General features: G+C 31.6%; 5 protein-coding genes and 1 pseudogene across 13 annotated transcripts; 3 read left to right on the top strand and 3 right to left on the bottom strand.

Moving 5' to 3' along the window:
* Positions 1-2,822: 2,822 nt before the first annotated feature.
* LOC100795836 (ATPase 10, plasma membrane-type) lies at positions 2,823-10,883 on the bottom strand. 2 transcript variants are annotated; one of them, XM_026127977.2, is made up of 21 exons: positions 10,746-10,883; positions 10,332-10,404; positions 9,904-10,023; positions 9,317-9,415; positions 9,058-9,195; positions 8,707-8,841; positions 8,385-8,564; positions 7,870-8,076; positions 7,422-7,541; positions 7,225-7,344; positions 7,014-7,136; positions 6,752-6,856; positions 6,211-6,355; positions 5,811-5,972; positions 5,030-5,268; positions 4,759-4,791; positions 4,543-4,624; positions 3,748-3,908; positions 3,479-3,652; positions 3,211-3,393; positions 2,823-3,152 (listed from the first exon to the last, which is right to left on the bottom strand). In XM_026127977.2, exons 2-21 carry the CDS (start codon positions 10,395-10,397, stop codon positions 2,919-2,921), a joined length of 2,826 nt encoding a protein of 941 aa, XP_025983762.1. In that variant the 5' UTR covers positions 10,398-10,404; positions 10,746-10,883; the 3' UTR covers positions 2,823-2,918. The 2 variants fall into 2 exon arrangements, with proteins under 2 accessions (XP_025983762.1, XP_003521833.1); XM_003521785.5 differs by having other exon boundaries at positions 2,823-3,131; positions 10,746-10,881.
* A 7,114-nt stretch (positions 10,884-17,997) lies between these two features.
* LOC102669032 (uncharacterized) lies at positions 17,998-18,476 on the top strand. The gene has a single exon (XM_006577688.4). The coding sequence runs from the start codon at positions 18,026-18,028 to the stop codon at positions 18,176-18,178; it is 153 nt and encodes a 50-aa protein (XP_006577751.1). The 5' UTR covers positions 17,998-18,025; the 3' UTR covers positions 18,179-18,476.
* Positions 18,477-21,274: 2,798 nt separating this feature from the next.
* LOC100782574 (tyrosine-sulfated glycopeptide receptor 1) lies at positions 21,275-24,991 on the bottom strand. The gene has a single exon (XM_003520843.4). The coding sequence runs from the start codon at positions 24,826-24,828 to the stop codon at positions 21,376-21,378; it is 3,453 nt and encodes a 1,150-aa protein (XP_003520891.2). The 5' UTR covers positions 24,829-24,991; the 3' UTR covers positions 21,275-21,375.
* Positions 24,992-28,776: 3,785 nt separating this feature from the next.
* Positions 28,777-31,686, top strand: LOC100782037 (probable inactive purple acid phosphatase 29; annotated as a pseudogene).
* A 2,432-nt stretch (positions 31,687-34,118) lies between these two features.
* On the top strand, positions 34,119-35,430 carry LOC100794944 (chlorophyll a-b binding protein 7, chloroplastic-like). Its single transcript, NM_001253058.2, is given in 4 exon segments — positions 34,119-34,254; positions 34,336-34,550; positions 34,631-35,145; positions 35,226-35,430. Coding segments are annotated over 4 exon segments (804 nt in total). The 5' UTR covers positions 34,119-34,198; the 3' UTR covers positions 35,244-35,430.
* An 8,140-nt stretch (positions 35,431-43,570) lies between these two features.
* On the bottom strand, positions 43,571-48,814 carry LOC100781489 (B3 domain-containing transcription factor NGA1). Of its 8 annotated transcripts, XR_005890827.1 has the most exons (5): positions 48,390-48,678; positions 48,026-48,172; positions 45,997-47,815; positions 45,768-45,852; positions 43,571-43,685 (listed from the first exon to the last, which is right to left on the bottom strand). XR_005890827.1 is itself a non-coding variant. In XM_006577298.4 (4 exons), the coding sequence occupies exons 3-4, from the start codon at positions 48,123-48,125 to the stop codon at positions 46,653-46,655; spliced, it is 1,263 nt and encodes a 420-aa protein (XP_006577361.1). In that variant the 5' UTR covers positions 48,126-48,172; positions 48,390-48,576; positions 48,685-48,814; the 3' UTR covers positions 46,231-46,652. The 8 variants fall into 8 exon arrangements, 7 of the variants coding, with proteins under 7 accessions (XP_006577361.1, XP_040870189.1, XP_014629549.1 ...); XM_006577298.4 differs by lacking the exons at positions 43,571-43,685; positions 45,768-45,852 and adding an exon at positions 48,685-48,814 and having other exon boundaries at positions 46,231-47,815; positions 48,390-48,576; XM_041014255.1 differs by lacking the exons at positions 43,571-43,685; positions 45,768-45,852 and adding an exon at positions 48,685-48,814 and having other exon boundaries at positions 46,231-47,815; positions 48,026-48,156; positions 48,390-48,576.
* Positions 48,815-60,948: the final 12,134 nt, after the last annotated feature.

Here is a 60,948-nt window from a genome sequence, read left to right as displayed (position 1 = left end):
CAAAATGCATGCTCCCTTCGTAACAACATGGATATATGCAACTTTGTTTTTTACGACAACTTGTCCGAATACGATCTTAAAAATAATAAAAATAAAACATTTCCAGCTTTACTTTATTAATTTATATAACAATATAATTATAAATGAGCTTTTATTTAAATTCTATAAAATATATGGTGCAATTTTAATATAAATGAGATGTTGGAATTAAGTCATGTCAAAATTTATTTTTTTTACTCTCTTTTTTCCTTCTCTTTCTTTCCTTTCCATTTATTTTATTTGACTTTCTTTTCTCGACTAAACATACCAATAAATCAATGACAGTGTCTGTCTAGTTTATCTTCTGCTAAACATGATGTAAAGTATTTTCTTTATTTTTATCTGTCATTTTTTAATTTCTTTGTTTATCTATTATTTTAAAATTTTAAGATAGTATTAACTATTATTTTCCCAAGTGGATCTTATAAAAAAAAAGGAAAAAGAATAGCGTATAAAATGTTGAAATAATAAATGAAAGAGATAATTAATCACATATTAAGAAATTATAAATAAATTTAATATGGATAACAAAAATTAATTGTTTTGTAATCTATATTATAATCTTAAACGAAAAATAATAAACAAAATAAAGGGAATACGAGATATAAAATTAACGAGTGATATTTTCTCTGACACAAATCTTAGAACCCTTTTATCACAAGGACAAAAAACAGACTATGTCAGAAGAACGAAGTTTGGAAACAGAACAACGAGAATCAAGCCCATACTTAAAACAGCTTTTTTAATTATAATCTTTTGCTTAAATAACATCTGGTGTTATTATTTGGAATTTGGACTATTGACAAGTACAACAAAGTTAGATAATCTATTAAATTAGAATATGTACCATATCTCGTGTGCCTTTAATTAATTATGCATCTACTTCGAAGTTGGAACAAAAAAATTTATTTTGGAGAAAATATTAAATGCCACTCGATCGTTTGGTTGGATTATAAGTGTTAAAGCATCTTCAATGCCAGTATTCATAGGAACTGTTTAATTTTAAACAATTTTCTTCAATTTTTTTTATTGGAGCTAATGTTATGGTGTTACTTATATAAGTAAATATTGTTTAATAAATTTATATCATAAATATAATACTTTTCAAATATTGTAAGATTCATTCACTTCAACAATTTTAATATCATAAAGAATTTTTATATAAAGTGTTTAAATCTATATGAAATTATAATATATAAAATTATGATAAATAATTCATTTAAATAACTATGCATTAAATCATGATAAGTAATTCATCAATAACTATGCATTAAAGATGTTGTTAGTTGTCACATAATTATGTTTTAGATTTAATTAATAGTTTGATTCCCACGCTAATTTGTAAGTTAGCGTTAGGTTCAACTAGTTTTAGTATTAGTATATATTTTTTTAACTGGTAGGAATTAATTCCATAAAAAATTATTGATAAACTGCTATCACTTATATGAATCATTGTTGATTTTAGTATTGGTATATGTATATAAGATAAATTTTGATTCATGCCATTAATTTTGTCACTAACGTGGATGATGATGTTATTGTTAATACTATTATAATTTTGTTTGAGTGGTATAAAATAATAAACTTCTTACAAATTTTTTTGGTAGGTATAAAACTGCCAAAAAAATTATTTTTTATGGAAATAGGTTTCCACAAATCATAATTTCTCTATTTTTTTTGTTATAGAAGAAAAATATGTCAATTTTAGACTCATGAGAAAATTATGAAATAATTTTACACCGAAAAAAATAACTATAGATATGTCAACCATGTTAGTAATAACCAAAATATGAGTGTTGAATTAAAATTTACAATTTTCTGTAAAAGAAAAAATAAAATTAAAATAATATAGAGACCAAAATATTATTTTAATTAATGTTAAACTTCTCACTTATTTGTAATTCTTAATTTAATAATAATTAATTAAAATCAAATTATTAAATATACTAATATCAATGAGCATAATCTTACGTGGTAATGAAAGAAGATATTATTATATAATCCTGAATCAACATATTTATAATATAAGTTAATTTTTACAAAATATTATTGTAATTAAGTTTTATTAATCTTTTATAAATAAATTTTTTATGACGTATCATATTTAATCGATCCCAATTGATTAGAGAGAAAAACCATGAGTTGAATCCTTTCTAAGACAAGTAGCGAAAACTCTAGCTATGCATGCCAACCAAAACAACCTCAGATCATATGTGTTTGGTGAAGAAATTTGTCGATGACATAGTAAGAAATTATCATCTTTAATTTTACATTGTCTAATTGCTCATCATCAATTTCCTCTTAAACATATTTACATAATTAATTAAGAGTATTTTGAAAGAAATTTTTTTAAGTTTTGAGTTTCAAAGTATCATGTCATTATAAAAAAAATGTATATAATTTTACTCTTATGATAAAAAACTTTAGAAAACTCATATTTTTATATTTTTTATTTTAACTTAATTATGATATTATTATGTATGAGATACATATTATTTTTTATTACTAAAAAATAATTTCTTACAGAAAATAAATATCTTATTTTTGAGAAACTATTCATATGACATAAATTTACTCCAAAACATTGGAGATGCTGGTATCTGGATGGATGTTTTGGATATTCGTTGATGGGTACTAGAAAAAAGAAGAAGAATCTATATGATCATTATGTTTGTTGTTAACATGGCCGAGAGCCATATTCTGCATCATTAAAATAGTTCCAACGCAAGCGCTTATTAAGAAAACAATTTAAGTACGGGTATTTGTTTGACCTGGTTGGATTCTTACAAATATAAAAATGAAATTATTTATTAGAATGTAATAAAAAAAATGAATGAAGAGAAATTTATTTAATAGGTAAAAATGTATCCATGGTTTCCTTAGACTGTATGAGCGGATTGGATGAGATTCTGGTCAAAGTTTTTGAGTCTGAGAACAGATTGAACATGTCCTCTGAGACTGTGTATTTCTCCCAGCCTGGCTATTTCAGCACGTCTTCTGGCCTTTTCAGCTATCAAAGAAGACCCCCTTCCATTCTCCTCCTTTGCTGCCCTTTCTTCTTTTCCGTAGTCTTTCTTATATGTAAACGCTGTCTGTTCAAATTCACCACACAACTACTTGTATGTATATCATTCTCCTTATTTAATTAAATAACTCTTAATAAACACTAACCTTTCTTTCAAATATCAGTTTCCAGGCTTCTCCACTCAAGCCATACCGCACTGTGAACTTGATTATGTCCAACGGCACATAGAAGATTATACTGTACAGCCATATCACTCCAGCCCATCTCCATCCAATTCCTCTTATTTTCCCAAAGCTGATATATGCATACACAGCAATTATGGTCGCCACCTATCCATTTCACACACAACACTTATTATTCACCTTTTTTTTATGGATTTCCTATATAACCACTACTACATCTGTTTAACATTACCAGTTGAGCTATTACAAATGCACACATCAGTAGAACCCCTGGTCTCTCTAGAAATGACCAACCTCGGCTACGAGTAACAAAAATTAGAGCCTGGCTAATGATGCTCACTTGCAGATATACTGCAGATGATACTTTCTCGCTGTCACTGGATATGGAACTTACATGGAAGTGGCTCTGCATAAACACTTTCTTCCTATTAAACAACTTTTTTTTTGCCTTTGAGGTCTTAAAACAAACAAAAGCAGAAGGAGAAACAAAGACTTTTGTACCTCAAAGAAAGTGGTCTCAACTATTGCCCAGTAGAACAGGACAGTAACCAAAGCAAGATAAGTGCCAATCACGATTCCTGTTGCAAATATCTCAGGCAGCTTCCAACTGTCAGGTGTTGGGGATGGCTTCACTCTGTCTTTAGATATGGTCATTATGGTACCTAATTCAAATTTAAACAATTATGAGTTCAAATCTTACATATCACTATATCATATTTGGTCAACCTTTTTGTCTATCCTATTCTGTAAAAACTTCCCTTTAAGTTATAGATGTGACAAAGTAAAACTCTCTGTTAAAGAACTTCTGCTGTTTACTCAAATGATGAAGAATATTTATATTCCAAGATTTTATACCCTTTTTATATTGATTCTGAAGCTAAAATTGTACACCTTTGCAAAATTTACACTCTTGAATGAACCAAAAATTTAGTTGGATGCTTTGAAACCAAGAGAAAAGAAGTATTATGTATTTTGATTTTTCTCATAACTTTATTATCAGAGAAACTATATGAAAGAACTTTTACAAATTAGTTTATGTATAAACTAATTTTAGCTTATAGAGAAGCTTTTTTTTTTCTTCTTATTTTCTTCTCCTAGAAGTGCTTCCAGATAAACTTACACAAACAGGCCAATGAATATAATCTCTTTCTATTATATTGTCATAAAGTCACATAAAATTGGTGAGTATAGTTTCCATCTATCATTTAAGCATGTGTGTACAGAAGATTAGGAAAATGGAAGTTTTATGGTTCATGTCCATAGTCTTAGGGATGGAAAAATTGTCTGATGTATTACCATCATTTAGTATCGCAATGATCAGGACCATGAAGGGTGGAAAATCATATTCCCAAATCAATGCTAGGAGAGCAAAACCAAGCTGCAAAAGGGTTTGGTTTGACAAGTTAGATGCAAGTCTCAGGGGGCTTTAATATTTAAATATAAGTCCAAGATAAGAGAAAAACAGAAGCTACAAAAAAGGACTTCGAAATTGGAGATAAGAACTTCTCTTACCACTATCCTTATGGTGATGGAGACTGCGTATATCTGCATTAAAAAGACCAATAAAATTGAGTTATTATAAGTTTATTACAGGTTAATACATTTATAATGACTGGTGGTCTGAACAATAAAGATTTTAACTGACGCTGTTTTTGGTTTGACACTTTGACTATGTTATAGGACTGACTAGTCATGCTTTCATATCGAGGCTATAAAATGTATAAAAGTGGAAAGGCTAACTTTTCTATGATAATACGGAGAAGACAAAGATTGCACACTCAACTGTATAATTTTTCATTCTCTGGAATATAGCTCTGCTAGTTAACACAGCACTAATAATAACACTTAAGCCAGGCTCGGTTAGGACCAGATCAGCAGCACTTCTTGCAGCATCCGTTGCATCTGACACAGCTATTCCGATATCTGCTTTCTTCAATGCTGGGGCATCATTTACTCCATCCCCAGTCATTCCGACAACATGCTGCTTTTCTTGTAAAATTTTCACTATTTCATACTTGTGTTCTGAAAATATGCATTGATAAAACAATCGTTAAACAGATTTGGTGAAATAGCAACATTTACGAAAATGATAGGTAACCACATATAGGAAAATTCATCCGAAAGTTTTGAATAGGACGACATAACTGGTGTTAGTTAAGCACTCCAGACTAGGGTCTTGGAATTCTTTCCACGCTTAAATCACTCATATTTGGATGGTAAACATGAAATAGGGCAAGCAATGGGTAATTTGCATAACTCGTCATATCTCATTAGAAAATTATCAGGCATTATATAGTTTAGAGGAAGCTGAAAGGTGCAATAAAAGGGATCAACCATGTAAGATTTTGTACAGACAGGATATCATGTCGACCATCTATTACTATTACAACAATATTGCATCATTCTTTTTATTTGTTATCTGAGATAGTGAGATGTCTTAAAAGCATATTTTCCTATTTGAGGTTATTTATTCTACTGACAGAAAGGAAATGAAATGAAACAAGAGAATGAAATATATGATCTGAGAGAAACAACTAATTTTCTTAAATATCAAATCAATATACCAGGATATACACCAGCAAAGCCATCTGCCATTTCAACGAGCTCGTCAATAGGGAGAGCTTCATGCTCTTCTTTTTCGCGACCCAACAAAGATGAAGAAGGGTACATGTTTGTTCCCATGCCAAGTCTTCGGCCTGTCTCCTTTGCAATTGCTAATTGATCACCTGCATTGAGTCATTGACATGTAAACAACATCAAGACTTCAACATTTCAAATTTGACTATTAGAGAAAAGCATTTTGCATTGAATACGTCAATAGGATATGCTACTTTGGGTGTGTTGAAGGTAAGGTTCCAGTACAGAGAAAATATAATGAGTTAAATTGGAACATCACATGACTTGAACCAAACTATGGCCTTTTGTTTATTATACTCTATGCTTTCATTGGAATTTGGTGGTTACCTGTAATCATCTTAACACAGACTCCAAGGTTAAGTGCTCTTCGGATGGTCTCAGCACTATCATGTCTTGGAGGATCAAACAAAGGCAACAAACCACAAAAAGTCCAAGGACCTCCAGGGCTATCCTTGGATTTTTCAGGAATTTCCTGAAAGAGTAAAGACTTGTCTAAGTAAGACAAATTAATATTTGACATTCTAAAATTGTTCAAGTCTTGATCATATCTTCTAGTTTTGAAAATTTATATTTGTAAGTGTTGAAAAACAACCTAAATTATGGTCACCGCTAGGTAGAGAGGGGTGTTGAAAGTTCAACATTGTGGCAGGTAGCCGTGGGCAAGAAGGGGAACATAATGAAGTTTCATATTGACTAGAGATAGTGTCTGAGATAGAGTTTATAAGTGGGAGCAATTCTTAACTTAAAAGTCGGTTTTGTAAGGCTAAGTTATGCTCATAACCCATGTTCTTACAGTAAGCAATAAATTGACATTTTTTTGTTCATTTAATCACCCTTTTAGCAGGAAAGAAAACAATAGCTGCTATACCTGATAAGCAACTGCAAGAGATCGCAATCCCCTTTCAGCAAATTTGTCTATTATAGTGTGCACTTTCTTGGCAATCTGATCTTTCTCTTGACACAAATCTAGAATCTGGTATTCAGCAAACAGTGTAAAGAACAGTGTGAAGTTCTGGTACAAAAATAAAGGACATTGAAGAAAAACTTTGTATTAGATTTGAAGAAAAACTAGGAGACATTAGGCATTAAGAAAAAGCAATATAATGGCCATCTTTCATGAGTTTTGATACCTGTTCTGGAGCTCCTTTACTGGCCCTATGAAAATTGCCATCAAAATCGATATATGTTATAGCTGTACGCTTATCTACAGGATTGAATGGTAAAAAATGAACTTCAGTGATGTTTGCACGTGCCTGTAGAGAAAAAGAAGGAATTGTTTATCTTTTATTAGTACGCTGGAGAACTTCAAAGTTACATGGGTGATCTGATGGGTATCTTTACCTCCTTTGGATCAGCTAGCATATTAACTACGGCAGTGTCAATAGCATCCTGGTTTTCCAGTCTAGCTGCTCTGGCTGCAAGTAGAACAACCGTATCCTTGTCCATATTTCTGTTAAACACCTGTTCAACATAACATAACATGTAAGGTGAAACTCTAAGTACAGCAACCGTATCCTTGTCCATATTCCATTACCTACCTCAATAAGGTTTCGATCAACAGTTAGGCGATTCAGTGTAAGAGTTCCAGTTTTGTCACTGCATAGGACATCCATGCCTGCCATTTCTTCAATTGCTGTCATTCTTTTTGTGATAGCTCCCTTACGAATGATTTAAAAACACAGAAAGAACATAGTCAGCACTCAGCAGCACAAAGATCTGTTACAATGTTTTGAACTTTAAGGGTAGCACTACGGTGCCCCTATCCCTATGCATTAACTATGCTTCAAGTGATGCGATATAAAGTATGCGGGCGGGGTATGGTTACCCCAAAGTGATACTATAGGATTTGCCAGACTTTAAACTATGATTACCAATAATGCAGACAAAAGCTTAATTTCTTTGAATCCGAGTCCCAAACATAAGAAGAGAGGGAATGGTCCTAGTTCTACTGTATTGAATTGAATGCTAAGAGCTCAAAAGTTGAACCTGCTGAGAAAGACGATGAGAGCCAATTGCAAGTGTTACAGATAATACTGTTGGCATGGCGATGGGTATTCCTCCAATTAGGAGAACAAGAAGGTTGTTTATTCCATCCCTGTATGATCGATGCTCCACTGGGAACATTATAATTATTTCAAAAATCATCCCTATAGCTATAGAGCAAATGCAGAAGTTACCAATTGAGGTAAGGACCTGAAAAAAAGTAAGCAAATAACACAGATATCAGAGTTTGAAATTTGGCTGATTGATCAAAAACATGCAAAAGTTATTTTGCATTGTGATGAGTTTCCATATAAAACCAATGCTATAATCTGTGTATACTTCATTGCTCCTTTGTGCTGGTTTTTATCACAGGTAAAACATCATGGCAATCCTTAAAACACTGTACCTTTTATGTAATCATTCAAACTTCTAGCTCTTTGTAAACATCTTGGCTTGGTTATATTTCTTATTATTGCATGAAACCATGTCAAAAGATGTTGAAAGTTTTCCCAAGTTACCTTCTGAAAATGCCCAACAACTTCGGTACTGTCAACCAGGTATGCTGCCTTACCAAAAAATGAGTGAACTCCTGTTGCTATCACTACAGCTTCAATCTCTCCATGTTTACATGTTGAACCTGAAAAGACCTCGTTACCAGTTCTCTTTGTGACAGGTAGAGATTCTCCAGTAAGGGCTGACTGCATAAAACAAAACCAGGACATCTCCATTCTTGATCGATTGTAACAGTTTACGTCGTGAGAAAATATATAGTGAATCCACTAAATAGAAAAGTTATATAGCAGAGTTAGAATATTTATTTATTTCATAACAAAGGCTTGCCTGATCAATTTTTAGAGGGTCCCCTTCTAGCAAGCGAGCATCAGCTGGAATTATATCTCCCAGCTTTATGCTAATTATATCTCCAGGTACTAAAATAGCTGCATCTTGCTCTTGCCACTGCCCATCTCTGAGAACCTGTGAACAAAGATATTAGAGACTTTTGCTCATTAATGGTGTGTATGCAAGGAATCTTAAACACAAGGTATTGTAGCATAACAAGAATTAAGCAACATAGTATAGTAATATACTACTAAAACAATTTCTATTTTTTAAGGAGATTTGTCCACTCTGCATCTCATAGGTGATGAATTCCTAAGATGGATCATGGATGTCATCAACAAAGAAACATACCTTTGTTTTAGGAGCTAAACGAGCCATCAATGCTGCAGCAGCATTTCCTGCGTTATTTTCTTCTATAAAACTTATAGTTGAGTTTATTACCAGTAGGCATATAATGCCTATAAAGTCTTGCCAATCAGGACCTTCCCCCTGAAAATTTATCTCAAAATAAGGAATCAAGAAATGAAATACAAACCAAAAAGTAAATGTTGAATGAAAACACAGGAGCATATAATATATTCGAAGAACAATTATTGTGTTCTCTACTCACTCCACCATTAGCAAGGATAATCGCCATCAATGCTGCTGCTTCCATAACCCATGACAAAGGATTCCACATAAAACTAAGAAATTTCAATATTTTATTCTCCTGCAGAAACATTTGAGGACAGTGTTTTTGGTTAGAACTTCTTTAGTGAGATGCAATATGCTAACCATGGACAAGGGCCACAACTCCAGCTTGCCCAACTCTTCTACTTTCAACTGATTCACATAGGATGTGTTAGGTAAGCAACTTACTGAAGTGCTAATTCAATAAGTTTTTGTCATGTAAGAGCTTTCGTTACAAATTTAATTAAGAAACTCATTGAAATAAACTAAAAAGTGCTTATTTTGATAAGTTTTACCAAGAAGTGTGGCGAAATAAGCTATAAAGAACTTATAGTTTATAAGTCCGAATGTACTCCAAAGAGGTTATATGGTTGTAACTCGGTGAACAGGGTACTTTAACATCTATCTTGGTATGATGAACAAAATACTATAACTAGGTACTTGAATGGCCAAATTTTATCTTGGTTCACGTATTCTATATGATGAATTTATGAAAATCGGATATTTATAAGAAGTGTGCGTTCTTACTTTCTTCTCTTCAAGTTTGTTTGGGCCAAATATCTCTATCCGGGCTTCAGCATCATCAGATGAAAGTCCTCTTCGTGATGTTCTCAACTGTTCAAATACTTCTTCTAATGGTATACGTTCCTGATCAAAATAACAATGTTATTTATTTGCAATAAATATTGAAGTTGAAATTAAAACAATAATAGTTTATTTGATTCCAGAAAATATTTTGTATTTTGTAATAATTTTCACTTTTAATTACAAAAATGTTTTTTTATAGGAAACAAAAATAACATTTTATTATTGTCACGGCTTTCTATACAAATTTTAATTTTTTTTATAAAAAAATGTCATTAAAAGTAAAAACAAGAATGAAAATAGAAAACGTTAAAGTCTAAGATATTCATTTATTGAATTATATTGAGTCCTGCCTTTGTTGGAGGACTTACCAAATCAATGCCCTCTCGGTTGAAATTCTCAGGATCAAGCAAAGGTTTATCCAGTTCCTCAGCCATGTTATATCTACATATCATGTAGTAGAGTAGTTAACAAGTGGTAATTGCAACAATTGGTCTAAATCACAATTATATATCTCCGAGAAAAACATATGCACCATCAAACTATATAAGTGAAAAATATATTTCAATAAATTTGACTGTATTAATGACATCGTTGTTTAAGCACTTGTTACGTCACTTCCAAAGTTGACAAATTAACTATGAATTTGTCAGGCTTACACTGCCCATTCCAGTTCACAGATTGAAACAAATGCCATATATATGATGTAGTAGGATCACACATTAGGTAATAATGGCTGATCTCAAAAACTTGAAAGAACTATTTAACCGTCAAATAGTACTTACTTGGAGGGAAAGTGAAAGTAGTGCCCAGATGGCCAGGAAAGAAGATGAGGAGTTGCCAACAAGTAGCTAAAGCTGAGAGGAAGTAAGATAGAGCCACATTAATTTAAATAACAATGAAAGGCAGTAGTAACAATGTTACGTTATGTTAGTTGCATGCATGCTGATTTCTGACTGTTTGTTGCCGATCTTGGAAGAGTGGGTAATTGTAACATTTATGCATCCTTATATTTTTGGAATAGGAAACAAACAATGACCGAAGGCTTTCAACTAACTTTCTAAACTTGCCTCTTCAACCTAACTTTCTCTCCTCCCCCATAATTAAACTCTTGTTTTAAGTACTTCCCCCTAATTTCTAGTACTAGTATCGGTGTCATCTGCATAAATTCATTTAATTATGACCAAATCCTTAACCCCCTGGAAAGTATGTAGTATAGCTGGTGAGGATTATGTTGAGTTTCCCAATTCTTTGAATGGTTTCATATCATACTATTTTCACTAAAGAAAATTATTAGAAATATAAAATCTTTATTTTTTTCATATTAAGAAAATCATTATAGCTATTTGTAGATATCCATAACTTGTGATTCCCCCAATTTACCTATTCACTCGATTTCAATTTACAAATCATCTTTGCAATTCGTTGTGAGGATTTTTAGCAACCCGTCCCTAATTAATGGTGACGTCTGTGGTGGACCATTTGAGCATATGGTCTAGCCGTGGACAAGCAAATTGATCCGGTATAGTAGGTAAACGCGGTAAGTAATTGGTAATGAACAATGCATTTTGAATTTTTTAAAAATATATGTAATACTTATACTTGGTTCAAAATAAGGTTTAACTATAACTGAGTGAACAAGTGTGTGTACGGGTGCTTCGTGTTGGGACTTGGGACCTCTGCATATCTCCATCCCCACCTCCTTGTTGTTCTGGACGAGCTGCAATTAGTTCAACATGAATGACGATTTTTTATAAGTTGTTTCGAAATCGTATTGTTTGTGCATTTGTCATCTTCGTACATTTAAATAAACAATTCCATCCGACAATAAAATTTTCATAAGGCAAAAAGAAAACCCAATTTTAGCACAAGAAGTGCATAAATCAAGCCAGAGTACAAATATCACAGTACAAAAACATGCAGCTTAAAAAGTGAGTAAACAAAGAAACGACCAATACGTAAGAAAATGTATACGTGAAGTGCAGACTTCTCTTGAAGCTTCCTATTTTAGCATATTTCAGCACTTCAAACCATTCAATGTTCTAAGAATTTCTGTACCAGGAAAATGTATATAATCAAAGCCATTATTTACCAAAACAAAACGAAACCCAGATCAATATTCTTTTTATTACATATTCTGCTTGTGACGATTAAGATAAAAAAATTAAGCACATGGTAGTTGCAAACTTGTGTGTCCACTATCTGTTCGAGCATATTCTCTTGCTGGTTGTTGATATAAAAACTTGCTCCTTAACTTTATCTTTTCTATAAATCATCGAAGCTGTCAACAAACTCCATTGGATTTAAAATCCAATCTAATAAAGAATGTGAGAACTTACCGGCAACCATGAAAGACTGGTCCATCACAGAATTACCCTAATTAATATCACGTTAGCTTCAATTTCGTACAGTCTATTTAAGGGAAAGTTAGAGATTCGCAACCAGGCAACTGCTTCAGTAAACATAGAAATATCAAATTCGCAACTGGTCTAGTGCTTATGTAAATATCAAATCAAAGGTGTTTTATTTTTTATAACTAAACTTAAAGGCTAAAACTAAAACCGAATATTTAATTTATTACAATTTTATTTATTTGAGTAATGGTCCTTGTTACTTGCACTCCACGGCTTTATCTTTCCACTTCTCAACTATTTTTTTTTTACAAAAATACCCTTAACAAATACAAGTTTTATCTTTGTTCAGCAACAAATATAACTTTATGTTAGGTACATAGAAAAATTGTGTAAGAGAAACTTATTTTTTATTAAGTATTATTAGCTATATTTTTTGATAAAATATTTTAATTAAGTTTTAATTTTGCTTACAAGCTTTCAGTAAATAAACTTTTATTTAGTAGCTTATAATGTTTTTTAAAAAACTACTTGAACTAACGTCTTTTAAAATAATAATTTCTAGTTTTATATATTTTTTTATTTTTATCCTTAATATATTTATCAAGTTTTTTACTTATTCTTTTAAAATAAATCATAATTTTTTTTTAGTTATTTTATATTTTTCACCTGATAAAAAAAAGTCAAAAACTAATTAAAATATCATGTCAAACTTTATCTTAATAAGTTAATTTTTCAGCTTTCAACTATAATCTTCTTTTAACTTTTGACTAATTTTTCAGTTATTTTTGTTAAATATAATCTTGCTCCATTGATCCTATAAATATACCGTATCATTAATCAGTAATTAATATGTATCGTTCTTGCACATGGACTACATATTTGCTTTAACAATTATAACGAATTAATTAGGATTAAAAAAGTGAAAAGATTGAGAAAAATTGCATATTTTAAAGATTGAGAGATTAAACTAAAGATAAAAAAAATATTTTAAACGAACGAAATTAATAATAATAAGGTTTTTGGGATTGGGAGTTCGCATAATGATTTTTTAATTGATTAATTGTCTTATATTTAATACTTTATTATTTGATTCACATTGAAGGTAAATTAATCTAAGATAATTTTGTTCTCTCAAGATAAAGAAGTGTATCTAATTTAATTAACCATGTTCAAATAGATCCTTTACACGCTAGCTTTTTGCTAATTCATTTGATACTTGAATAATTAAAGGGGTAAGTCATTTTCATATAATTTCAACTATTAGGTTTAACTCTTAATTCTTCTGTAGACGTTTAGAACTATGTAAAATGGTGATTAGTGTCTCACATAGATAAGATTAATAAGAAAAGAATCAATAGGAGATTTCAAATAAGAACAAACGCAATGCAATTAATTCAAATAGTCTCCTCAAGGGCTATGCCATAATTAATTCAGACAGTGTATATTTTTTAAAGTTAAAGTTTTTTAATAACATGACAATGTACATCAATATCAAATAAAAACATAAAATAAAATGAAAGTTAAGCAGTGAGAGCAGAAGCCGCCAATAAGCTATATACGGTTGATTGATTCAGCATACATATGGACATATTGTTCTTTTCTTGTACTGAAACTGAGCAATTCACAGCTCATGCTGAGATGTGAGAGAGAGAGAGAATGAAAAAATCTCTTCAATGAAACACCTAAGCAAGAATAAGAATTAAAAAAAGAAAAAAACATAATAAAAAATTGGAAAGTAGAGGCACAACAGATGAGATAATTAATAATGTTGCTGCGTGCCCTTGTGTTATTATTTGCCAACTAAGCTTTTCTGAGACAACCCTTTTGAGTTTTGAAGCATTCACCTGTGTTATGTTAGGACTTATTAGGAGTGATAGATGGGGGCAGTGTGTGCAGTGGCAGGGACATGACCCAGCCTGGCTTTGGTACACATGCTTATTCATGTAGCCCCCACCGTAGAGGGAAGATGGAAATAGGCGTAAAAAGGAAAGGGGTGGTGATGGAATGGGGAATGGGGAAGTGGGATTATACCCTGATTCATTCCTCCGGCCGGAAGCCGTACGTGCACCCAAGCTTCTTTGAACGTTACCTTCATTATTTTATATAATGAATGAATATACTTACAAATCCGTATCCTTTGGATCTGCCTGCAACTTTTCAAAGTGGTCTCTCAGCGTCTCCTTTGGAGTTTCCCAGGCTAATTTTCCTCAGCCTCGTCTCTCCAACGTTCATCATCCTCATACGCCAATTTAATAATAACAATAAGGGAAGGACTACAATGCTATACACGACAGGAAGGCAGACAGATAGACTATGATTAAGCATTAGTCGTTGATAATTATAAAATTTAAGTTAATAATCAATTTTAACTAATGATAATAATTTTATTATTTTATTATTGTCTTTATTTAAATAACGAACAAATTAACATCGTTATAAATTTTTATTAGTAAAAGTTAAGAAGAAGAATTCTAGTGCTTTATAGAGGAAAATTGTGAAAGAAAAAGTCTTGAGTGTAGTTCAGGTTTAGTGTGTATTCTCACTTAGTGAGTAAATTCATGCTTACCTCATAGTCTAAGTTTAGTGCGAGAACATCCAAAGTACGCTGAGAACGAAGTCAGCGTAAAAAGTAAGCTACCTCAAATCTATAAAAAAAGAGTATCGAGTTTCAAAGTTTTCCCGTGAAGAAATCCAAAGTTGAGTTTCTCCCTTAGGGAAAATCCTCTTTTTTTAATCATTCATCTCTTTCTTGCTATCAATCATTCATTCCCTTGTTCTATTAACGCATTTGTGTAAAGTTTCTCATAATTATGAAAGGATAAATTCCTTTTGTTGGAAGCGTATCTAAAAAATTGGAGAAGAGTATCTGAATAAATTCATTATTAGAAATAGAAATAGATTGACATTTGTTTTGTCCTAAAGAATTTTTGCATTTCTTATCTTGATGTGATTTGTTATCTTTGTCTCTGAAAAAAATTGGGGAAAAAGGATAAATAAATTAGACCTTAGCACTGAGAATCAAAGATAGGATAATTCAGTAGTCGAAATAGGGATTTCATTAAATAGAAAAAATCTTTTACATTATATTATAAGTAGTTTTGACATGTTAAACCCCAATATTATTACATTCTGATTTCATCTTTTCGCATTTAAACTATTGTTTATTTTTTTTTGTTATCTTTTTTCTTTTCTTTTACCCTTAATTTTCACACTCAGAATTCTTTATCTCTTTGTTCTTCTATTTATTCTCATTGCTTGATAATTGGATTTGTCTCACTTAAGTACAATCAAATTCCTCATGAATTCAATTTTTATTATTTGTGATAAAATTAATACACTTATCAATAAGTTAACAGCATTCATTCATCAACGTCATCACACACGTGAGTAGCACACCCTGTCTCTCTCATCTTTTACTCAATGTACCAACTCAACTACAGGGTAGAAATTAGAATACAAGAGGAGCTAACTAGCTAGCCGTAAAAACGCCCCTTGTTTCGGCTCTAGCTTGATTATACTATATTATTACATTAAAATGGAGTGTCAAGAAATATCAAGGTCCGTGCATTGATACAAAGAACATCATCACTTTATAATATGGGCCACCATGAAATGTCTCCCGTTACATGAAGAAGGCCCATTAGCAATAGCAAACAAATAACTATGATTATGAACAAGGAGAGTCAAATGCTTAGCCTTTAATTTGTCCCTCTCAAGCCCAATATCTTCGGACTCTGCGGTCCATTAATGAACAAAGTCGCTCCTGTGTATTGTTACGCTTCTCCTTCATTTACAGTGAGATGGCCCATTAGTTTATTCTTATTCACTTAAAAAAGGCATATCATAGGATGTTCACCGTCAACTTGAAATCCAATCCATGGTTTTAAAAATATTTTAATCAAATATGACTAGGGGTGAGTAAACATTTCAGGTCCATAGACGGGCTCATGGGACTCGTGATTCGTACGGGTTATAGATTAATTTTTTAAAAAAAATTCATGGTTATATAAGATTTTAGATCTGTCCTGCATAATCTGTGAGTTTGACCACCAGCTAAGCATAATTCAAACTTAACTAATCTTTAAAATCCAGTCCAAAATTCTTTATATCTATGTTGAAAATTTATTTGATTGTGTTAAAACTTTTGTAATTGAATATTTGTTAGAGATTTATTAAAAAAATCTAATACACACACCCACATATATATATATATATATATATATATATATATATATATATATATATATATATATAATTGAGTGTAATTGACTATTTTTAAGAAAAAAATATATATTTATTTTGAAATTGTATTTTTTTTTAAAAAAAAAACAAGGCATACAAATTAGCCTATTTGGCCCGTGAGATCTGTCAGACACGGACAGGCCAATATATTAAATAAATCTGTGTAAGGGTATGCGATGGACTGACTCGATCCACTATAATACTTGTTTACCTACCCCTAAATATGATCTAATCTAATTAAAACTCAATCATATACGAATTAAATAACAGGTTTTATTTTTCTTGGCCCAACTCAATCCATGACATATAATTAAATTTATTATTATATAAAGGATTAAGAAATGGATCCTTGTTGTCTTGCGATAGACGAAAGGCATGTCAGTCCTTATTTTCTCCTCGTGTTCAGTTCAGCCGCAGTGGGAGGGCACCAAAGACAGCTAGCTATGCTTTCACTTGGGTTTTCACCATAAAAAAGGATCTGTACTGAGTGTACTTTTATGAAATAAAAGAGCAAAATGGTCAAACTGATGAGAAGATTAATAGGACTAACTAGTTAAATTGAGAAGCAGATGATGTGTAACTTGATATGATAATAATGTCAAATGTAGAATAGCTTACATGCCGTTGAAAATAAAAACTTCCTTACATTCAGGAGTACAAGTATGCATGTAGAAATGGAACCATATCTCCTACATTTGACCCAGCACAAATTAATCCTAAATTAAAAGAAAGATAATCTTGATCTCAGCACCAGATCAAATATATATATCTATTCAAGGTAAAATTTAGCCTCCTAAAAAGATCCTACTCAATATTATGCTTATAATCCAAAGTTTTGAATGTCATGAAAAGCTGGAAGCCAGGCATCAAACATCCACCAATATATATAATTAATTTAACTATTTACCAATGAGTCCGAGTAGCTTGCATCTACTGATTTGCATAATATCCTTCTCCCTCAGTTTCTGTAAGTAAATGTGGCATTCTTGGCAAGGCAGCAAGTTCCAACTATAATTAACTATTTATATTTAGATAAACTTGCCAACAAAAATTTATAGAAGAAAAAAACAAGTAAAAAATAAAAGTTAAATGCAATTTTAATTCATGAGAAAACTTAAATTTATTTGACTATTTTTAAGAGTAGAGGTGCTTATGAAAAAAATGATCAAAAGATGACCATATATATTTCACTACATATCCACCGCAGAGTAAACAGTACACCTCCGTGCCTTTGCCAGTTTTCTAATAAACCTTGCTCGTTTTTGCACGCTAAACATTGGTAACGCAAGGAAGCAAGGCCACATTCATTCCCCCTCCCCTCCCTGCAAATCCATCCTTGAGGCCTCAGTTTTGGAGCCCACGTTCACTTCTCCATTCAGTGAGTCAACCTTTGCCTATGTATATATAAATAACTCCCTCAAGCTCTGTTTTTATTTTGGGGGTGCGTAACGAACACTGTAATATAATAGATGGTTGAGGTTGAAGGAAAGAGAAAGGGACATGATGATGGGTTTTGCAACAAGTGTGCTTCTTTGGTTAAGGAGCAACGTGCTCGTCTCTACATCCTGCGCCGCTGTGCCACCATGCTTCTCTGTTGGTATATCCAAGGAGATCATGACTGAACTCAAACTCAATTAGTTAAGTTTTAACTCTATCTATCTTCAATCCTCCAACAAAGAATGTAATTAGGTTGCTTGTTCAATTGGGAGCCAACGCCACCTTCCTCGTATTTTCTCTTTTTGACCCAACACAAATACAATGGGTTTTACGTGGACAGGACACCCTCACTCAGTGCTGCTTTTTCCGCAATCTTCAACACTACTGTCTATATATGGAGCTGCATGCTGCTTGGAGAGACAATATATAATCCACTCATTAGTCCTTCTCAATCTCATGGACTCTACTCTTTTTCTTTTACAAACCCCCTTATGTAAGGCCTTTTCTCTTTTGCCAATTCGCATTATATATAGCTTCTAAACTACTAGGACTGAGAAAATATTTTCTTTCCTTATTGTTCATTTTCATTATCTAAAAAGAAGAATTTGTTGCATAATTGCTGGAATTTCACTTCACATACAGAAACATTTTTTATTAAATAAAATGATCTCGAGATGAAGAAATTGTTGTCATATGGAGAGATCAAAGAATGTTAGCCCAAAGGTTGATAGGCCAACACGTCTTAAATTTTATGATATTATTACTTGCCTAAGGCTTTCCGCAATGCTGCCTGAAAGTACCCCCTGTTGTGTGTTTGCCACTGTAACCCAAAATTTCATGCATGGTTAACACTAACATTCTGCCACAAACGAACCAAGCGAAAGAACGCGGCTTTGTAGCAGATCATTGACGCTTATATATAATATATACGTAAGCACCCTTGTTAATGAAATCCTGTTGTGCTACTGTATCTTCACACCCAAAAATTTCATTCTATCACTATGCCTTTGTGTACCAAGTCAATTGTCAAATATATACTATCGATAGCTATGCACAATCTAGCCAGCCAAAATGACAAGTAGAAAACTTTGGTTTAGGATTTAACCTCTAGACATAACATGCACCATCTTGCCGGAGATATGTAGAGCTTTGCCCGTAAATAATTTAATATCCATGCACCCATATATCTTGAATCTTTTGTTTGTGAGTTGACTATCATTCATAGCTCGTATAGTCGTAATAATGGGACTACAAGGGCTTAATTTTCCACCACTTACAACTTTATGAACTAAGGTTTCAATTTCTACTGAAGATATTTAATAATCGAATCATGATGGTCTTTAACGAAATGATTGGAGAGATTTACACCAATGAGTTATAAGCAATCACGTCAAGCAATCTCACACCATGTTTTAATCCAAAACCTTAAGAGGTTCATCGTCGTATGCCCCCATCTCCGTCTAGATCCAAAACCACCACACATCATCACAATCGTGCAACCATCATTACTGTTGCATGACCCCCTCACATAACACATCCCACCCCGGCCTGATCTGAACGCCGTGACCCCCAACGTCACGCACACCACCACCACGATCCTAATAACATCGTGCGTCGCTCCCAACTCCAGATCCGCAGGCGCACAACCCCCTTTGCCCAGTCACCACTGTGCGTCCTCACTACCATTGTTTCAAACACCACTGTGCCGCTGCAACTTGTTCCGCATATGGGTATTGATATTTGGCTGCACGGAAGCATGTTTCCATTAAATTAAGTGGTGGTAATATATATATATATATATATAATATGGAAGTGTGATGTCATACTACATTATATAACATAATCCAATTTTTGTTGTATATATTTTTTTCACCTCTATTTAATTCAACGAAAACACGATTTGATGAAAAATATACAATCAAATTTTGTTTCCATTTTGTATTTTTTTCATCCTCTGTTACATAACATTTGTTGTGAACTTTTTTAACTGAATCATATTTCTATGAAAAGGATATTTTTGAAAAAAAAAAATAAAGCAACTCGATAGGGGGCAATAGCAATGTGATTCGGGTTAAAGCAACTCCCTACTTAATATTTTATTATCTACTTTGGCCTCATTTAGTAGGAGTATTTAAAACCGAACCAATCCTAGCATAAAACAAAAAATCGACCCAACAAATAGAAAACTACATAAAAACCAATAGTCATTGATTTGGTTTGATTCTTTTATTTTTCAAACCACGTGGTTCGGTGTGGTTCGGTTTGGTTTGGGATTTGACATACAAAAATCGAACCAAACCAAATTGCACCGGAAATACCACTAAAAATTATTGTTATAATTAGTGTTTTGTTGTTAGATATCTACTTTCTTAATTTTTATGTTTGAAAGCAAGTATGATAAATGTTATCTTATTATTTTTTTAAAGTCTAATTGTTGGAACTTGAAAACAAGTATTATGTGTTTTTTTTTTTTTTACTTTTATGTGGAATGATTATTATTCAACTTGAAAATAATTACTGTTTTACTTAAGTTTAATTGTTGAAACTTTCATTGTCCATTTATACCGTTGATTGTTGAACTAGTTATTATTCAAGTTTTATCTAATTAATAATAAAAAATTTAAGCATTTTTATTAATACTTGCTAGCAAAAATTTTAAATCGCAAAGTCAAACTAAATCAAACCACAAAAAATTAATTTGATTTTGTTCGGATATCATAAATCATTTAAGCCAAACTAAACTACACCACAATTGATTTTTTGTTTGGTTTAAACTAATTTTAAGCCAAAATCACATCACAACAACCCGTTATCATTCAATTCAGTTCCTCTTTAATATGTAGTGTTAAGTGTAAACAATATAATTTTTCCAAAAAAATTAAACAAATGCTCTTGTACTGAATGGCCTGAGATATAAATTTAAATTGGCATGATTTTCCTGATTAACTAAAATTACACTATTCTGTGTCAAATAAAAAAGCTTCTGGCATTTTATAAAGTGAATGATAATAACTAAATTCAGTAAGTTGTAGTGCTGCAATATTAAGATTGAAAAGTAAAACAAGAATGACATAAGTCACATAACAAAGGCTAGCAGAGTTCAGGATGCTCTATTCATTGGAAAGAGTTAAGAGAAACAATTAGTAGCATGAAGGTATACTTTCTGCATAAGCAATTATGCTAGTTCCTAGGATAGAAAGGTTTTTCGAGTATTATGGACAGGCACATAAAATAATTATTAAAATCTTGCTACCAACTTAGTGTGATAGGGAGAGTCATCATTTACGGTGGTAAAAATGATTCTGTATATATTGAAATGCAAAATTCTTTGCACAAGTATACATATCTATTGTCAAGATTTGTCAAGGACAAACATTTATCTCTAGTCTTTATTCATTTGCGGTTTGGATGACCCCACATTCTTCAGCCATTCAACAACTTCTCTGATGCTTGGTCTCTTGAAAGGATTCTGGTTGACACACATGCATGCTGCATCAAGAACCTGCTGCATCTCTTCTTCGAAGCCCTTCCCTCTCAGAAGAGGATCAAAGACTTGATCTTGTTTTCCTTCACTCCTCATTTGTTGAACCCAGGCAACCAACTCCCTTGACATTTTAGGCTTGCTTACATCGACGGGCCTCCTCCCACTGAGCAGCTCAAGCATGACAACCCCAAAGCTGTAGACATCTCCTCTCAGAGTTGCTACCCATGCTTGTCCATACTCTGGGGGTATGTAACCTAATGTACCTACAAGTTCAGTTGTAACATGAGTTTGATAAGGAAGAATCAATCTGGCCAGCCCAAAATCTGCAACATGTGCTTCAAACTTTTCATCAAGGAGTATATTACTTGACTTTATATCACGATGCACTATATGTGGTTCACATATCTGATGCATGTAAGCCAATCCACAACTTGCACCTTGTGCAATCTTCAGTCGAGTAGGCCAATCAAGTTGAGATGGACCATCAGCCTTTTCATGCAACCAGTAATCCAGACTTCCATTTTCCATGTAAGTATATATGAGAAGCCGAACACCCTCATGCACACAATAGCCTTGCAATGCAACCAGATTTTCATGCTGTGCTGTGGACAAAGCCTCCACCTCTGCTTTAAATTCCCTTTCCATAAGACCCAAATCTCCTGAAAGTTTCTTGATGGCCACTGTAGTTCCATTTGGTAACGTTGCTTTATAAACCAAACCAAAACCCCCACATCCTATTATGTTTGCCTGACTGAAATTTTCAGTGGCCTTTAATATTTCAAATATGGTAAGGTCCTTGATTTCATTTGTTTTATTTGGGAACAATACCACTAGGCTAGCCTCTTTGTCAACCTCAGGATGAACTCCACTGTAAGAGCTGACAGAAATTGACTCCAGTTCAACCTTGTCAGTGTCTCCACCTGGATTGATCCTTCTCTTGGATATTATCCACACTATCAACACTGAAATGAAGGAAACAGTGCCAAAACAGGCTGCAATGGAAAATCCAATTATCAATTTTTTGTTTGATCTGTGACCACGTGCAGTAGTACCCTGTTGAGGAAGACAAGAACGCTGAACAACTGAACCACACAACTGTAGGTTTCCTTCAAAGCTGGAAGAGGAGAAAGTATCAAATTGACCACCAGTTGGTATCGGTCCTTGAAGATTATTGTATGCTACACTGAAAGCAGACAAAAAATGCAAGCTTTTGAGTGAAACAGGAATCTCACCAGAAAGTTGGTTTCCTGAGAGGTATAGTTTCTCTAAGTTAATCAAGTTAGAAATTTCTGCTGGGATATTGCCAGAGAATTTGTTGTTACTAAGGTCCAGCTGATGAAGGACTTTCAGTTTGCCAATCTCTATAGGGATACTGCCATTGAGGCTATTGTTTCCCAGATATATTGCTGGTGGTAGGTTGGAAATCTGATTATATTGCATTTGGGAAACATTGTTGGCATTAGCAAAGAGGGGTAACTCCAGGTAAGTCCTTTCTACTTCATCATATGCCTGTTGTGATGTTAGTGCTGGAAGCCTTGTGAGCTCAGTTGGAAATATTCCTGTGAGGCGGTTAAAAGACAAGTCTATGTAGAAAAGCTCAGGAAGTGTGTTCAACCAAGGAGGAATTGAACCACTAATTTGATTATAAGACAAATCCAAGACCTCAAGCTTCTTCAGATTAACAAGCCAGCGTGGTATTTGGCCTGTGAAATTACAACCACCCAATGCTAGAACTTGGATCTTTTGGAATCCATCTGGATTTGTTATGTTTGCATCATCTGGCATCATTTCATTGAAAAAATTCTGGGAGAGCATAAGGGTACTGAGGTTCTTGAGTTCCATGAGTAACTTCAGAGCCCCAGTGACATTACTCAGGTGGTTGGTAGAAATTGAAAGGAAAGCCAGAGACTGAAGTCCAAGTATGTCAGGTGAGATCTGTCCCTCAAAATGATTAGATGCTAGCCTTACTGCTTTAAGTGACTTACAAGCATAAAGGGTTGGTGGTAAAATACCAGTGAAACTATTGTTGCCAAGGTCAAGTGCTGTGAGTCTGAGGAGTCCGGAGAAATTTAATGCTGAGAGGTCTCCCTCCAACAAGTTAAGCCTTACATCCAACATGACAAGATTGGCACAGTCCATCAGAGATGTGGGCAAAGTACCAGTTATATTGTTGGCATGAAGGAGTAAACGTTCCAATTTGGAGAGCTTACCAATATCCGAGGGAATGGGCCCGGTGAAATTATTGGAGTAGAGCTCCAAAACTGTGAGGTTGGCAAGGTTAACAATGCCCTCACCAATGGTTCCATTGAGTTTATTGAGGGGCAAGGAGATTTCTGTGAGAGCAACAGCATTAAAAATATCACCAGGAAGGGGCCCAGATAGTGAATTGGAACCTGCTCGAAATCTCTCCAGATTGGAACATGCTCCTAGTCCAGGCTGAATCGTGCCTATGAAATCATTGGAGGAATAATCCAAGAATCTGAGAGAAGACGAGCTACTGTGGTTACTGCAGAGAGAAGTGGGAATATGACCTGTGAAGCTATTGTTACTAACATTAAAAGAAGTCAAACTCCCTCCAGCACCGGCATCTGCCAGGTGCTGAAGGAGAGAAGGTGGGAGTGTTCCGTGGAATAAATTACTAGACATATCCAGCTCCTGGATAGTATTGCCACTGATATTAGCAACAAAGGGTGGCAATTCGCCAGAGAAAAGATTGAAGCTCAAATCAAGAATCTGCAGGTGATTAAGAAGTGAGAAAAAATGGTTGGGAAGATTACCAGATAAGCGATTATGGGAGAGATTAAGGCGGGAGAGAGCAGTGAGGTTTGTGAGGGATGGGGAGAGGAAGCCAGAGAGAGCCCTGGATGGTAGCAATAGATGTATGACTCTGAGATCCTCATCACACACAATGCCTTCCCAAGAACAGCAATCAACAGAAGAAGCAGACCAATTGAGAGGGGACGGAGAGGATATATTCCTGGAGAAGGAGAGGAGCGAGTCTCTATCCAGTTGGTTACACGAGGAGGCTTGAACAAGAACAAGGAATCCAGACAGAAGGAACAGTATTAAGACAAAGACCATTAACTTGGAAACCATGAAGATGGAAAAGGGTCGAGTTCCCTGTGTCATTAGAACGAATCCCCAGAAGGGAAAAAGGGAGTCTTTAGGATACTTCCTCAATGTTAGCATATGGGTTTGAGATGTTGGGGATTGCAAAGCGTATAGCATATAGCATATAGCAGCGACCATTGATTGACCATGTCGCAGGAAAGGGAAAGCCAAGGTAAGAAGCAAGAGAGTGGCGTGATGTTGACAACTAACATATAAAAAAGACAAGTATGCTAATGCCATTATAAATAATTCAGCGTTTACTTTTCTGTTGGGAGGGGCGGCCGGTAGTGGCTGAGTGGAATTTGTCTATGATATGATGATGATCATCGTCATGATTGACAAGTATGCCAAACATAACGTGTGAAAGTGGAACTGATAATCATAATCTATACTATACTTATGAGGAGAGGGGATATTCTGTTCTGTCTCAAGATGCATTTCCAAACCACTTCCATTCTCACCCTCTCCTTTTGTAATGGAACGGATCCACTAGGACTATTTTATAACATTATTAAAAGTTTTAATCTACAACAAATTATGCCAGTTTCAGATAATAATAATAAAAATGACAAAGTCCACTAGTTCATGTCCATATCACTTACAAAGTACAATGGTTTCGAGCACGAAACTTCCCCGAGAGCCCAAAAACTATAATATATTTTGTCTTTGTAATATTGGTTTTACTCTTCCAACTTTAACTTTTGATTCATTTAATTTCTGATTTTTACAAAAGCACTAGACTTTGTCTCTTATCGTATACAATTTTTGTCGTTGCGAAGGACAAAAACCATTATTTTTGTTAAAGTCCAACAATGGTCAAAGTTAAATTTCAAGGAGTAAAATTAAGTTTTACCAAAAATACAAATAGTGACAACATATATTGGCATATTTCCCTAAAAAAGAGTAAATAGTTGAATAATAAATAATATAATTAGACTTATACATCATAATGTGTACAAGTATACAAGGTTATATTCACATAAAAAAGTATACAAGGTCATATGTGCTTATAGGTATGCAAAATATCATACCACTAAAAAAATATTGTATATAGTTGACTTTAACAAAAATTATTTTTAAATTACAACACGTAATATCAAATAAGGAGAAATGCCCCATAGAAATTTAGGAAAATACAATTAAATTCTTTTCTTAAAGTTAATTACAAATAACAAAAAAGTTTCTTATTAGGTGAATTTTGTTTCTTAGGACAAAGACAACAAATGTCTTTCAATCCAATAAGATAGAGATTAATAATGATTGTGATGTGTGACTATTATTTAAGGAAATTTTAAATACGGAAGAAATTAATCACGTGTTTTCTTATTAAATAAATTGTTTTCTCCTCGTATATGAATATAGTGAAATCTTATATCATTACATCAAACTTATGAATTTTATTAGCTAAGATTAGTCATATGAATTAAACAATATCTCTTTTCAATATTGTTAATCAAATATTCAGAAAAATAATTATATATTTAAAATACTTATAGTTTTTCTTATATTTTTGCCAAACCCTAACTATTGGTCTAATTTATAAACAATTTTTGGTCATGTTGACCAAAACTAATTGAAGAACTATTTGGTAGTTGAAAATTAAAAAATTATCTTGTGTTTGATAAAATTGTATTTTTAAGTAACTAACAAAATATAAAATTACATAAATAAATATATCTATGTAATGTTTAAGGATAAAAAAAAATATAACAAATGTTACCTTAAATAAAAGATTAAAAAGAAAATTCTAATAAATATTCAAGAGGATAAAGAGAATAAATATAAAAAAAATTAAATGTTCCTTCAACTAGTATTTAAAAAATATTAAAAATTAATTTAAAATTCATTGACTAAACAGTTAAATATATTTTTTAATTAATTAAAAAACTAACAGAATCTAATGAATGTTTTTCATTTCACACCTTCAAACAGTCTTAGTTTTTATTTATCATATCTGTTAAATCGTGATTCAACGTCGATCACAGTTTTTTTTTAATAATCCTGTCGGTGTATATTTCCATTATTACAGGACCTTTTAGTATATCAATATAAATGTAGTGTACATATTAATTATTCAATTACAATAAGATATCCGAAGATATAGTCTAATTTTCCCATATCTATCAACTAAATTAATGCTAACCCATAACTGCAATTGTCTATACACACATATATTACAGAATTAGATTGCACTATAGAAAAGGTTTGGGTGAAATATCATTTTGATCCATTAATTTTTTTTATTTTTCCGTTTTGAAAGTCTCATTTTATCTTTTATATTTATAAATTGACTTAAAATAATCATTTTGTTCATTAAATAATTATGTGATGTTAATTTTGTTATTATTTTATTATGTTTTTTCGACGGTTTATTTTCTGACCGTTCAACACTTATTTTATAGTATTTTTTAATAATTTTTAAATTTAAAAATTGTTTAACACTTATTAAATGCTCTAAACCAAACAAATTCTTACATATTTGAATCATTAGAAAATGAATTGCTAAAAACTGTAATAAAATAATAATAAATTAACATCACATCACTGTTTAATCGATAAAATGGTCACTTTACGTCATTTCACAAATATACAAAATTAAAATAAAACTTTTAAAATAAAAATATCAGAATAAATAAAAAAATTTAAAAACATAATGAATCAAAATGATATATTAACCAAAAGATTTTAGCATTGTTTTGTAATAATTATTTTATAAATATTGTAAAAAAACTAAAACATAAAACAATTAAAAAAATATTATTTTAATATTTATTAGTGTGCAATTCAAAAAATACTTGAGGATATAGTGGGAAGTTGAATTAATGTAATAAATAACCAAATTAATTAAATGAGAAAGGGAATATACAATAAAGAAATATATCTATGTACCATAAAAAAAATATACAAATGGTTTAATTAGGTAATTATTTAATCACCAAAATAAAGTATGAGGTTTGAAAACTTTTTTTGACTTATTAGGTGCACATTTTATATGCTTAAAGGAAAGAATAAGTACGGTGGGGGATATCAGATGAGAAAGCAACTTGTTATTATAAATTGAGGTTGAGGGTACTTTTCGATGTCTACGCGCAATTCGAAACCACTTTTTACGATATGAATTAGAAAATAGGCCAAGACTAGTTTAGTTTGGACTATATATATGTAAACAATAATACTATTATTTTTGTTACAGTGTTCAATGTACGTGCATGTTAATTAACGAAATTCTATGATTGGTGAACCAATCAGAGAACTAGCACCAGTATTTAACTACACCAAAATACTATAGCACGCTAGCTTGTATAAAATATTGATGTCATATTTAATACATGTTTTTTTAGGGTAATACAGGTTGACTTCGGGATATTTAAGACTTTGGACAAAAATTAGGTTAAGTTTTTTTTAAAATCATATTATTAATACCGAGTATTTATTGTCTTTACCAATAATTAATTTTTATTAAAGAATTAGTAGATCACTTTTATAAGGATTCTCATCTTCTAATTATATATTTTTTTATTTATAAGACTTAAACAAGGAACATTAAGTAAAAAAATTAAATTCAATATCAGATTAAATTCTTTTAGTAGTTTATAGTTAATATAGAATATAATTTTAAAAGGTGGCTGAAAATTCATTTTTTTACTGTATCATAATACAAAATATTTACTCATTTTATTAATAACATATATTGTTACCGAAAACTTGGATGACAACTTTTAATATATGTATTTTTTTAATTTTTTTTTTATTCACCGAACTTGAACCTAAAAATTTTCTTTAAGAGATATGTAGCTACCAAAAATAAGTAATTTTTTTTTTACCAAATTAAGTGATTTTGTAAAATTATAAACCAAATTAGGTGATTTAAAAAAAATATTGATTAAAGATGAATAATTTTGACTTTTAATTGTAATTATATATATTAGTTGTAGTCATAATTAATTTCTCAATTTTAATTTATTAAATAAAATTTCAATTCTGAAAATGTTTGGTATGAATATCTTATTACATGTTTAAAGAAAAAAATTATTAATTAATCATGTTATAATATGTTGATCATTTGTGAATTAATTTAATAATTTGATTAATCATTAACGTAATTTGAATAAAAAATGTTAAAATAAAAGGAATCATCATCAATATTTATTTTAATAAAACACAAAAAAAAATCCTTTAAATTGATCTTCCAAATCAAAAAATAATCCAAAGTCAAAATGTAGATTTAGGAATAAAAACGAAAACATATAAATATATATTAAAAGGAGTAAAATAACATAACAAGTATAAAAAAAATTACTAGAAAGTCAAGGAAAATAAAATTTGCTAATTTATGAAACGATGTGTAAGCCAAAAAGGTTTCTCCTCCACTTGTTGATCCGCATTCCATGTTGTCGTCTCGCATGTCTTTGTCCAAAGAGTGCAAGTGACTTGACGATAAACAAGCATTTTCATCAAGTGAAGTGATGATTGGGAGTGGGTATGGCACTCAGACTCTGAGGAAAATGGGTTTTGATTCCACTCTTTTGGTTTTGCCTGATTCCGTTTTGCTTCTCACAACAGAAAAAATGGAGAGTTGAAGAAGATCTTTCAAATTGCTGACTTGCACTTTGCCCACTGCTTGGATGTGCTGCCTTCTCAGTATGCTTCTTGCTCTGACCTCAACACCACCGCCTTCATCCAAAGGATCATCCTTTCTGAGAAACCTAACCTTATTGTCTTCACTGGTATTCCTATCCTCTTTTTACTTTTCATTTCTTTCTATTTTAGTGCACAAACACGCTTATTTTGGACATTATCTTTCTATTTTATTGCACAAAGATGTTTATTTTGGAAACCCAATCTATCTTTATACACTTTTTGGTATTGGGGCGATTGTCAGTTCACAGTTAATACCAAAATTAACTTCATTTATTACTTTGATCAATGGAATGCTTTCTGAAGACAAAGTAAAACTTTCCATTATAATAACAACTTCTACTTATCAAAGATCATGACTTTATTCTAATTACTTGTGTTAAGGATGAACTCTAAGTCTCCAAGACATTAGCTTGGAGTTTGAATTTTTTCTTTATCAAGCAAGTTGCAAATTTCCTTAACTGTTGATACCATGTTGTGTATTCATTTTGGTGTGATACGGGATAATATATTTGGATATGATGCTTCGGATCCAGCTAAATCAATGGGTGCGGCATTTGCACCTGCAATTGCATCATACATTCCTTGGGTAGCTGTTTTGGGCAACCATGACCAGGAAGGATCCCTCTCTAGGGAAGGGGTGATGAAATATATTGCTGGAATGAAAAACACTTTATCTGTAGTCAATCCTCCGGAAGTACACATAATTGATGGTTTTGGGAACTATAACTTAGAGGTTGGAGGAGTTGAAGGCACTGATTTTGAAAATAAATCAGTGCTCAATCTGTACTTTCTTGACAGTGGAGATTACTCCAAGGTTCCTTTCATTCCTGGCTATGGCTGGATCAAACCCTCTCAGCAACTTTGGTTCCAACGAACGTCTCAAAGCTTAGGGTACTCTTTTACCTGTTTCATTGACTAGCTATATTTTGGCTACTGTACATTGCATCCTAAGATCCACTAAACCATTCATCCTGTTTCTCTCTCTTTTTTTTATTTTGTTTAATAGCTGATTTTCAGTTATTTCCCTTGATAATCTTTGGATTACCTACTTACTCTTTTGTTCTGCAGAAAGCATACATGAATGGACCAGTGCCTCAGAAAGAACCTGCTCCTGGACTTGCATACTTTCACATCCCGTTACCCAAATATGCTAGTTTTGACTCATCAAACTTCACAGGTGTGAAACAAGAAGGCATAAGTTCTAATTCTGTGAATTCTGGCTTCTTCACAACATTGATTGAAGCAGGAGATGTGAAGGCAGTTTTCACTGGCCATGATCATGTCAATGACTTCTGTGGCAAGCTAACAGGTATACATCTTTGTTATGCTGGGGGATTTGGATATCATGCTTATGGAAAAGCTGGATGATCAAGGAGAGCAAGAGTGGTGGTAGTTAGCCTGGAGAAAACAGAGAATGGCCGTTGGGAAGATGTCAAATCAATTAAAACATGGAAGCGCCTTGATGATCAAAATCTAACTGGTATTGATGGTCAGGTCTTATGGAGCAAGAGCTTTGGCAGTAAGATATCTCTGGATTCTGGAATACTTGGAGAACTCTTTTTCTTGATTTTAAACTTGTGCTACAGACTGATAGATGAAATCTATATTACATATCTGAGTTGATAAAAAGATACCAGGAAACAAATAACTTTTGCTTCTTATTTAACTATCAAATTAGCTTTCTAATTACTATTACTTGATTGCCCTAGATGATGTCTAGCATAAACTACTTCAAAGTTCAGTTACTCATAGGGGTAGAATCTGTTGGCTATTAGAACACATGTCAATTAGTTACTGTCACATGGAAATATAAACAATAACTTGCATAGAAATGAGAAGGGAGGGTGATAGGATAAAAATACCAAATAGAAGAGGAAAGAAATAAAAGGAAATAGAGTGAAAAATATGTGTTGGTTGGATGGATAGAAATTAAAAGGAAAGAAGTGGACAAATTTCTCTCCATTTGTTTGGATATTTGGAAAAGAGAATGGAAAGAAATTAATAAGTTGTATGGAAAAAAATTATACTAATTAAAAAAACTTAATTTGGTTATTCCACTACTTTATAACAAAATTATTTTTTTCCAATTTTTTTATATTATAAAAAAAAATTCAAATTTATAAGAAATTAAAAAAAAAAAGAGGGATGATTTCTCTCCCATTTTATGTCAATTTGGGGGAAAATATTTTGGCAGGTCCAACGGAACTAACTTCTTCATTCTTCCCTCAAATAAACAATGGAAATTTAATATTTCTATCTTCATCCTTTCCATTTCCTTCCACTCGGTGTCTATAGAAACAAACAGAGGGTAAAGAGTTCGAACAACTTTAAGCAAGTGAAAAACGGTTGATATTTTCTTTTGTTTGAGGTAGTATACTAACTATGGTTTGTGTGTAACTTCATGCTTTCCGTTGCAGGTTCATCTCCTTTGATTTATTGTTTGTTCTGGTTTTGATGTAACAGGCAACCGCAGGAAAAAACAAGATGGTGGCTCTGGAGAATTTGCATGATGCAGAAAAACGTTAGTACCATGAAAGGTTATTTTTGAATGACTAATTAAATTATGTTTTATCCACATATATTTATCAAATGAACCTGTTTACTACACGTCCTATAATCAAGATTCAGAATGCAGCAATACAAAGTAGCTGGGGCAAAAGCAATATATAAAAGGGACAGAAGTTCATTAATGTCTGTTCACTCATGTAAAACCATGATGACCATGTCTTCAATTTGTTCTTACGTGCGGCCTCAACATGAAAGGTTTCTTTTAGAAGATTGTAGATGTAATGCACCATGAATTGAGAGTAGATTTCTACTTTTTTTGTATGAATATTTGTGCTTACCTAATAGTCAGGGACGGACCCACGCCTACATGAGGGGGCCTCGTCCCCTGATTTCTTCAAATTAGTTTTTTTTTTTATATTATGTCATTTTTTAAAAATAATATTAAATATTTTTTTTTGTTTTGGAAATTTAAATATGTAAATAATATTATTTAATTATTACTTATTATTTTATATTTTAATAAAATATTTTATTCTTTTGTAATATTTATCGTAGAGAATAGAGATAATTGAATTTTTGTTTTTTCTAGATAAAACATTTTAGTATTGTTTATTTTTCTTTTAAAAAGTTTTCTTTTTATAATATGCTATTATTATTATTATTACTTTTAAAGTTATAAATAGTTGTAGTTTATAATCCAATAATTTTATTAATATTTATCAATGAGTCAAACTTTACAAACACTATATATAAGGTTGACAACTTAAATTTTGTAACACATCAAGAAATATTTTATCTTTTTATCAAAATTTTGTACCATTATGAGGTTTCAATGTGTTTTCCATTCTAATGGACAAATACACACCTACGTGCTATGTAAATCCTAGGAAAGCAAATTAGATATCAAGTTGCACTAAAAATTTGTCATAATTTACTTTTAAAGTTGTAGTCTTTGTTACAAGAAGTATTTTTCTTCTTCAATTTTTCAACTTTTTGAAAGTAAAATATTCTTCAATGGTTGTGGGTTATTATTGTCCTAAAAGATAATTTAGTGTCAAATTGAGTAGATTTTTGGAATATGATTAATAAATTTTTTCATAAGAAAAATATAAATAACATAATATAAAAAAATTATAAATTTAATTCATTAAATTTTTTGGTGAAATATAAAATTGTTCATTGTCATTTGTAATTTAGGAACTTGAAAAATATGTTTAATATCTTCTATGTAAATATATTCTTTGTTATATGTTTTTAAATCATTTAAAAAATATATATAAATATTTTGTATGAATTTTAATGCTTATATATTTTATTGATTTTGGCCCATAATTGAATCTCGAGTTCGCCCCTGTTGATAGTGTGATAAAACGTTTGCTTTATGCAATTTAGCGTTTATTGCCAAGCTTGACACTGGTTGAATCAGAAGAGAAACATACTTTCCTTTTTGCACCAATGTTTGACGATGTTATAGTTGTTCAAAATGAACAGAGATAAAGGGACAGTAAATTGGTTTAAAGAAAAAAATGTTATTTAATTGTTTTTCTTGTTAATGATTTGTTAAGAGAACTAATAAAAACAATTAAATAGTGAATGTTATATTATACTGATAAAAAAAATAGTGAATGTTATATTATTATTGCTTGTATCATAAGGAATTATTTTCCTTATTAAAAATAAGTATAAATGTAAAGTAAAATCATATACTGTGTAAGAATAAAAAGATTGAATATGATATAAGTGAAGATAAGATCCACAAGTTATAACATTAAAATTTTAGATTAAAATATGATGTCAAGTTCATTTGTTTATTGGTATAAGTCTGTCGCGTTTATTTCTTTATTCTTATTTTAAAAAAATCAATGCAGTATTCAAATATAAAATCAATAATTTTTTGTATAAAAATAAATATATTATAATAATCAAAACATTTTATAATTTATTTTAAAAAATATTATTAAGAATCTTACTCTTAAACAAATAATTTTATTGTGAACAAAAGATTATTTTTAATTACAATTAAAAAATTTCTGAAATATCTCACTTAAGATTATGTTTGATTTAGAAGATAAAAATAAAATATAAAAGGTATAAGTCTAAAAAAATATAATTTTTTTTCTAATATTATTTCATCTTTAAAATCAAAGTCATGTGAATTAAATGATTTTATTTATTTAAATGTAATTTTGATCTTAAATTGATAATTTGTATCCAGCTAAGATGAATAGTCCCACAAAATGTTTCTGATTGGTGCGCAGGGAAAATAGCAAATAAGAATATCCATTTCCAGGTAAACCTATCCAATTAGATTCCCACAAGCCACATGGCAACTCAACATCACACTCCTATCCTTTAAGATAAGACCCTGCTTTGCATTAATCATCATACATCAAACATATACACAAAAGAGCACTGACCAAACCATTTTATTTTATTTTTGAATCAAGGGTGAGGGCCTTCCATGGCTTCCGCTTGTGCTTCCTCTGCAATTACAGCTGTTGCCATCTCTACGCCGAGGCAAGTTAATTAGTTTGTCCACTTTCCCATTTGATTTATTTGCAAATATCTCTATTTTATTTATTACATGCATGTGTACAGTTCCGGGCAGAAGAATGGATCAGGAGGTTGTTTTCTTAGTGGAAGGAAATTGAGGGTGAAAAAGGAGAGAGCAGCAATTGGAGGACGATCGATGGGCACTACAGTGTGCGCAGTTGCTGAGCCTGACAGACCTCTATGGTTCCCAGGCAGCACCCCTCCTCCATGGCTTGATGGCACTCTACCTGGAGACTTCGGCTTTGACCCTCTTGGTCTTGGTAAGTCTAGTATGTCTGAGAATGAATTGAAGTTACGTTGATGGAGAAATTAAAGTGGAATTTGATTGATTGATTGATAGGATCTGACCCGGAGAGTCTGAGATGGAATGTTCAGGCAGAGCTAGTGCACTGCAGATGGGCAATGTTGGGTGCTGCTGGCATTTTCATTCCAGAATTCCTAACAAAGATTGGTGTCTTGAACACTCCTTCATGGTACTCAGCTGGAGAGCTGGAATACTTCACGGACACTACTACCCTCTTCATAGTTGAGCTCTTTTTCATTGGCTGGGCCGAGGGTAGAAGATGGGCTGACATAATCAAGCCAGGCTGTGTCAACACTGACCCCATCTTTCCCAACAACAAGCTCACCGGAACCGATGTGGGTTACCCTGGTGGCCTTTGGTTTGACCCCCTTGGTTGGGGAACCGGTTCTCCTCAGAAGATCAAGGACTTGAGAACTAAGGAGATCAAGAATGGCAGACTGGCCATGCTTGCTGTCATGGGTGCATGGTTCCAGCACATCTACACTGCCACCGGTCCTATTGACAACCTCTTTGCCCACCTTGCAGATCCTGGCCATGCTACCATTTTTGCTGTAAGTTTATTCATCACTACAACATCCTATACTAACCATTCTGCGTTTTTATTTTCTTACTCACTTTTTCTTTATTACAGGCTTTCACCCCTAAGTGAAAAGGCTAAGATCAACAATCAGATTACCAGCTGTTTGGGATGAGAGGAGTGTTTATATATGTCTGTAGAAATTAAGCTTGTAATATGGCTACTTCTATGTCATATATGCACATAATATCATAATCCAACGTGCCGACACCTATTTAAGTTTTAGATGCCATGAATGTAAGTTCAGGTAATAATCCCATTTGTGCATAAGATCATAACCCACCTTGAGTATATTAATTTCATCATTCACGGCAAAATTAATCTGAGAAAAAAAAAAAGAAGGACATTTTCTTTATTATTTAAACCTTTCTTTTTAGTTCATTAAAGGCTATTAATTAGAATTTAACCCTCTAACGTTCACGACCGACCTACTAAATATTCAATTGCTAATATTGTAGTTGGTAAATGTCACGAGTCACGATGATGGAAATCGCATCGGAATTAGCAATAATAAAAAAAGTTTAAGCAGTTGCCACTGTTTTTTCAATTTCTCAAAAAGTAAAACATTCCTTATTTCAAAAACTACATACTACAGTACAGTACAAACATTACTGTTTGGAATAGTCTCTTTTGTCATTAGGCTAAATGAAATGATAATTTTATACTTTTTAAAAAATTCATCAAACTCGTTCAACTTTTCTGATAAATAAGTTTAAATTCTGTCACAACTCATTCTTAGACTGTGGTCGGTGCATAGATTAAAATCCCCTTGGTCTGAAAATAACTAAATGGGTTACGAAAGATTCAGCATAGTCTCCCTTAAAATTAGAATAATCCATAAATCGTTTCACATGTAAAGATCAAGTTGGCTCGTGAATTTCAAGTTTACAAGGCTATGTTCAAAACAATTTGGGCTGTCAATCCAGCAAAAATGGTGTCATTCACATGGAAAGCATTTCTAGACCGAATTCCAACTAAAATGAACCTTTTTCTTATAACTTAGAGAATGAATTTGTAGATCATATGTTGTTCTCTTGTAATTTTGCATATGAAATTTGATTGAGTTGTTACTCCTGACTGGGTTTCTCAATGGTCCTACCAAAAAATCATTTCATGTTACATTCTGGTATCGAAAGGGGAAGAAGAAAAAAAAAAGGTTTAGAACATTTATTTGGTTCGGGGATCAGGGCAATTTGGCTAAGTAGGAATTAAATATGTTCTTCTTTTTTTATGAACGAGTCACAAATTCAATTAGGTACGTGTTTTATGATAGGTAATGGAATGCTATTGCTACCCTTTCTGATTAGTGTTAAATATGGGACAAGAAACTACGCTAGTTTTATTCTCTGAAAAAGGAAAAAATACAAAGTTGGATGCACAAGGCCTCCGGCCGGTTGACTGAGAAAGACAACGTACAGGAATATAAGTTTGCTTAGAGTCCTGGTTTTATGTTGTATAATCGTGTTCGTGTCATTTGAAATCTAATATAACTATATGTTCAACCCTTATGATCGAGGAGAATCTTTGAAGTCAAATAATATCATTTTTGAGTGTTTGTGTGGCTGACTTGTTGGAGTATAAGTGTAAAGTGAAATGTTATATCTTATATCGAGTACAACAAGTTAAAAGTTGAACACGATATGACTGAGAAGAAAACCCATAAATATAGACCTTAAGGTTTTAGGTTAAAGTGTGGTATGATGTTTTCTACTTTAGTTCCAAGTATAAAGACTAAAAAAAATTTAAGTTTAAGAAACTCTCTCATTACCTCACTTGTAAAGTCCCACGTTAGATAAACTATTATCTCCTATTCACTCACTTTGCTAAATAAAAAGAAGGCTATCAAACACCATAACCATCCAAAAAGATAGATCTAATAAACAAATGGGCTTAATGAAAAACTTTGGGCCTGTACTTAGTATAAAATTTCTCATAAAGCTTATTTGGTTTTTTTATTTTGTCAAATTTCTCATTTTGATTTATAAATTTTTTATAGAAAACTTGTGATTTTGGTTCAATTCCTAATTCTGTCTGAATTTTTTTATAAATTTATTTAATTAAAGTATATGAATATATTAAATATTTTATTAAAATTATCATTTTTTTTAAAATAAAGACTAGAGAGACTAGATGTCTATTTTTTTTTTATGGATGAACTAAAATGGATTGAGAAAAGAATATCAAAATTTTATTTAAGTGATTATTTTTCTCTTTTTTATTAGACTTATTATTATCTGTGTTAATTATTTTATATTTTATTATTATATTATTACCACATTCTAATAATAACAACAAAATGACTTAATTTAAGTGCGACGTATTATTAATTATTATTACCCCATGAGACACAGGGAGAGGGCCCAACTAGTGACAATATTATATGCTGGATCTGGAGGTTCAGAAATAACATGTTATTCGATGAAAGAAAAAATAAAATTAATATTATCAATTTTTAAGATGGCATAACTTAGATGTCATGCTCCTAGAGGTTTCTATGTGTTTATAAGTTCATCATTTACCCAGAAAAACAAAAATCTCTTATTGGGATATGCATGTTGAACACATCTTCATAACTAAGGAACTTCTCTTCTTTTTTCTTTTTTTACCGTAAAATGCTTATCAAAAGGTTGATACAAGCATGATGTCAAAGGAATGTGAAAACTTCTCTCTTAACTATCTAAAAGTATCATCTTTCTATATTAATGACCACATGACCATTAATTATTTTTCTTTAAATTTTTTACGTTTCAAATATAATATAATATTCTTTATTTTATATTTATTATTTCTCACAAAAGAATTTTCAAAGATTTCACTTGTGATATTTAATATTATTTTTCATAAGTATTAAGCAATAAATATTATTAAACATCATATTTGTAGGAGTAAAATTACTTATATAAATAGTGTAGTTGTCATTCAAGTTGAAGCGCCCCAAAAACAGGACAATTTATAACTCACGTGGACACTGGAAATATGAGACCACCACGTTCCACGTACGTCCCAAAGTTACGACATAGATGGGTACCACTAGAGAAGCTTCGTACAGATTAGATTCTGTTGTTCCTTTCAAATTCGGTGCAATAAAACCAAAACAGACAAAAGAAGAGGAAAATACAACAAGACATGTGGACGGTGTTGGAGATAGATAGCCAAATGATCTTCATGTAACTTGAAACTAGTTTGGGTTTGGAATCAAATATACAAAAGGGTTACGACTCTCTCTCTGTCAGTGATCACTTACTATTACGGGGCCACCACCACCTTCACAACATATATCATGCATGGACATGGTCCTCAACCGCATTTATTGTGCATGCACCTCTTCCGTTATCTTATCATTCATTTTTAATATACATAGAAAACCAGCGAAACCTACAGAGAAGATCTGCCATTTTTGGGGATTACTTCTGCCTTGACTCTCCCATTCTTCAACCTGAGATGGTCCATCCTACATGCTTTTGTTTCCTATAAATATGTATTATAAATTTAAAGTAAGTTCTTCTAAAAAAGCCGAGTCTCTAAAGTCTTTTTCTGTCTAGAATATCGCATGCAGATCAATCTTATCCTCTTAATTTGTTTAATTTGATAATGACCAAATAAATATCATTAGCGATATCCGCACCGTAATAGGTCTTCTTATTTAATGTATAAATACATTAAATGATGAATCCATGCTTTTTTTCTGAGAAAAGAAACTAATATAATTCATAATACAGCTGCAACGCTCAACGCTAAAATTTTACTTTTTCTAAACTTGTAATATATCCCCTAAAACCCTCAGCCCTGATGAGTTCATATTATTGGTCTCATTAATAATATTAGGTCTTTAATATCGTAAAAGAGGGAGATTTCAACCTTTATCTGCGTGGCGTTTTTTTCTGAAAAGGTTATCCCATTTTAAGATTACAAGAGCATGTCAAATCTAAAACTTCTGTTTTGACGCAGTTTGATTTTATAGGATGAGTCAGTATAATTTTGTTAATTTGGATGTTAAGAATAGAAGTCTAAAGCTTCTATCAAATTTTTCATCATCTTAGTCAGCAATCGCTTTAGCTAATAAAGTTCATTTAAGAAATGCAATAATTTAAGGGGGGAAATGAAATGTTCCTTTCCAATGTGAAACTTTCACGAACATAAAAAAAAGAAAAGAGTTTTAGCAGGTGCTGACCATTAATATTAGCACGAACAGCTCGATCATATGGGCAAATCCTCCAATAGTACTTTCTCATTCAATTTGTTTTCATATAATAATAATTAAAGTAGTGTTATGGTGACAAAACTAAATATATAAAGGTTTATGTATTATATATGGTGAAATGGATGTGGTCCATATACATGTATATATATTGCGGTTTACTAAAATTATATATACAATGATTTGGATTGATCACTGATGGACACTGCATGCGTCCAATGATCCAATTTCCGGTTAATTAATGGAAGGCTCACATGAGAAGTAAAGGCGGAAGAACTGCCTTTACGGTACAATCAGCTGCTTTATGTTCATCGTAAATAAAAATAATAATGCAACCCCCGTCCTCCTCTTAATTAGCCCTAACGCCTACTTTTTATAGGGTGGGGGACCCTTCATCCAAAGCAATTCTAGATCTAGGACTACTAGCTGATCTTACCCATATATCCATTAGGCTAATTATATAATTAAACAAAGTTTTTACATTATTATATTTTTTTGGATAGTTATATAGTGTTATATTATTATTAATTTTTTTATAATTTTGTTACAAATAGTATTTGGTCTTTCGGCATTTTAATTGATTCGGTTAATAATTCTTCTTAAATAGGTACGAGAATTATTATATATATATGCATATATATATTCCTTAAGAAAGTTTTTATGTAAGAAAAAAAAAAGTTATAGATATTTAAGAGGGGAGGAAAAATGGCATGTGAGGACAACGAATCTCTCATCCAATTAGAGGCCTTCTAATCTTAAAAATTAAGAAAAGTATCAAATGAATTATGGGTTTCCAGTCGGTAAGAGAACGTTTTAGAAAGGAAGAATGTCACCTAGATACCTACTCTAGCTCATTAAAATATGTTATATATGTAATCCCTCAGATATAATTATGTGAATAACTACAAAAGAATTAACTTTATCTCTTCATTCATATCCAACACTTTTTTCCCAAAGAAAAACAATAATTAGAACTGCGGCACACAAATGTTTGATTATTTTTTTTTAAAACAAAAGGAAAATCAGACAACAAAATTATATGTTTAGTATTCTGGAGCGCCATGGGTCTGGTTCTTCCCATAAATGCTTACCTAAGTATTGATCACTCACAATTTTATTGTAAATACCGCAAGACTATATATATAAGGCAAGGATGAAAACTATTTGCATATGGGGGTAAGGATTCACCATATATTATAAGATATCAAGACACACCCCCCGGGGGGTCTTCGAGCAGATAACGATGTATATAATGGGAGGTGACAAGTAGCTCTAAGAAGATGAAAGAATTAATAGTGAATAGATATTCGGTGAAATTGATAGCTAGTTCAACTTTCATTTCTTGCCAAGTGTTTCATAGAGATTAGAGAACATGAAAATATTAAACTTGAGTCTGGAGAATTGAAAATTGATTTCTATCCGCCACATGAAAAAAGATAGGGCGAAATACTACCATATATAGCCGATCTTTTCACTCAAAGTATTAATTTATAATTAAAACAAAAGGGTATAAACAAGGAACTTTTGTTTTTATTTTACATATATTCACGATAATATGTCATATCCGAAAATTCATGATGATATATTAACTTTTGTACCCCATTTTACCAATAAATTATGGTTAAAAAATATAAACAAATATTTGAATTTAATTGAATGGTTAACAAAGGATAAAAAGGATCCTAGGAAAAGAAAAAGAAAAGGATTAAAAGGATGAATTAGAATAAAGTTTAAATTACTTATTTGATCTCTAATTTTGATGATTCTTATCTTTTTAGTCTTTATAATTTAAAAGTAATTTTTTAATCTTTATAATTTACCTTCTAAAAGATTAAAAAAAATATTTTTAAATTACAAAACTAGAATTAAAATATAAATTATAAAAATTAAAAAAATTATTTTTGAATTAAAATAAAAAAAAATAAAAAATATGAAACTATAAGTAACAAATGAGTATCCTTCATATCCTCCGGTAACCATTCAGTTAACATAGGTTACTTAGAGGCGTGAACATTGAACCTAAGTAACCTATTCAGTCAAAAGTCAAAAACAAACTGTAGAAATAGACAGAAATAATATTGCTTCAAGAAATAGACAGAAATAATATAAAAGGTATCGGAAAACTTCAATACCGAAGATTTTCAGCATAAATTGCACAAAGTATCCGTTTTCGTTACTTTTTTATTTGTTTCTCGGGCATGTTTTCTGGCAATTTCGCTGTTTGTCCAGCCATTCGTTTTTTTTTTTTTTGTTTTATGGAATTTGAGAAAATATATAAACGTAATAAAATAGTCTCTGCTGCTGTTTTGGTTTGAAATGGTTTTTCATTGATAAGACAAATTAAATTGAAGGGGGTTAAATTAATGGATTTAATTTTAATACTAATTATGAAATTAAAATATGAAATAAGGTAGTATTCCTGCATAATTAACTATTACTGTAACTATTACGGTTGCGAGAGAGACAATTACTGTTATATGTATATATATCTTTGCAAAACCAATGAACTCATTAATTTCCATATATTCTTTTTTTAGAAGAATTTCCATATATTCTAAAAAAGAGAAAAATAGAAAAAAGAAAACAATTTGACCTATCCTCTCTCTCTCTCTCTCTCAATATATATATATAATTCCTGTAAATTAAAAAAATATATCTTTAGTCTCTCATAAATATATTATTTATTTTTTTATTCCTCCTTTATAGAATGTGTTTGGTTCTTTTTCACAAAAAAAAAACAAAAATAGTGATTAGATGAAGAAATTTATTTTTTAGTGATTGAAGTAAATATTGTCTTATTAAAAACATATTTAAATTGTGATCCATCAATTCAATATTAAACATTAGGCATCAGTCTCTATAATATAGATAATCAAAAGTCAGTTTTCAAAAAAGTTAATAATAGCGACGAAAATATTTAATGAAGTTAACTAAAATAAATATACTCTTGCTATATAAATATATATGTTCAAATGGAATATTTCACAAAATTAATGAAGTTTTATTTACTTGTTTTTTTTCCAATAATAACAATGAAGTTTCAATCTAAAACTCCATGTTATAATTTTGTTTTCTTCCTTCAAATACATTCAAATGCAAATATTAACCAAACAAATTATATTACTAATAAAATTTACGTTGTCATAATTATCATACTGACATATATGGGGGGTAGGGGTTACTAGTCTAGTATTAGTAGTTTTTGAAAGGCACCAGTACTACCATTATACAGCCTAACTAATTAATTAGTTATATATGTTCCAAGGATTAGGATCCTTGCAGTTTCAAAATGAACTGCATGATGTGCAATTCTAAATCTCACCATTAAAATTTATTTAATTAAATTTTAAAAGATAAAATTACTATTTAATATATATATATATATATATATATATATATATATATATATATATTGGATTAGCTAGTGAAACGTTTTCATGGATAAGATCTTTTATTAAACCAACTATTTTTGGATCACTGCTTTTAATAAATTAACTATATTAGGACATCTGAAGTTCACATGGAAGCACAACCAACACATAATATATACATGACATTTCGAGCATGACAAGTATTCATAAAAATTGATTACAAGCAATCAGCTATGTATCTCTAAATCAACATATTCAGATAATGAATTCAAACTCCTGGGAGTAACATCATGGTTTTGTTTCTTTCTTTTTATTTACACTCAAACGAAGTTCTTAGTACTATTTCTCAAAATCATATTTACTATTCTTCGATATTATGCATGTTATAGAGGAGTTTTTGTATAATTTTAATTTATATATGATTCGTATGCAATAGGTAATTGAGTTAATACCTATAACTGGTTAAGGGAAAATAAATGCATTATGGTGAGGCTTGCACATATACTTTTCTAACCTGTCACAAAGAAAAGGTTCTGGAATGCTTCATTGAAAAATAATACATGCTAATTACATCAAAATTACTTATTTAACAGATATAATTATATGCATTTTCTGAAGATATATTATAGAGTAGTGATATATATATATATATATATATATATGCGAGGCAATATATCCATTTTGCTCCTGGATTTTAGACTAAACATATATTTGAGTGCAAAATTATATATTGATGATTAATGCAAGCAACATATATTCATAACTTAAATGCTAGTGACGGAAACCTCTCCCTGAAGAATAAGCGCATGTATAGATATTGAAAAATCATACCTGCTTGGCTAAATATTCCTAAATCGCACTGATGAAATGACGAGGAACAGATCTTTAATTTATCATCGGTTAAGAAGGTGTGGTTGGGTGTTGCTTTTATTTTTCCGCTAGCTTCTGCATAAATGACCCACAGCTATCAAACATTAATAGGAAAGTAGATGAATGAAATTAACATAAGGGTACCACAGTATACATCACAAGCATTGCTTCCATTCATGCACGGAATTTCAGTACGAAAGAATGGCAACCTTTATCATTGTTAACCAGCAATTTTAATATATAAAATTAATTCTATATGCATGCAAAATCCCACTATTTTATAATCAATATTAATGCAAAGTGGAAGCATAATACTTGGGATTAATCCCACTAATCAAATTTATCTCTTTAATATGTCAATGAGTCTAATTATATATATGCTCTAAATCATGTTTGACGAAATTTTTTATAGTTTATAATTGTGCCATGCCAATCCTGAAAATACTGTTATCATATTCATTCATGTTTTCACAAGTTTATAGTTAACTATCTCTTAAAGTTAACAATCAACTTAGTTATATTTCCAAAACCAGTTTTGCTAATCATTATCCTAATAATAATGGTTAATAAATTAAAGTTAAAGTTTTTTAATTGGAAATTAATATGAAGGTAACTATTAGATTTAGGTCTACCAACAATGTCAAACATAATTGGTATAGGATTGGTTAGTTTTATGACTTTAGACTAAGAAATATCTTATTTTTAGAAGGAATTTTTTTTAACTCTTTTAACTATCATTTTAAAGTCAATAGTTAACAAAACCATTTGAAAATAGGCTACATAACTGCCTAGGTGAAACTAAAACTTTCCCCTAGAGAGTCTTCAATGGTTTTATATATAACAGACAACCATGTTACTAGACATTAGCGTGTAAGTTTTCATGCATGTAAGGATACGGAATCATATAAATATTGTGGTACTAAAATCATTTCAAAATATATAGAACATACTCAAATAAGCAATCTTCATAGTGACTCTTTATGACTTAAATTTGATTCAGTTTGTGTCATTCTTCTTGAATGTCATTTTGTTTTCCTTAATATGATTATTTAAGATCATACATGACCTAACTAGGATAATCGGCGAGTGTGTAAAACAAGCAAAGGGGGAGGGAATTAGATAACTTCATATATGATGATATTTTTTTATGTTTATTGTCTGTTGGAGTTAAAACACATTAAATTCGATTATTCTAAAAAAAGTATAATTTTTAGTCTCTTTCGTACTTTATTTTCCAGCAGTTTCGATGAGTTCATCATGGATATTGACACTACCAAAGGATCTGAGATACTCTTACAATTTGGACAGAAAAGCACCACGTTCAAGTGTGTGTAGCAAAAGAAAAGTCCTACTCCTTACAGTCTCCTATATTGCTTTTGCTTTCAATTATCACACTGTGAGAACCTAACATTCCGTTTAATCTCTCCTTTTTATGCTATGAACAGTCCATTTATAATAAATGCGAGATTAATATTCAAACCTAGATAGAGACTTTAACTAATTTCCAAAAATCTCTTACACTAAATTTAAAAAAGAAAAACATGAATGAATGAAGCATATACACATATATACACACCTATACGATGAAATGCATATGCACGTGCATCCTATGAATCTCAAAGCATAATGCATCATATGGCCATTAAAACTAGCCAGACTCAACAGTGTCTAACCAGATTTCTGAGTCAAAATAAAATTTCAAATAATACACCATATATCTCAAGAAATAACGTTCCACACGAAAAATAAAACTAGAATGTTTTATTATTATTATTATCACATTTTCACTATAAATTAAAACACATAAATGAAAACCTGATATATGATCAACTCTCCAAATTAAGTTCCTTGTTTCCACACTTGTCCGAAAGTGTCAACAGACATTCTATGGTGTAGGTAATTAAATTACAAAATTGTATTTAAGTAACCAGTGACTTATCTACTTAGACGACATTTATGTGCTGAAGACTAGTCAATTAAACATTTAAATTAAAAAAGAATCAAAATCCAGAGAGTAATATAACCGAAGTCTCTTGAACAAATATATTGTATCTCTACAATTATGATAGGCATCAGAGATCAGAAACAAGTCATTGAATCCCGCTGCAAGTAATAATTAATGCGAAAAATTAGTTTGGAAAGACTTGAGATACTTACTCTTTTAACCCTTGGGAGAAGGCTAGGGGAAGAAAATCCCCACATAAGCACATCTATTTATCCAAAACCACGTTCGTGAGCAGTGCTGATGCGGACGAGAAAGTTCAAAGGGCCGGAAAGGATCATTAAATATAATATCAATACCGTAGTAAATAATAATAACAAAAAAGTAATGGGGAAATAATATATATTAATGGATGGAGCTTCAAGAAGAATAGAAAATATTCACCATTTAATTTACAGCTGTACAACTTTCTGCTCCTTATCTGCAAAGCGAAAATGCGAACTAAGAGCAGCAGTGTTGCGAACGGCATCAACCCAACAAGGCTAACAGAAACATTAGAGGATAGAAGAAAGCAACAAGCTTTTCTGTGTATCATTAAATGCAGTGAACGGAAAGAGAGAGAGTACAGTTAACAGTATGTATATACCAATGCAATATAAAAAGGGGACAGGAACCATATATATATATATATATAATATTTATGATAAATTATAAATATAATATATATGTATTGTATTATACACAATTGAAAGGTCTAAGGGAGATAGCATTCTGTCTCTTGGTCATGAAACGATTTTTCATTTCCTTCAACACTCGAATCCCCAGCTAATTAATTAACGCTTCGTGCAGTTCAAAAGGTACCAAGAAGTTCAAATGCTAATTACTTATACGTACTAATTACTGATAAAAAGAAGAAGGAGGAGGAGAAGAAGAAAAACAAAGTTTGGGAGCTGATTCCCTTGTAGCCAGACGGCCAGTTGTTGAGAGAAAGAGTAAGTAAAAATGCTGCAAAGGAGAGGGTAGCTAGCCCAACTAACTTTGAAACTAAATCTTCAATTCTCCATTCATTATTGGTGGCGTTGAATATTTTATTTGATGGATCAGTGGCGATGATACTGCAAAGAGGGATCCAAATCAAACAGCAGCGAAGTCCCAGTACTGGCCCCTTTGTGATCCCCAAACCTTGCTGCTGCTGCTGCTGACGACGAAAGTGGATCTTCAAGTGGCACTGGCACTGGCACCCTCAAGCGCTGATGATGAAGAGAAGAAGAAGAAGCAGCTGTCGTCACGTGTGCTGCCGAACCCGAGGACAATTCTTTGGAATCTTCTGCCGAAGAAGCGCATTCCATGTTCACCCCAAATAGCCTTAGTCGTTTTCCACTACAATTAGTACCACCACTCGTGATGCCCCCATTCCCATGGCGATTGTTGTTGTGATGAGCAACGTTAACCGGCACAGAATCAATGATCATGGGGACAATGTTGCTCCCTCTCCCTTGCAAGTTTTGATCACCACCACCCATTGACATAGAGGACCTTAGGTAATAGAGTGAACCAGATCCCGAATTCTGGTAACCATAGTTGTTGTGATGAGTGGTAGTGGCAGCACCAAGCTGCTGGTACTGGTGTTGCTGAAAAGTGAAGAGGTTGTTGTAATTGAGATGGTGGTGAAAGTGATGATCGTGGTGGTAGCGAGGTGGCATGGTGGGAGGGAGAGAGTACAATCTGATAGAGGGAAGAAACAAAGGATCGTGATGATGAGGTGGATGAGCATGAGCATGATCGGGCCTTCTCTTCCAATCTATATACAACCGATGTCTATACAAATCCCCAAGGCCACGCTGGAAGGAGACAATGTCACCGGCATCCAGCTTCTTCTCCTTAACAAAGCGGCTCCACCCTTTTGTCATCACATAGCTCTGGCTGCTGTTCCAATAGGAATACCTGAATCGCCACACCTTCCCATTCCTGTCCTCGAAATTCAGGAGCAGACCCTTCTCGTTGGTTGAGGAGTCAAGGGGGAAGTACTTCTCCGCGTGCTGCTTCGGTATCACCAGCCTGTTCAGCTTCCCTACGTCGCTCGGTGTCGCCACTTTCTCAAACATGTGTTCTTTCTCCACTACTTGGTGAGCATGATGAACCACTCCTCCTCCTCCTTGTTGCAAATTCCCTTCCTCTTCCTCTTCCTTGCTGCTCCCTAGTGACAAGTCCATCAAGTCTAGCTTCTTTCCAAAATTGGATGCTGTATCTTGTTGGTGTAACCCTAATTAATGCCAGTGGGTGAATTGTTAATGGCATCTAGCAACAGATTCATGATGGGGAATTAATACTTATCACAAGAAAAATTGAAGAAGAAGAAGATGGTGATGATGAGATAATTAATTAAAGAAGGGCGTAGTGGTATGGTATATATAATTAATTTGTCGTGGATGGAGAAGACATTAAAAGGGATAAGGTAATAGAGCTAGCTTACTGCTGCTTTCTGATTCCCTTGTGATTGCTGCAGCTTCCTCTTCCTCCTCTTCCTCCCTGCTATCAGAATAATTACCTTTAACTTGTTGCATCAACTCCATGGACTTAATTATGGCTGACCTACCTTGAATTCTGTTAATAATAACCTCTGGATCTCAGCAAAAACAATGGGAAAGAAATAAAGAATAAAATAAAAATGAAGAAATTATTAGAATAAAGCGATCGAGGAGAGGAAGAGGGCAGGGAAAGTAAATATAAATAATAAAATCAAATATGAAAACAAATGGGCGGGTGTGAATTAATTAGATTACAAGGTCAAATAAATAAAATGAACGTATAGCTCTAGCATGAGGAAGATATTTTACCAGACCAGATTGCTGAGGCTAGCTCTAAAGAAAAACAAAAACAGGCTCGCTCTTAGTACAAAAAAATTAAAACAGTCGGTGCCTTCTTATTTGACCGCAAGCCTCCAACTCCAAACCCTAAAAGACAAGCCATATTGGAATGAATATGGGGGATTCAAAAAGGGGTCATGTTATTGTTACTGTTGACCTACAAACCATAACATGTGGAGTGAGATCGAGGGAGAGAGAGAAAGAAAGAAAGAAAGACGGGAAGAGAGGAAGAAGTCGTGCGGATTTTAGCTATAAGTATAGTTACCTCACACGAAGGTTCTTTACAACTAGGAAAAGAAGCAAAAATATTTCTTGCAACCCAGTTTTATTCTTGGGAGAGAGAGAGGGGGGGGATTACTACACTTACGTGGGGGCCATGAATAATGTGCCTATTGTGGCCATGTGAGCAACTTGTCGTTTTCATCATATTTGGTATAATCTGTACAGTACATATGCTTCCCGGTTGAGACCAAAAGGCCAGTTGTTCCGGAAGCAATGAGCTTAACTTAACTGTGTTAAATTTGCCCTTGCACCCTCATTTTATTGCCAAAGCAGAAAAATATATGGGGCAATGATATTGGTTAATTAATTTTTATATGGGTAAGGGCTTAACTAAGGCTAGCTAGTTATAGCAGAGAAATGCCAATATGGGGGAGAGTGTACACTTATTTATTTTTTTGACTTTTAGTGCCATTGATTGAGTGTGTTGTGGATGGTCCCCGGCCGTAAGGTAAGAAAAAGAAAAGCAAATGGCTAAACTAAGAGAAAATGAAAAACAGACCACCCTGCCCTGCAGGCGCTCTCCTGCCACTGCCTTCTCTCTATATAATATAACCTCAGCTGCCCTTACCTTCCCTTCAATTCACTTCTTTTTTCTCCTAAACAATCAGTATCTTTTAATTCTCACCCAATTATTTACTATAAACAAATGAGAGGTAATAGGTAAGAATTAGCTATCTTTTCCATGCCAACAACTTCTTCAGCACCTTAGTTCCCTTCATCTAAGTCAAGACTAAATGGCCACATTATGACCTTTTTGCCCTAGCTTTTAAGGTTATTCCAGTCTCTACTCACCATTGTACACGCGCGCGTTTCATATTTTTTTATTATGATATGAATTTTGTATTTAATAAATAAATATTTAAATTACATCATTTAAATTTAAAAGTTATAATCAACATACCCTGCATAAATGAATATTTTATTCATATATTATAAGTTCAATGATTGACTAATGTAATCATAGTCGGTTTTTTTTTTTAATTTTATATATGCCTTTGAATTATTATTTTTTAACTATTCTTGGCTCCCCACATTCTTTGAGATTAATCAATACCTTCAAACATGAAGAAATATGGGTTAGGCCCAACCCTTTGGCCTAAAAATTAGGGCTCTCAAAATTGTGGCTTAAAAAAATCAGACAAATTTGGCCTAATTAACTTGATAGGCTATGCTCAACTCAAGAATTATAAGTTCAAATACAACAACACCTATATATTTTGGTTTGATATGTTTTTTTTATATTTATTTAAATTTTAAAAATACGGTCAATTTGACCTAACCCAACGAGTTACCAACTCATAGTAGACAAATATAAAATGCAATACATAAGAAATTCAAGTAAGGTCGTGATGGATCACACAATATATTTTGACACCTCTATATAAAATAAGCATTAAGTGTTAATATCTATATATAAAAAATAACATCTCTAAAGATTTTATATAAATGTAAAAAAAATTTACCTCGATCATATTTTAGAAATTCTTATGAAAATTGATTAAATTTAGAAAACTAAATAAATTAAAAAAACACTGTATTATTTTAATTCTTTTCCATTAGGTTAGGGAAGGGGAAAAGGATTGAAGAGGGGAAAGGAAGAGAAAGGTGATATTTTGCTATATATAGCGGGATCGAACTTGTGCTTTTTTTAGGATAACTTGTGCTTGAAAGCTTATATCCATGGCTAATTAATTAAAGTGGAGTATATGATACAAGCCAGATATTTAATGTAGAATTTTAAAACATTCACCCAGAAACAGACACACACTTATGTCAGATCGATATTACACGGCCAAATTTTTTCTCTTTGATTGAGTAGATCGCGTTTAAAATTATTAATTCAGAAAAAAAAACAAGTATATCTTCATCACATTTAAGCATGGTCATCTTATTGGAAGATATACTTACACACGTACACATCGAATTATGGTCTGTAGCTATCGATCAAGACTTTGAATAGCTTAATTTCAATTATTGTTTAAAATTCCAAATGAAATTTTTTCTGTTAATTGATTAACCCTCTTTGTGCACATCAATTTATGTGTATAATAGTGTATTTAATCATGCAAAATATACTTTAATTTCCAGGCTAAATGTAGAGTCTATGCTCATGTGAAATGGTGGTCATTGATAGAAATAGGTTGAAACAACAATAAGAGGTAGTTTATTGGCGTCCTTAATAGGAGTAATTTCAATTCCTTTGTCTATCATGATCGATATGAACTGAGTGGAGTAATTTCGAACGTCGTCAGGCAGATAGAAGTTAGCCAAAGACATTATTGAGACAATTAATAGCCAGTTGCCTTCTTACATATGTAGAAACACGACCAGGTGGAAAAACATGTAACATAACCAAGAAAAATTAAGAAGTCATAAATACATTATTTGTGAGAGAGAGAGAGAGTAGTAAGCTACGGACATCCATTTGGGACTTGTTTGTTTACGCTTTGAAATGATTATATATGTATAACATGCACTGATCGAGAAAGTAACTGGAAACTCTGGGAATATATAATTAACTAATTACTACGTTAGCGCACTTCAATTTCTTTGTTTTCATTGTGCAGATCAGAGAACAGCTAGTGAAACATCCGAAAACCACAAACCCGGTTTGGATGTTTCTACTTTTCATCCTTATGCTTCTCGAAAACAGAAAAATTAGTATTATCCATGATCCTTTGATGGTTGCTTACATATAGTTATCCACCGTACAACTAATGGATATATTACATGATATCGATCTATCTAGCTCTACACATGATGATAGCTGGCTATATATGTTTATGACCAGCCATGCCAGTAATATCAAGTGGTCCAGTACTGTGCCGGTATTGTATTTCTTTGGTTGGATGGAGCCTCCAATCACCATAAATTACATATTTGCATCTATGATATAGACAAGCGAAAATATTAACATTGTCATACTCAAGTTTTAGAGATTGAATAGAACCAGAGAAAAGAGGACCAAAAAAATTGCCTTCGCCTTGGCAAGATGAATGGTGTCTAGTCACATTCCAACTACAATTCTATGCACTGGCAGGTGTGGCAGCTCACATATATAAGTGTGTGAATCCCTTTGTTGTCTCTTTTGGAACTCTCATGCTAATATTTTCAAATTAATGAAATACACTGTCATTTCTAAAGCTTCTGCTAGCTACACATAAATTAATAAAAATAAGTACTAATAACATCGTGAAATCACGTGAAAACTTGTCAATTAATCAATTAAAATTCCTGTTATCTAAAAAAAAACAACTAAAAATCCTCCTTTTATTTTTTCATTTTTATCCCTCTCATTTTATTCTTTTCAAAAGAGCTCCACTAACGAATGTCTTAAGGTCATCTCTAACATAAAAGCAATTGTGAAGCAAATACCACACCTAATGCCACACAAGAACAACGGTTCTGCACATAACAACTCTTCCTTTTCTGGTTTCACCAATTTTTAATTTATGTCGTGTGAGATGAATAGGAGATAAATAATAAAATATGAAAGTATGGAGTAGTTTATAAGATACATTGAAGAGACTTTTATAGAGTAGGAATAAAAGGTTAATATACTTAAAATAGTGAAAATGATGTGACATTAAAAAAAAGTGTTGAAAATTATATAATATAACTTTTAGTAACTCGTGAGAGTTGTTTAAAAACGATGAATTAATATAAACATGTATCTTTCATCTTCTTTTTTTTTTTACTTTATTTCTATTTTTTTATTTTTTCTTCTCTTTTCATTTCATTTTATTTACCACATTTGAATTGCCACTTTTTATTTCTCAATTTTTTTTCTTCCACCCCGTACATCCCACTTTAGAGTTTACATTTATCATTGTTCTTTGATTAAGTTGCCTCGAATGTATTGATTAAGAAATTAAAAATAAAAAAAATTATTAGTAATTACAATATAATCTTAATCAATTTTTTAAGTAATATAAAATTAATTATTTTTACTAAAGGGAGTAAAATGTATTGATAATATTAAATATTAATATTACACGCACTTTTATGAAAAGATAAGAAAAAAATGATCTGATTTCCTTAAAACATCAAATTAGTTGGCATTCTTCTTCTCGAAATAACATTGGAATCCCGTCTTTAATTTCCACAAATGGGATATTTGTTTTGAGAACAGAACTAGAATTAATGCAATAGAAAGAGCTAGCAACGTGAAAGACTGGTCTCATTTCTTTCTTTCCTCCTTTCATTAAATAAGGCGTGCAATGGAAAGCGGTTGAAGCCCTAATTCACTAGTCTGAATCTATTCAATTCGAAAGAGAAAGTAACAATTCGAAGGAAATATATTTCATACCAAAAATAATGAGCTAAAAGTGACTTAATCTGTTCAGTGCTTGATGTCATTAGTAATAGGTCACAATGCTTCTTTTGTATGATAATTAATTATAGCAACCTTGAATAATTTTTCCTTTCCCTTTTGTTCCCGTCTGTTAGTTTCTGGTATGAGACTGCAAACAGTTAGTAAAAACACATACCGAGAATTTCCGAGGAAATGTCACACCCCACATGCATTTGCATGCCTAGCTAGCTGCTACCTTAGCTAGATTCCGGTTAAGAGATAGATAGAGCAATTAGAATTTAGGAGCAAGCTGATGCCGCCGCCCTCACGCTTCTCTTTTTTAGTTACCAACACAATTCATTTTTAAGCCTTTAGCCCCACAACCACAACACATGTAAGAAAAATAAACATGTAAATATTGTGTCTATCACGTTTACTTATTTTATTTGTGTTACTGTTTGTAAGAAAAAAAAATTACCGCTTCAATTTAAAAAAGCAATTATCAAACTAATTAAAGAAAATAAAATTACTTTCACAAGAGACGAGATGGTGTAACATTAATAAGGATGACAATAAATTAGCAGTAGGTGGCAATTGTTGTCTTTTAAAAAATGTATATAGCTTTCTTTAATTCTCTGTATTTCTTGCAATTTGGACCACATCTTTTTTATTTTTTTATCATGATATTATTACAAAGTAATCTTCATCGAATGTGGTGATTAACTTTCATCCGAAACTTCAAGCACCATAATGTGAATATTTTCTTCTAATATGATTTCTTTCATATTCAAAGGTGAATCAGAATTTAAATCATTAATCATTTGCTTAAGGAATATAAGTACTACCTCTTGTATCAATGGTTCTTAGTCCACATTCTTCTTTATTGTTCTATCTATCATAATTATGAAAAATGGGAAAGGCATTACTAATTTAGGATATAGAGAGGTGGAACTGGAAAGAAAAAATGAGATGATAAGTGATGTCCAACCAAACTTATGGATCATTCTATTGGGGGAAAATTAGGTAATTGATTTGAGAAATATTTTATAGAAAATTAGATTTAAAAAATGAACTGACTGGATGTAACTTAATTAGTTTCTATGAAGTAAAAATAATGGCCCAAACCAAGTTAATTTGAAAGAAAGAAAAAACTTAGAAGAGGACAAGCATTTTTTTCAAAAAAAATGTCATGTGAGTTTGTGAGATTATTTTATTCAAGTTAGAATATCCCTATATATACTCTATTTATCCATAATTTTTTTCTCACAAAAAAAAGAATGTAAAATCATTAAAAGTCAAGTTTAATAATCAAAAGTTTAAATTAACATCAAAGAATTGTGTGATATACTATCTATGTATGATTAAAAAATAATAATAAAAGGCTAATAATTATTTATATATTCGTACATGAATCTTTGTTTATCTCATAAATTAGTTTTAGTTGAATTAAGAAATTATTTTTTATTAAAAAAAATCTGTTCAAAACGTTTTCTATTATCAGTTTTGGATCATTTTACCAATTTTTTAAATTGCTTAGACGGGTAACTCAACCGATTCATCTACTTTCAGACATATTAATCTAATTCAATTTTTTTATCAATGATAGTTGGTAGTTTCCTCACAATAAAATATTTTAATTTTATATAAATTGACTTCGTATATATGTATAGTCTCCCCTCTCAGGGTTTACTATGATTTTGGCTCTATATGCCAAATTTCAATACCATCCCTGTCACTTTTGTGTCCACGTTTATTCCAATTTCTGAAAATAATGTGTTCCGAATCATATGCAAATCATATTTGCAGCTAGGTCTATTCAAAAGAATTAAAGTAGACATCCGTTAATTAATCAGAAAAAGAAGTAGACATCTGTTAGTATTATTACAGCTATTTTTTTTTTTTTTGACAGAAGTATTATTACAGCTATTAGCGCATGTGGTATTTGTTAGGATATAATTAATCATATAATAAAACATAATTTCTTTATTAAGAAACACTATTCTAAAAGCTTTCACTTTATAATTATAACTTAGTCTTTTATATCAAAATAATTCAGAAACCGTGGAATCACTCTAAATTTCTATATTTTCTTTGGTCCTTAAATTTATACATTTTTAATTTATAGATTTCCATTTTGGGGTGAGGTGAAGGACTGGACCAGTTTCTAACAAGTCCTGTAAGTGCTTTAAATTGAAGGAATAAAAAGAATTAGGACACAAACCATAAATTTGTCTTGTAGAGACCAGAGAGACAACTACATATGTCATATCATTACACCACAAAAGTGTATATAGCCTGGCTAAACCAACCTGAATTTAGACTTCCTCTTCCCTTGTTCTCCTCATTTATTTCCTTCTTTTATGGACGAGTACACTCTCAAAAGTAGGCGCATTATCAGTTTTTTTAGGCGATCGTTTGCTAATAATTAAAGCCAATTATTTAAAAGTTTTAAAATTGACAGTGTAGTAATATTTGGCTTTTCTTTAACATGTTGAAAACGACCAAATTTGGTATGCTATAACGATAAATGCTGTGTAATTTTCTTAATTGGTATGCGTGTTAAGGTACGAAAGATTAATTAGTAGTAATAATCTCCAGTCTCCACATTATGGTTTCCGCTCGAGCATCAATTTTATTTCTACCACCTCATGTGCCCTAAAGTCTAAGGAATATATAGGGCTTAGCCATAGTAGGTTAACTTTGATTAAAATAATTATATACATCTGATCTCAGTTGAGGATAAGCTAGACAAATATTACTTCTTTTTCATATAATTTTTTCATTTCCCCCAATTTCCATCGTAGTAGTTTGTCCAGAAAACTTATAAGTAATGGCTAGTTCCAAATTAAATCTATTGGCTGTGATTCTAATAGTACTACTTTGTGAGTTTTTTTAAAGAATTGAACACACTAGTAGATGAACTATGTTACATGGAGATGGTAAAAGGCCTAAGATATATTTGTACGTTTTGTATCCAATTAATAGGTGGGTGGATTTTATGAGAGGGAGAGAAAAAAAATTTTGAGATGAGCCTCCTAATTAAATGACAAAAGTATATATCAAGAAATAACAAACTTTAGTGAATATTAATGGCAAAAAATTCAACTCTCCGACATGGTGGTCCAGTCTTTCCTTTTGAGTTAATAGCAAACGCTATTTTCCCACGTAACTAAAATAGTGTTGAAAACGTACGTTTTGTCAATCCATCGATCGAGTGAGGCATACGGGGATTGATTAACTGGATATTTAATTTTCTTTAACAAATTTTTTAGCATAATATCGAAGCCAATCTGGTCTTAATTATTATGTATGATCGATTGATTGATATGTAGATATGCAAGAAAGATTTGGTGGTGGGAAATTTACTTACTATTCAAGAGAGAGAAGATAGGTTACCAAAACAGTGAAAAACTATTTAGCACAGATCAGCAATATATATACAGTAGATAGGACAAAGTGAAGGAAGGGCATGGGGAGTGTTATGAATCAATCTATCTATCACAGAGTCTGCTACCTTCAAGGAAGGGATAAAGGGAGACCACAGAAATAGGAGTGGGACCATATGTAAGGGAATGGGGACACAAGCAATTATACAAATCAACCAGATTGCTGGAAAAGGAACTTTATTCAGTGGTGGCGAGTTTACCCAAATAATTCCATTTGAGATGTATATATATAAGGGGCACAGACACAGTGTGCGTGTGTATGGTAGGGGAAGGAAGAAAGAGTACAATATATTTGCAATAGGCCAAATAATAGCAGCAGCATGCAGCTGGGCTAGGTAGCTGTAGAAGCATATGTAATGTATGTAATTACAGTTCCTTCCTTCCTTTAAAATACTAATATGTATCTACCCTCCCCTCCCTCCCTTCAATTCTAAATGAAAAAGAAACCCCACACTAGGAGTCTAGTCTCTCATTACATGGCCCTCACTACTACTACACTACCCTCGATCTGAGAAAACCGTTGGGCTTTCTTCCATGTTGGGTCGCTTTCCAATCTTCAATTGCATATAACAAGTTTAGGCCACTAGCTAGGTGCTACAGTCCCCCTTCCCTCCCATCTTCTCTATTATCATTTATTCATGTATATATTACAGTGCAGCTAGCTTATGTTGCTTTTGTTTGTTGCTTTCCACTGCAAAATTATATGAGTATAATTATGGTGGAGCCATCTGCTGAGCTGTATTCTTGCCAGCCCCAGTGCTCCTGTGCCTTTGCTTTCTGTTTCCTCATTAATATATACTTCAATATCATTTCCCTTAGCTAGCCACACCTCCAATTTAATACTATTAACAACTCTAGATGTAGGTCAATTTTCATACACACAAAAATACCATCGACCTATCTGCCTAATTCATCTTGAAATACTATTAAAGATTCAGTTCTTTCTTCACTTATGATTTCATCTTTATAAGCTGTCATTACGTTTTAGCTAGCCGTATCTGTTAAATTCATTAAGATTATTTGGTCATAAAACAGATTCAATAATTTGCGTTATTATATTTATTTTTGAGATTACTTATTTAGAAGGTACAATTTCAAACTAAAAAAAAAAAAGTTTATGTGCAGCAAATGTCATTCATAAACCAACAAAGCTTGACACAAATTATGATAGCCATTTATATTCCTAAATCAAATTATTCAAAATTTAAATCCCAATTGCTCATTGAATATAAAATAAATTGTAACGAAGATTATAGTTTATATTCCTGAGAAACATCAGTCACTTCTTTTAAGGAAGATTATAGTTTATACTAATACCATGGCAGTAAGCAAAATGTCATTCATGATTAAGTTTTACGCTATTTTAATTTTAGTGGACAGATTATGTTAGTAAATAAAGTAACTCAACCCTTACTAATGGACATAATACTTACTCATGGTAAAAAAAAATTAGTGTATAACCCTTTAATCTTTGAAACTTCTAATATTAAAATTTTATTTTCTAATTACTAATATTATTTCTATCACTCCCTTTAATTAGAAAATTTACAAAAATAAAAATTTTAAGCACCAATCAAGTCGTACTCTACTCTTCTAAATTTTTCAAACTTGAGAGACTTCGTAAAAATATCCACAACTTGATGTTGTGTCTTCATATAAACTAGTTTCACCTCTTTCTTGATAATGTATCCTCAAATCAAATTATTCCATGTGCCTGCTTGCTTCATTCATGAAATTGGATTCTTAGCTTGGTGGACTTATTATCAATATATAAATCTTTGTATACTCTCGTTTTGGTTCATGTTAAACTCCTTGAAGGAGTAGAAAGCTTACATGGCCTTGATCATTTTCTTCAAAATATGAAAGAAAATCATAGCTAGGTGTCCTCGTCTTTATCCTAATTTTATTGTATGCTTTCTTCATCAAATACTACATTTTTATTTACAGCAATCTTTCCATTGTTTAATGTATATAACTTGTAGGCTTTCGTACTTGCATCATAGTTAGTGAACTAAAATATATAGAACATACTAAAAGGACTGAGTTGAATAATGTTGTTAGTGAAAACTTTAAACCTTTTGTCAAATATGGAACCTTTTCAAAAACAGCCAAGGCAAAGCGCTTGAAATTGATCAAATTAAAGATCGTCTAACACAGTTTTAATTTGGCTCTAAGTTTAGTAAAGTAAGGTTTTAGCCCGAGATTATCCAAATAAGCTTAAAACAATTTTCTATAAAAAAAAAATATAACTAAAAACTTGTGGATGTGTTAAAATGAACTTAATAGAAAACAAGTTAAAGCTTTAAAGAAAAAGTATAAACACTTATTTTTACACTGATTTACCCAAACTCTTCAAATTTAAATTCTTGAAAGATTCCTCATTAATTAAAAATTTATTACAAAATAAATATTTTATTCTATCACTTTTGGTTTACATAGTATTTTTTAGGTTATCTTACACACCCTTAATCTCTTCCTAAAACTTATTAATATTTAATATTTTTTTATCGTTGAGTCACTTTTTGATTTTCTAAACAACAATTTGAATGAAATATAATTTTAAAGAAACTTTCACAAAGAAAATATTTACAATTAGATCAGATTACAAATAACTTTACAAAGTAAAAGATAATATTTTCAACACTTATGGTTGATCGTCCATAGACTTGTAAGTATTGGAGCAAATTTAGCTGCACTTCAATATCTCAGAATACTTCATTGTTGTATGTTATTCTTTATGCTTCTTTTATAGGCTTCAGAAAAGTAGTTGTGAGATTATATAGCCTTCTCAAAAAGTTTTCGTTTTCTCATAGCTAAAAAAGTTACAACGTGACAACTTAGGGTGGAGAGAAAAAGGGGTGGAGAGTGAATTTTTTTACCTACCACCAGATATTTTTTGATCATTGAGTCACTTTTGACTTTATAAACAACAATTTAAATGAAATATAATTTTAAAGTAACTCTCACAAAGAAAATATCTACAATTGAGATCAGATTACAAATAATTTTACAAAGCAAAAGATAACATTTTCAACACTTATGTTTGATCGTCCATAGACTTGTAAGTATTAGAGCAAATTTAGCTGCACTTCAATATCTCAGAATACTTCATTATATTGTTGTATGTTATTCTTTATGCTTCTTTTATACTTCTTTTATAGGCTTCAGAAAAGTAGTTGTGAGATTATAGCCTTCTCAAAAAGTTTTCGTTTTCTCATAGCTAAAAAAGTTACAACGTGATAACTTAGGGTGGAGAGAAAAAGGGGCGGAGAGTGAATTTTTTTACCTACCAGATAGTTATTTTAATTTTTATATAGAGAGAATATTGTAAAAGTTATTTCGTCTGTTTCTTTTTATTTGCCGTTTAAAATTGTTATGTAAAAATCAATAAATATAATAAATTTTCTTGATATATTCTAATAAAATAGTGGTGGAATTTTCTATTTTACTCATTTTTTTTCATTCCATAATAAATGCATGCGTAAATTAATTAAAGATTAAAAAATGAATGAGGGTTTAATTGATAAAGGAATAACCAATATGATCTTGAACTTTATTAATGAGAGATAAATAAAAATAATTTTTTTCCAAAAATACGATAGTTGAAAAAAACAAAGGAAGTATATCCTATTTGTTATATTATTTGAACATATATAGATTTTTTTTACTTATAATGTATGAAAATTAAATTTTAAAATTAATAGAAGCTATAGTAAAAGAAATCGATGACACAAAGTTAACGTGAACATATGCATATTTATAATAAATAAAATAATTTTTTCCACTCTCAAAATATCTTAGAAGTTTCTCTCATGTAACCAATATATATATATATATATATATATATATATATATATATATATATATATATATTTCTTACAATTTTTTATCAGTAAACAAATGTAATAGCTTTACAATTATCATAGCAACGTACTGCCTTTTGATGAATGTTCGGTAATTTAGTCTATTTTCTTTCCCAATTATTTATAAGTTGAACCCCAATACGGACAACCCAACCATCGTCCGACGACGGGATGATTATAAATTTAAGATCTTATTTTAAGGGTAAAAGTCAAATTACACTGTATTTTATAACCATTATTATCCTGTATATGTTTGTTGAAAATAAATTGCTAGTACTTACTTTCATCGAAAGGCTATGACAAGTCATGTATATGTATAAATTGCAAGAACTTAAAAGTTATTGAACATTATAACTTTACATGCCTAGCTATCTAACTAGACTACTCCTTTAGTTCTTTGGTGTCCTATGAATTATATATATATATATATATATATATATATATATATATATATATATATATATATATGGCTTTGCTTTTTATTCAAAGATATAATGATCGAAAACTATCATGTCAGATAATGGTGGTCCAACAAATGTGTATAATAATGTCACACATAGAAGGTGACCTTATACATAAATTATTGCACTACACGAATTTATTTATTTATTTAAGGTTTTGGGGGAAAATTTTGTATCCGTGAC

The sequence above is a fragment of the Glycine max genome, chromosome 3 (assembly GCF_000004515.6).
Source record: "Glycine max cultivar Williams 82 chromosome 3, Glycine_max_v4.0, whole genome shotgun sequence".
NCBI lineage: Eukaryota > Viridiplantae > Streptophyta > Magnoliopsida > Fabales > Fabaceae > Glycine > Glycine max.
Note: the sequence above shows the minus strand (reverse complement) of the source record. Positions and strands in the feature narration are given on the sequence as shown.

Excerpts from the sequence above, each read along its gene's own strand:
- LOC102669032 (XM_006577688.4), top strand. The coding sequence starts at position 18,026 with ATGGTTGAGGTTGAAGGAAAGAGAAAGGGACATGATGATGGGTTTTGC.
- LOC100782574 (XM_003520843.4), bottom strand. The coding sequence starts at position 24,828 with ATGGCATTAGCATACTTGTCTTTTTTATATGTTAGTTGTCAACATCAC.
- LOC100781489 (XM_006577298.4), bottom strand. The coding sequence starts at position 48,125 with ATGGAGTTGATGCAACAAGTTAAAGGTAATTATTCTGATAGCAGGGAG. Across the intron at positions 47,816-48,025 it reads AAGGGAATCAGAAAGCAGCA|GGTTACACCAACAAGATACA; the intron begins GTAAGCTAGCTC and ends GGCATTAATTAG.
- LOC100795836 (XM_026127977.2), bottom strand. The coding sequence starts at position 10,397 with ATGGCTGAGGAACTGGATAAACCTTTGCTTGATCCTGAGAATTTCAAC. Across the intron at positions 8,842-9,057 it reads GTTTAGCTCCTAAAACAAAG|GTTCTCAGAGATGGGCAGTG; the intron begins GTATGTTTCTTT and ends CTTTGTTCACAG. Across the intron at positions 5,269-5,810 it reads CTTTGCTGGTGTATATCCTG|AACACAAGTATGAAATAGTG; the intron begins GTATATTGATTT and ends GCATATTTTCAG.